Below are 56,299 nucleotides of genomic sequence, written 5' to 3'. Positions count from 1 at the left end.
TGACTCTAGACAGTCAGCAGTGCTCAGCAAGTACAGCTCATCCACAGCGGAGAAATCAGGGGGCTCCACTGCCTCCTGCAGCAGCTTAAAGAAGTGTTGTGTGGCCAGCAGGACTGTCTTCTTCTGGATAGTATTAAGGATCCCACTGGCATGGGTCTCCTGGTGGATTTGGGCCAGGACACGGCTGTAGTGAGTCAGTGTGGGGAGCAGGACCACCCCAAGGTGCTGCAGGAGGTCTCCATAGACAGCCACATGGGGGTCAGGCGTGAGAAGATAGGGGTAAAAGTCGGCCTCATCTGGGAGTGACGTCACCACCTGATGTGGCATGGCCATATCCCCTGACTTGACAAGCACCATAGGCAGCTCAGCAAGGCGCCCTGCGTCCACCTCCTTCAGATGGGTCTGTAAGAATTTGTACACCTTTTGGAGCACGCTGGCCCGTGTTTTCACCTGCTGTTCTGTCTGGCAGGCTGCCCTGCACACCTGCTCCAGGTTGGCCACCACCAGGGCAGTGGGTATCTCCACAAGGACTCCCATGGCCTTCAAGAGGTCCTGTTTGATTTCAAAGGACTTTGGCAGGATGGTGGCTGATGTCCATAGGAGCTCAGCCACATCTTCTTGGCAGTGGTAAACACTGCCCTGCAGGGCCACAGGCTTTGTGCAGGCTGCAAAAGGCGGGTGGAGGTTCACCAGGTTTGGGGGGATGTCCGGTGGAGGAAGGAAGTGGATTGAGGCAATCTGCCTCAGCAAACCCTCTGACAAGGGATTGACTAACAGGGTGCAAAATTCTTTGAGCAACTCCTGCTGTCGTGACAGCAGGTCTTCACCATTGCACCTACCCTGAGTGGCTTCCTGTTCTATCTCCTGGGCCAGTGCCACAAAATCGTCCACAGAGAGGCTGGTGCGGACACCTACCTGAAGCAGGAAATCCTTAGCAGCTGTGGAGTTGTAACCTAGCCCCACAAAGAAAGACTCAGGCACAAAGCGGTGTTGGAGCCGCAGTGTGCAGAAGGACTGCGTGTTGTCATAGAAGTAGGAGGCCAGGCATGGCACACCATGAGCATTGGGTATAAAGGCCACAGTCTGAAAAGCTGCCACAACATCTTCCTTGAACTTATCATCACAGATGCGTCGCAGTGCAAAGAACAAGTGCACAGCTTCCCTAAGCTCTTGCACTGTGAGCTGGGACAGCCGGGGCAGCACTACAGTCCTGAAGAGCTGCTGGTCATCTGTGAGCCCCCAGTGCAAATCCTTGGCCAGGTCCTTGTGGATCTTGTCTGCTGTGAGGAGCAACATGCCCTTCTCCAGGTTGTACAGGGCTTGGGCAGCCCGGGGCAGTTCTGTGAAGGAGCTTTTGAGCACCAGCACCTTGTGGTAGGGTGCCACAGGTACGTAGTCCCCACCATACTTCCGGAAGAGAGGCAGGAGCTGAAGCTGCTCCAGTGCCAACGAATCCAGTTTTACCCGCACAAAGTACAGCAGTCTAGTCACATCCCACTCGTTTAAGTCCCTCCAGTGGAGATGAGCTCTGCTGTCTGCCAGCTGGGCCAGCACAGCACGGGGCTCTGTGGCCTGCAGTGCCCTTGCCTTCAGGCAGTGGTAGGCAAACTCAAAAGGCAGCAGGGACCGTAGGAGCACAGGGATGCCCAGTTTGTGCAGCACCTTGGCCACATCCGTCTCACACTCAAAAAGAACACTGTGGAGGGAGGATAGTGGCAGTAGGTGCTTCGAGCCTGTCTTGTGCCCCTGTACAGGCAGCACAACCACATCCTTCAGAAGATCCATGAAGGACTTCATGTCAGCCTCTAAGTTCTCTTTGGCCTTTATGGGTGTGTAGACTACAGTGCTGAAGAACTTCCACAGCTCCTTGAGCCACTTCTCTCCCTCTGTGGTCCAGTTCATCTGACCCAGTGCTTCCTGGATGAATGGTGTGGCCTCCAGGAGGCCAAGCTTCTTCACAAAGCAAGGCAGGGCCAAGTCAGAAATTAATTTGTCAGCAAAGCAGTGGCAGTGGTGAGGGAAGAGGTGAGCAAAGGAGTTGTGAAAGACTGGGTGGTGGGTGCTGAGGGCATTCAGGCGGCCACCGTGTGTGACCAGCAAAGGCAAGCCTTCCAGTTCTTCTTGGTTCACATCAGTTTGCTCCTTGCAGTGTTTCAGCAGGATGGAGCAGCTCTCTGGGGTCCTCAGGGGTGTGTCAGACACCATGCAGGGCACGGGGAGTGCCAGGGCCTTCAGGAAGCGCCGGAGAGACGCTGGCTGCAAGGCAACAACATCCACATGGGCTTCAGAGAACTCCTCATAGATCTGCCTCAGGTGAGTGAATGCTGGCACCAGGTTCATGTTCAGGTGCTGCAGCACCTTCTGGAGATTTTTCTCAGGTATCTCCTGAAGGAAGTATGGCTCTGTTAGCACATCCCCACCACCTGGAGATGCCCAGGTCATTGTCACTATGTTGTTAAGTGGTTTCAGGTGGTATACAGGCACCAGGGGCAGTCGTGCATGGCTGAGGTGCCTATAGACATCCCTCACCATGTCCTGAAATATAGGTAGCACCTTTGTCACAGTAGGGAAGAACTGGAGGTAGCGGGAGGCCAGGTACTGCTCGCAGATGTGCAGGGACTTGAACTGGAGCCCTTCAGGTCCCAGGGCTTCCCACTGTCTGGTGAGAAAGGCACAGTATAGAGGAGCCACCAAGTGCTGGAGCAAGAACCTATTCCAGGCTGCTTCTGTGCTGCCAGGGTCCTGGCGGAGATTGTGTCTGGCTGTATCCACAGAGAAGTTGGCATTGATGTGCACAGGCAGCCCTGTGGTCAGGTGCAGTGGAAGGGTGCAGAAAGCTTTGCCCCTTAAATTCTTCGAGTCCAATGGCATCAAACAGGCAGCCACAGCTCCATAGGGCAGACGTTCAAGCACTGGAGACTTCTCAGCCCCCTCCTGCACCCCAGCTTGGGAGATCACCCTCCAAATGGTGCTGGCCTTGGCCTTGCTGGTTTTGACTGACATGATATAGGAGACAGAGGTGGGGCTGTTGCTATCCATGGCTTGGCTCAATTTTGCTTGGAAACCCCGTCTCAGCTCTGCATCACCATCTGTCAGCTCTGTGGCTACCCGCATCCTCTCCAACACCTGTTCCCCATCTGGGGGGATCTCAGAAAAGACCACGGTGTGGAGGTGCCGGAGGAAGAGCACCAAGTCCTCACCTTCCTCAGCCAGTATTGTCTCTATGTCCCTGAGATCTTGATCCCGCACAACCATGCCAGACACCTTGGAGATGGCAGCCCCAGCTGCAGTGCGGAGGGGCAGCCTGAAAAGGACACCCTGGTTCAGATTGAAGAAGGAGGGTAGGAAGGTGCCATAAATGTCTGGAAAGGTCCTCTTGAATTCAGGGTTGACAGCGAACATCCCACCCGGACTCTCAATTGTGGCTACGGGCATGTAGTAGAGATGGGGATCAAAGACACACAGGGCACTGTCTCCAGTAAGGAAGGCTGGGCAGTCAGTAAAGTGGAAGACAGTGTTGAAGCCAAGGCCATATTTGCCTGTGACATCCTGCCGGCCTTGCTTGCCACCCACCCCCAGATGCTGAATACCTTCAATGTCCTGCTGTCGGAAGGGGCTGTCACTGTAGATGCAGAGGGCAGGGCCTTGCAGGTCTTTCCATTTCTCACTGAAAGTGGCATCCACTGGGTGCTGCCGGCGGTCCCACACAAAGTGCACAAGGCTCGCACCAGCATCGTCTGCATTCTGGAGCAACTCCGTCACCATATCACGAGCGGATGCTGGGAACTCACTCAAGATGTTCTTCAGTCGTGTAGGTAAATCTTCATGAGCACCAAATGGCTGTGCCCAGAGGATCAGGTCTTCAGTGAGAAGTCGGCTCCTCTCCAGTACCCGGTGGCGTGTAGTAGGCACCCCACAGCGCAGGGCTGTGGGTCGGGACAGTTGTTCGTGGCACAGCAGGACATCTCTGTCCACTGGCATCCATGGCGTATCATTGAAGTGGAGCTTGTCCCGTGGACGCAAAATGCCCTCCTGGTCAGGCAGAAAGAGTTGCTGGGTCTGGTAGGCATCCGGCTCTTTGCTATCTGCCATCAAGCCAAGAGACACCAGTCGCAAGGCCAGAGCCAGCTCTGTGGCTGGCAGTGGCTCTCCAGCATGCATGTCTGCCAGGATGCAGAGCACTTGGGCATAATCATCCCAGGTGAATGTGTGGCGCAGCCCCACGCACTCCCAGAGTTGGCTGTAGGGCCGGTACTGCTCTGGGAGCTGATGAAGATACGGGACAGCCTCAAATGACAGCGTCTCAGCCACAGCCATGACTGGCACAAAGTGAGAGCCCACCAGGATGAAGGGCTCCTTTTGGGTCACTGCAGAAGCCACCTCATCCCAGCTGGAGTTACCTCTCTGCAGCAGCGTGTTTAGGTACTTGTAGCAGCAGTGGGCTTTGTCCTGCAGGTTCTCCAAAGGGAGAGCGTTGGAGCTACAGCTCAGTGCCTGCAGCTGCTTAAGAACTGTAGCTGCTGGTGGCTGCCGGTCCAGACCCAAGAAGGATGCAACCTCCTTGGAGGGGCTGAAGTTTTCCCCCAGCACTTCAGGAGCCAAGATAGGGTGGATGAGCCCCACTAGTGGGGCATGGAGGTGATGATAGAGCTGGGCAGCTGGCAACAGCACATGTTCACCAGTGGGCAGTGTACCAGGGAGGAAGGGCACAGTCCGGAAAGCTGCCTGCATGGTGTTGTTCACTCTCTTCTCCACTACATCCTGAAGCAGCTCAAGGATGAAGGCAGCCCTCTGGCAGCCTTGGCCACGGTCCTCAGTCCAAATAAACTGCACTGTATTTGCCCGCTCCAGCAGCTCTGACAGGGTCATGGTGTCCTTAACCATGCCCAGCCTCTCCAATTGGCTTAGTCTTTCTGGGGAAAGGAAGGCCTCCCCAGTAGGGAAGCGCCCATCCTTAGGGTCATATAAAGAGGCAGTGCGGCCTCTGGGGTGCACCAAGTGGTTGATAAGCTGCAGGTGGCCATGTGGAGTCACGGGAATGCAGGGCACTGTCTGCAGCACTTTGTCCACATCATCATGGAACATATCCAGCGCATGGAGTAGCAATGGGTCCCGGTCAACAGCAGAGAGGTCTTCCAAGTTGGGAAGCACAAGCTCACAGTAAAAGCGGGGCCAGTCATAGGTGCCCGCATCCACTGCCTTCCCAAGGCCCCTCTGCACATGTTCTGGCAAGGCCACAGCTAACAGGGGATGGGGCAGGACAGTGGCAAAGACACGCTTTGCCACGGCACCCAGCTTGGGGTGTCTGACCACAGCCTGGTGCAGGAAGCGGGCATCCTGAAGTGAGCACCATGAGCAGCCATCAGAAAAGAGCCTGGGGCCATTCTTGGCTGCTACAGCCTGGTAAAAACCAGTCACAGCCTCTGTAAAGGGGTAATGGGCAGTGCTAGTGTCCGGCCAGAAGACATGATATTCATAGCTCTTCAGCTCACCTGCCTCATGCATGATGCGGAGGTGGTCCAGTGCCCGGAGCCAGGCAACTGGCACAGCATTGTGGAGCAGCGCCCGGTTCCACTCACCCCTCTCCGCCGTGTCCCAAAGCCCCTTGCGGTTTGAGAGGATGCTGAAGGCCCCATGCACATGGATTGGCAGCCCTGAGGCTATTGGCATGGGAAGGTGGCAGAAGACTTGTCCCTCCTCGGCACCCAGACGTGGCACCCACTTGCCGTCTGCAGTAAGGGCAAGGGGAATGGCCACACCAGCCGTAGGAGACAGAGAATGGAGCCTGGCCTGTGTGTTCTGGTGAGACAGTTCCAGCAATTCCCCATCACACCGACACACCAAAACTAGGTACTGCCATGTGGTCTTGGATGTCTCCTCACAGGCTGTGAGCTGCTCAATGGCTGCCCAGCTTGGGGGGTCCCCAGGGGCCCCCAAGTCTCGAATCTTCTTTTGCCGTAGCATGGCCAAAGGCATGGTATCCCCTGCAGAGGTGGCCACGTCTGGCAGCATCTCCAGGGACATCTCCCTCACCCTCTGCAGGAAGAGCAGCAGGAGCCGGTTAGAGCCAAGGAAGCTGGTGCCAAGGGACTGGATGCGCTCTGTACCAAAGGACTCTGAGCAAATCTGTGATGTCACAGCTTCCTCTTCAGTGCGAAAAGGCAGGCGGAAAAGACTGCCTGGAAAGGGTCCTGGCTCAGGCAGGCGGCACCCAAAGATACCATGGTAGGGCCAGAACTGCTCAGCAAAGGCATGGAGAATGCGTGGTCGTCTGGAGAAGTCCAGGCGGATGCCAGGGCAGCCAGCCCTGGAGATGTGCTTGCTCAGATGTGTGCCGTTGGGATCGAAGATGAGCAGTGTCTCCCCACTCAGCACTGCTGGCACATCTGTGACACGGTAGACGGAGTTGAAGCCCAGCCCAAAACGCCCAATCTGGCCTGCTTGGCCCTCCTTTGTAGCAGCCCCGACTCGTGTGATGTTTTGGAGGTCATCCTCTGTGAACAGGGCATTGTTATAGGCCCAGAGGGCTGGGCCATGGCAGGCAAGCATGCCGGGGTCTAGTAGCCCAGAGGTGGCCTTTCTGCAGCATCGGAGGTCCAGGAGGAAGCGGCACACAGTAGCTCCAGCATCCTCTGCATTCTGGACCATCTCTGTGAAGAGGTCGCCCTCCTCACCATATTCCCGGAGGATGTTGCGGAGCCGTAAGGTGATGGGCTCTGAGGGGCCACAGGCTGTGAACAGCTCTGGCCCCAGCACCTGCGTACTGAGCAGCTCCGTGCCGAAGAATATGGCTGTGCTGGATGGCACCGACTCATGCACCACCTCCTGAACTTCTTCCTCTGCCTCCAGCTCCATGTCCAGGTACACAGTAGAGGCAGCTGGGCGGAGGGCAAAGCCTGAGCTCTCCAGGATCCTCACAGGAACTGGCACCATGCCCTTCCCCTGGTGCCCCCGACTCTTAAGCCACTCCAGGACAGCTAAAGCCACCTGCAACTCTGCTGCAGTGCCAGCTCTGGAGCTGCGTGTGTCTATGTCCTGTCCCAGGCAGCGCAGGGCTGCAACTGCCCTCTCCTCACTCACTCTCGCCTCCACCCCCCAAGCCCGGAAGAGGCAGCTGTAGGGCAGGAACTCAGGGGGCACCCGGGGCACCAGCATCCCCAGCTCCAGCTCCTCAGGATAGTCCAACACGGCATCACATGGCAGGACAAATCCAGACCCAGTCCACACCACAGCATCATCTGGGGCAGCCCCAAAGGTCTTCAGGTTTTCCTGCATGTGCTGGTAGACAGGCCGGAGTGCAGGACCTACCTCACCCATGTCCCTGCACCCTGCCAGCTGTCTCAGCTGCTTCCACACTCTCTCTGGGGGTGGGTTCTGTCTCAGCCCCAGCTTCTCCTCTGCCTCTGGCACAAAGGCATCAGTCAGGTGCATAGCAAGCCCCACCAGGGGCTGGTACTGGGTGGACCGCAGCTCCCTGGGGGGCAGGAAGTGCTGCCTAGGTTTTCCAGTGCACTTGGAATGAGGGACCCATGGCAGGGCCTGGAGCTGCGTAAGCTTTTCAGAGCTGAAGCCAGCCAGTGCCTTGGGGCGGTTGCAGACCTTGATCAGTGCTTGAGCCCTGTCCAGAGCCACTGCGTCACCCTGACTCACACGTGCTGCAGCCTCTAGGATGTCTGAAGGCACCAGGCACCCCTCACCATGCCGCAAGCCCAGGACTCTCAAGGCACGGAGGACAGGTGAACTGCAGAAGGCGGCAGGAGGAAAGTGCTCAGGGCCCAGCAGTGCCTGCAAGGTGCTATCGCAGGGGTCGTAGAGGTCTCGTGGGCACACGGGGCCATTGGGGGTCTCCAGGAAGGCCAGTTTGCTGCAGGCTTGCCGGAGCAGGGGACTCTGTGCAAAGAGGATCTCTCCGTGCCGCAGTACCCAGAGCAGCAGAGCCTGTGTCTCAGCCGTCCGCCCTGCATAGGCACCCTTGTCCACAGCTCTGATGGCCTCCAGCATCACTTTGGCTACACTGATGAGGGACTTCTCAAGCCTCCCCAGGAGCTGTCGGTCAACTCCATCCCGGCACTGCAACATGGCCTCTGGCAGCACCACATCTCTGGGCAGCTCCAGCTCTGGCTCCAGTGCCGGGGTGGCACCAGCCGGTACCAGCCCCGTGGGCTGCGGGGTGGCTAAGCAGGGCAGTGGGGTAAAGAGGGGCAGAGCAGCCAGTATATCCCTGTCCTGCTTTTTCAGGGATGGGAGGTCTGCCAGGTAGAGCCTGAGTGTGACCACATCTGCATCAGGCAGCGAGGCCAGGCGGGAGGCCACAGCTGCAGCCCCCCGCCTGCCCAGGGCCCGCAAGGCATTGAGGGGAGATGGAGGCAGGACATAGTGGGACAGGGAGCAGTGCCACGTGCCCGGTGGCACCACTGGGCAGCCCAGAACCTCCAGCACAGAGGCCACAGCAGGTGGCAGGCACTGGTCCTCCCATGCCTGGAAGATAAGACCGGACTGGGGTATCAGCGGAGCCAGAGAGATGCTGGGGGCACCCAGTGGGGACAGGGAGATGAGAGGGAGCCCCTCTAGAGGGCCCAGGTCTTCCACGTGGTGGGCCAGGAATTTCCACAGGGCTGGGAACCAGGAGGCTGGAGGCTGGGGGGGCCCTTGGGCCGGACACCAGGTCACTGGGGTTGAAGACTGGGATGTCCAGGCAGGGGGCAGAGCCAAGCGTAGGGTCTGGGCAGTCACAGCTGGGTCCAGCAGAACCAGGTTGTGGAAGAGACCTGTGTGCAGGAGGCAGAGGCTTGACAAGGAGTATGTGGGACCTGGGACCTGGCAGGGGGACCCAGGACGTGGGAGAAAGAACTTGAGATCTGCAGGAGATGGGGGGGGCCCCCATACTGGGGATGGAAGAACCTGAGCTCTGGAAGGACAGTGGATACCCTGGATAGGAAGAACAGTGTAAGCCCAGAATGGTGGGGATAGAGGAGATCTGAGAAGGAAAGAGGTGTTAGGGAGACCAGTATTGGGGGACACAGAGCTCCTCAGATAGGAAATACAGGTAGACCCAGGACCCAAGGGAGCACAGAGGTGACAGAGCAATGTGGTAAGAACAAGTAGGACAGGGGAGAGGGCTTAGACACTGCACCCCAAACCTGAGACAGTGAGACCTGGGATCTACAGTGCTGTTGAATGGATGGGGGAAGCCCAGAGCAGGGCCTCAGACGGGGATCAGGGGCCCCAGGTGTGTACAGGGAGATACTGGGGCTGCAGAGGAGCCCCCAGGGTGTACAAGGGTGCCTAGGGATTTAGAGGGAGATGAGAGGACCCGAAGGTGGTCCAGGGACCCCCATCTCTTACCTGACTTGGCAACAGCTCGCAGCAGGCTGTCCAAGCCTGGCTCCAGGTCCGAAGGCAGGAAGGACCCATCCAGTCCAGGCAGCAGCTCCCTGTGGGGACAAACGGAGGTGCTGGGGGACTAGAGGGATAATGGGGGGCAGGCACAGGCAGATTCCTGGACACATGGCTCAGCTCCCACTCAGTGATACTGGGGGAGAGGAGGGGGACAGTGATGCACCCAAATGTCCAGGTTCAACCGTGGCCCCCCCTTTCAGATCAAGAGCGGGAGCTGCGCCCTGGGTAATGGGCTCCCCTGCTCACTCCCGCAGGGAACGGGGCTGCCGGAGGCCGCAGACTCACCTGGGGCAGTCGGATGTGTCCACGTAGACAGGAGCTGACTCGGTTCCGAAGGCCACAAAGGTCCCATCGGCACGAGGCAGGAGGGGGAGACCCCGCAGTTCAGCGTAGCACCCATCTCCAGCCACGTAGCGCAGCAGGGAGAGCCGGTGGGCGGCTGGGAGCCCTGCGGCCCCACGGCGCTGCAGCACCTCCCGCACGTGGCCTGCTGTGGCCTCCCGGATGCCTTCCGCCATCCCCAGAGCCAGCGCCCTCCGGACGTGGGCTGGGACCTCAGCCACCGGCTCCCCGGCTGCCACCAGCAAGGCCCGGACCGCCCGCTGTGCGGCCGCGTCCCCCGAGGCCTCCGGCAGCAGCACAGCCTCAGCGGCCCGCAGCCGCCCTGCGGCCCCCTCCGTGGCTGGCGCCAGGGTGCAGGCGGCTGCCAGCTCCCGGCAGACATGGGTCACCACGCTGCGGATGCGGCCGCAGCTCGGTGTGTCCTTGGGGTCTGGCCAGATGCTGTAGGCGTCTGTGTCAGGCAGAGCCGTGACCACGGTGGCCATGTGGCTGTAGACCCGCGGCAGGAGGCCAAGGAGCAGCAGGGCGTTCCAGCGGGCATCTGCCTCGCCCTCCTTGCCCTCCTCGGGCCAGCGGAGGTGGCGGCGGTCGTCAGAGAGGGCGAAAGGAGCGCTGGCATGGACAGGCAGCCCTGTGGCCATCTCGTCTGTGGCTGGCAGGGGTAGGAAGCAGCATAGCCGCCCTCGGCAGGGCTCACAGAGCGGGTACGCCAGGCTCAGCTCGGGGAAGCACCCCAGCCCTGCGCCCAGTGTCACGGCTGGCTCCTCCGTGGCCCTGCCCGTGGCCACCAGCCACTTGCTCCTGTCCTCCACCCCATCCCTGCGCAGGGACAGCAGGCGCCATGACAGACTCAGCCCCTCATCCACTGATGGCCCTGGGACAGGGAGAGGCTGAGGGGATGCCACAAGGGTCCTCAGGAGTGTCTGCACTCCGTCAGGGGCCACATGGTGCAGGGCCACGCAGCGGACATGGCGGAGGAAGAGGAGGGAAAGTGGGGCCTCTGCGAGGAAGGTCTGGAGGAGGCTACGGAGGCGCTCAGGATTGGAGACCGCTGCAGAGATTCCCGAGGGCTGCCGGCGGAGAGGCAAGCGGAAGAGGGTGCCCTGGGCAGAGCCGCGGGGCTGTCCCACAGCTTCCAGCCCAGCCCAGAAGGGTTCGAAAAGGCCAGGAAGGTCCTGGGCTGCAGAGACATCCCAGCGGGCACCACCACCTGGCAGCACCTGGCATTCGGGGTCCAGCACTCCCAAGGATGGGGGGCTCAGCACACCTGGCAGGTCTGGGGACATGGGAACCGTGAGGCCACAGGGATGGTGAGGACACCACTACCTCCTCAGATCATCCCAAGCCATCAGTGCTGCACATGCCCACCCAGTACCCTCAAGTTCAACTGCACAGTGCCTCCCATGGTCCCAAGCCAATTCATCAGTCCTCCCTCAGTTTGCCCCTTCAGCCCTGTCCTCCATTGCCACCCAGACTCCCCCCAGCCTCCTGGCACTTCAGGTTTCCTCACTTCAGACACAGCCCTCCATTTTTCAACCCCTCGGTGCCCCCCAGTACTCCCCAGCAGCTGAATTTTAGCTCCTCCAGTACAACCCATGTCCCCAGTTCAATTCCAGCTGAGGCCCCCGGTGCTACTCACCAGTGAGGTGGTAGACAGAGGTGAAGCCGAGGCCGAAGCGCCCCACAGTGCTGGGGTCCTCCCGCTTGTGTGACACCCCTGGGTGCAGGATCCCTGTCCAGTCCCGGGGGGACATCAGGGCATCATTGTAGGCCAGGAGGGCTGGGCCTGGGGGTTCATGACCATGGGTTAGGGGAGACTTGGGACATGTAGGGGGGATTGTGACCCATAATCAGTGGCCACCCAATCTCAGTCCCCCCTCCAGTCCCACAAAATCCCTCCTCAGTGTCCCCGATACCACTGAGTCCTCCCAGTACCCTCAGTGCCCCCAACACATCCCAGAACACCTCATTAGTCCCAGTTTCCCCAGCCCGCTCTGACCTTTCTTCAGTTCTTCACCAGTACCCCCCAATCCCTGCCAGTGCCACCCCTGAGCTTTGTCCAGTCTCTCCCCGTGCCCCGTAGCGCCTCTCACCCTGGGTGCCCTCCAGCCCCCCTGCGGTGACATCGAACTCCCGCTCGTCGGACACGAACACGACCTTGCTAGCGCCAGCGTCATCCGCGTTCTGCACCAGCTCCTGGATTCAGGGATCAGTGACCAGACACCTGGACCCCCCCAGCCCCCAGAGGAAAGCACCAACCCGCTCTCCCAGCTGGCCAGCGAGGCTCAGGGGCTGGTGCTGGGCAAGGACCACTGCCCACTGCAGCTGCCCAGCTGGGCAAGAGAGACATGGCTGGGTTCCCCAGGGATCTCACCTTGAGGATTTGCCCCCCATCGGGGTACTTCTGCAAGATGCTGTGCAGGTAGTCAAGGAAGATGGGTGCCCGCTGGCAGAAGGCCACCCTGCAAGGCAGAGAGAAGGGGCGGGGGTGCGGGGGGAGCTCGCCACCATGGGTAGCCAGGACCCAGTATCCAGGATCCTCAGGTCCCTCATGATGTCCCCCTCTTGGATAGTCAATCTCATCCCAGGACCTACTGAAACAACCACCTCCAAAGACACCCCCCCTATCCTCCACCTCCCCAAGCCCCCCATCTCTTCCTGGGATCCTCCAGAAATCCTCCAGGTCTCCCCACTAACCCCTGAGCCCCCAGTCCCACTAATGATCCCTGGAACCCTCCAGCCATCCCCCATGTCCCTCATAAAACCCCAGTATCACCCCCGGTGCCTGCCCTCCCCGCCCCAGCCCCACGCACGCATTTGGCTCCCTGAGGGCCATGTGGGACGCTGCTGGGGGCTCGCTCAGGTCTTGCCGATGCGATGTGCTGGGCTCTGCCACCCCTGGACATCTGGGTCTCACAGCTCGGTGGCCCTGGTCCCACCCCCGTGAGCCTGCAGTTTCGTTTCCCCGCTGTACACGCCTCTCCGCTCTTTTAACCCTGAAAATTGCAGCGCCAGGGAGGGGGGGATGGGAGACGTGTCCAGGAGGATACAGCGACGGATCGAAGGGGTGGGGAAGGGTCTGGGGCCATGGCTATGGGGCAGGGACACGGGAATATGGCTATGGGGCAAGGATCATCAGGTCATAGCAACGGGAATGTGGCTTTGTGGTGGGGGCCATTGGGCGATAAGAGTATGGCTAGGTCATGGGGGGTAGGGGGGGCATGTGGAGGTGGCTATGGGTCGGGGACCATGGCAATGGGGCAGGAGGGGCATGGGGATATTGCTGCAGGGATGGGGCCATTGGGGTATGACAATGGGGCAAAGGTACATGGGAATGTGTCTACGGGGCAGAGTACCATGGGACCACAGCTATGGATCTGGGGCCATGGAGCCGTGGGCATGGGGCAAGGGCCTTGGGGCTGTGGCTATGGGGCAGGGGCTACAGGGCTATGTCTATTGGTCATGGCCCACAAGACCATGGCAGTGGGATGGGGTCCACTGGGGTATGGCAGTGGGGCAAGGGCCATGGAGATATGGCTATGGGGTAGGTGGCCATGGGGCCGTGGCAATGGGGGAGGGAGCCATGGGTGCAGAGCTATGGGATGATGGAGTTACATAGGACACTGGGGAGATTGACGACACGGATTCCGATGTTAAGATCGAAGACCCTTTATTATTCAGGAAGCTGCGTTTTTATCCCCCTACAAAGTTGTCAATCCCCCCCAACATAAGTGCTTATTGGTTAACATACATTACTCACACACCTATTCTAACATTTGATTGGCTAGCTTAACTACGCATGTCTTTTTTTTCCCCTGTCACAATAACTTTTTTGCTCTGGGCATTCTTCCAAAGTCCTCTATTGTTCACTGATAACTTTCTTATTTTTCTGTTATTCACAAACCTTCAAGGTCTGTTGTGACCTTATTTTTCTGTTATTCAAAGCCCTTATTTTTCTGCTATTCAAAAGCTTTCAAGAGCATCATGGCCTTCATTGATGTAAAATGTCTCCACAGGACATAGCTATGGGGTGGGATTGCTGTGAGCAGGGGCACATCACTATGCCATGTGGGGACACAGAGACATAGCTGTGGGGTGGCATTGCTGTGCATCAGGGAGACACTGGGATGTGGCTATATGGTGGGGGCATGGAGGACATGGCGGTGGAGACCACTTGGAACGTGTGAAGATAAGAACACCTGTAGGACACACTGCCTTGGGGTGAGTGTAGGACAAATTTCAGGGGATGCAGTGGGACACCTCTTCAGGGAAGACCCCTTGCCACCTTCCTTCTGTCACCTTGCTCCTGACTGCAGTGGTGTGCAGGTCAGCGCTTCATGGCTTTGATCCCTCTCCATGCAGATTCACACTCTCTCAAGATCTTCATTCCCGTGAGCCTCAGAGCTGTGGTGGGACTGGGGACAGCCAGGAGCATCTGCTACACGTGCCAGTGCTGGGATGTGATGCTCCTCCTCTGCAGGGATGGAGATGGAGTTCCCCAGCAGTGCCAGGACCTACCAGCCAGCCAGGTGGACAGAGGGCCCCATGCCTGCTGCTGCACCAGAAGAATGGTGCCAGCTGTCCCACTGGAGTCCCTAGAACTGGCAATTGCTATGTTATGTGATAAAAAACTCATCTGCAAGAGCAGAGAGCACAGACAACCCATGGCAAGTGATGGTATAACTGCTCAGCAATGGTAATTTGTGACCAAGGAATGATCTGGCATGGCAGGTGAGGATGTCCAACTCCAGAAAGGGTTAACCTGGCTGAGAGAGTGAAATTTCCCTTGCTAATGAGGTAGGAAGTGTAGCAGCCTTGTCTTGTAGCCATCATGCAATGCAATCCCTGAGGGGCCACCTCTGGTCAGCAGAGCTGGCGCTGGGGGATGAACCCACGCTCACGGGGCTGGTGCTTTGGTGCTGGTGCAAGTGTGTATGAGGAATTGGCTCGTGTCGCATCTTTTCAGACACCTTGTAGAACTGCTTATGGTGGTAGGACTCCGTCCAATACATAGTTCATTAAAGCTTTTTATATTTAAACTCAAATCCACCTCAAGGGGTACAACAAGGGCTACATCCTGATGAGCCAGAGAGGGGAGCAGGATGAAGCTGGCTGGCTGTGTGAGTGCTCTGTGTGCCTGCATCAATCTGTGTGGCTGGCTGTATATATGTGTGCGTGCATGTGTTGTATAGGTGTCCCTGCGCGTCTGCCTGCTGGAAGTACACCGCTGGTTCCACCATGGGTTGGACCTGAGGGCATGAAGCTGTGGCAGCCTCGTCGCTCTCAGGCTGCTGGATGCAGCAACCCCTAACAGTGGTGACGGAGGGCAAAGCTCTTTCCATGGTCCCATGCCCTGGACCTGCACCCAGAGGTAGGTCTCCAGCTGGGGGATGCGAGGAAAGGCTCTGCAGAGGAAGGCCCAGGAGTTCAACATGCCCATGGATGGGCCCCGCGGCAACGCCATCAACTCTGTCCCAGACTGTGTCAGCCGGGGCGTAGCTGGCAGGGGGGTGAGCCAGGGCCTTGTTCGCCACTGGGCACTGCTGAGGCCACAGCAGTTTGGTGTCCCTCGGTCCAGTGTGGACAGTGGAGGCTGTTGGGACAAATGGGCTGAGGGAGGCTGCCCAAAGGAGATGCCAAGAATTGGTCAAGCCTGGGGGAGGCAAATGACGGGGTTAGCTGGGAGTCAGGGCCAGAAGAGGTGCCCCAGAAAAGAAGGCAGCCATAGGACACCCTGCTGCCAAACTTCTCCTACCCCATGATATAGCCAAGGGAGACCAGAAAGGCTGAAGGGGGAAGAAAGTAAAGGGTAGAGAGGATGTAGGGGAGACCGTGTAAGGCAGCCAAGAGCCCTGGAGAAGCCCTGTGGCTGCTTCACCTTTTTCCCCTAGATTACAACCATGTAAACACCATCTGCCCAGTCCTGAGCCCTGCAGATTTGTTCCTGCTGGGGCCAATCGTGGCAGAGGTTGTGCACAGTCAGGGGAGGGCAGGACGTGCCTGCCTGCAGCTTCCAGGAGGGCAGAGAGCCACAGATACTGCAGCCTTCACCATCGGGGGATCCCTGGACAAGCTGCCACCTGTCCCAGACAGCTCCAGTCCCACAACCCATCCTTTCCTTGCTCTTCTCACTCTCACATCACCCAAAGGTGCAAGCAACTTCCTCTGTTTAATTAACCCTTTGGTATTGCCAAAGGGAGCTCTGTCTGCACCACTGGCCAACCCAGACGAGGTGGCAGCTGAGCAGGCTGAAGGCCAGGCTCCATGTGTGGTGGAACTGAGCAGTTATTTCGAGTAGTGACCTTGCCACTGATCCAGAATAGGACTGGGGAGGCCTGGATGGATGAGGAAAGGGGCCAACTCTGTGGGGTGGATCCAGACCGACAGGTAGGAATTATTGCTGTCCCTCCTCCAAAGAAAGACATTATAGGCCAAGTGGGACGAAACAGCCCCTGAGGAGGTCAAAAGGGAAGCCAAGTTACTTCCCTCCTATTCACTCTGTGGAGCCGCCAAACCTGCCCCACAGCTGTGGGGAAGAGCACAGCCTGGACATAGGCTGTGGCTGGAGCCAGTGTCCTTTGCCCCTCCACCACCTGGTCTGCACTGTGGTGGGGGGCACGGTGCAGGGTTTCTGGGCATGACGAGGGTACATGACGTGGTGCAGAGGTCTTCCCGGACCTCAGTGAGAAAGGCCTGACAACAAATGGAGTAATAAAATACCTGTTGTAATGACATAGAATAAAGAAGAGACTATAGAACGCAAGTAAATCTTACACCTCTTCAGATGCTGGGCACATCTCCACAGATGGGGTTTGCACAGCATGCCATGCGAAAATCTATCCGGGGGTCCATCAGTGCTGCAGGAAAGTGGGGTGCCCTGCTTCCGAAGGGGTGTGAGATTTACTTGCTATCTAGAGTCCTCTTTTTATTCTGTCTTATTAAAGCACCTATTTTATGACGCCACTTGTTGGAGCTTTCTCACTGAGATTTGGAAAGTCCTGCCCCATCTCTTCTCCCCACCCCGGTTGCAAAACATCACCCTATTTCACAAGGGCTGAGCAGAAGCCATTTCCTCATCAACTGACCAGAGTCAAGAAAGAGAAATGAAAAGCCCTGACAGCTTCTTTTCTAAGGTCCGCCGGATCCTATGACCAGGTCGTCACTGCTGCCCAGCCCTGGGACTGGGACATTCTGGCTCCAGCTCAACCACCCAAGACCTGAAATTGTGTCTGAAGAAACCCAAGCTGTGGGACAAAAGGTGGCTTGTGGTAACGAGAGCACAACAGGACCCACAGGAAGCCACCCAGCTGCTCAGTGCCTTCAGCCGAAGCCTTCCTCTGAAGTTCTGCTTGAGCGAAGGACAGCGGGATCCGACAGGGACATGATGCTGCCCGTGACCCACATGCTAGCCTTCAGTAAGTGTCAGATGTTGTTTGGGCTCCCAGAGAGAGACATGAGCTGTCTGGGGACTCCACAGAGATGTTACATGGCTGTTTCTCTTCCAGGTGCTTGGCTGGTGGCACAGAGCAAGGCTACACCAAGTGAGTATCGTGAGGGGGTAGGTGGGGAGTTCAGACACATCCCTGGTCCCCCACCCATCTCCCAGGGCTCTTCCCTATCCCCATAGAACAAAACTTGCCCCTGTGTGGAGATGGGGCCTGGAGCCAGCTCCAGGCTCACCGCAGGGCAGCTGGGCGCTGGGGACTGTCTGTCTGTCTGTCTGGCAGCACCTCTCTCCCTGTGCAGGTGCCCCCACAGTCTCCATCTTCCTGAAGCCGCCTGGGGTGATCCCACCGGGAGGCTCCACCACCATCTGCTGCAGTTGCCAGTGCGACAATGGGAAATTCGTGCTGTACAGGAAAGGCAACCCGCACCTGGAGCTGCGTGGCAGCAGGGCCGAGTTCCCCATCTCTAATGCCACCACCGAGGACGCAGGTGCCTACAGCTGCCATTACATGGATGGAGACACCGTGCTGGCTCGCAGTGAAATCCTGGATGTCATGGTGCAAGGTGAGGGATGTGCTGTTACCCCTTTGCGTGGGGTCAGACGCCACACGGGCAGACCGGGATGCACGGAGCAACACAGCTTCCCTGTCCATGTGATGGGCAGGGTTTTTCCCCTTTTCCCTGGCTTGGAGAGGTGGGGACGATCTTCACCTCTGCCTGAGCCACGTGGTGGGGTCATCTAGATCCTGGTGGCTCCCAGCACCATGTCAAATCCCTGCATAGCTTCTCATGCCCTCTCCTCTCCACACAGAGTTCAGTCTCCCCACACCCGTCCTCTCTGTCCTGCCTGGGCAGGAGGTGGCTGCAGGAGCTTACGTCATTTTCCGTTGCACCATCGCACACTCCAGTGCCAGCTGTTTCCTGTACCTGGAGGGCCAGGTCAAAACTCCTGAACTCCTCTATAAGGATCGAGATGATTTCAATCTCTCCCATGTGCATAAAGGCAATGGGGGCCGCTACAGCTGCCAGTGTTTCACCAAGGGTTCTTTGCTCAAATGGTCTGCTGTCAGCAACGCCCTGGATTTGGTGGTGAGAGGTGAGACATCCCCCCCCAGCCGCATCCTACTCTCCTCTTCCTCCCTGGCCTCTGTCACATCCTGGGGAAACTAGAAAAGAGGATGTGGCGGGGGAGAAGAAAGCAGCTGTAACAGGGGTCCAAGCAGAGGATTTCAGCTTCCTTCCGATGTGTCTGAGCTTTGCCAACTCCTCAGAGACCCTACAGCTTGGACCCTACAGACACAGGGTTGCCAGCTGGGGGTAACGGTTGGGGGACACCCACGCCTGCACCTGCCAGCCCCCATCGCAGCCCAGTGCAGTCTGGCTGGCAGTGGCAGGTGAGGGCCAGCTCCACGCTCTGTCCTCCCTCCCGTCCTTGGTGCCGCTGAGCAGGGTGACAGGGCAGAGGCTGGGGGTAGGGACTGCCCGAGCGGGCAGGGACGCGGTTGGTAGAGCCGACAGGAGCCCTTCGGGCTCCCTCCGAACTTCCCCTTATCCCTCTTCAGCCCAGGAGCTCCCCAGTGGGTCCCCTTGTCCACGCGTGCCCCTCCCGCCCCCGCGGGACTCCTTTGGTCCGGGAGCTGCGCGGGGTCTCCTCCCGGTGACCGTCCCTTTCTGTCCCCTGCAGATTACACCTGGAACAACGCGGTGCGCCTGGCGCTGGGGGCCGCGCTCCTGCTCCTGCTGGGGCTGTTCGTGGCTGACGCCGTGCGCGGCCCCGCTGGGCCGGGGCGCGGCTCCGCGCGGCCGCTGCGGGACCGAGGGCCCAGCGCGCTCCGCGGCGAGCGGGACCGGTAAGGGAACGCCGGGACTGCCCCGGTTCTGCGCATGCGGGGGCGCGAGCGGGGCCCTGCGGAATGGGCGGGGCTCGGGCCTGGGGGCGGGGCTCGGGGCTCAGCCGCCCGCCCCTGCCCCGCCCCGCCCCGCCCCGCCCCGCCCGTCTGTCCGTCCGCTCCCGTTCCCGCCAGAGCCCAGGGGCGGCAGCAGGGCTGAAGAACGAGGCTCCAGCTGCAGACTTCCATTGCTCACATTCGTTTATTATTTTAAAACACGGACGAAATACATCACACCATCATCTATATATATAAATTTACTTTTATACAGATATAAATTTATATATATAGGACCTTTAAACCTCTGTATACTCAGGACACAAAGTTCCAGAACAGCTTCACTGGCTACAACAAAAGTATTTTTGTTATGAAAACACATAGAAGAGGTGTGAATATCAAAAATGCAGAAAAAGGAAATTAAAAACGAGTGCAAAATGAATGAAAGTGCAAAAAAGCTTTTGTTATCATAATCACACTCCTTCCAAAATACGTCCCCCCTCCCCTCCCCCCCCCCTTTCCTCCCTCCAAGGACGAGCGAGCCTCAGGCCCCAGAGGCCAGGGGTGGATTGGAGGGAGCCTGGATGCAGCTCCCAGATTTTTCCCTCTCCTCTGCACCGAGGGGTCCGCTCCCGGGGGTTAAGGAGTGAGGAACAAAGGAGAAGTGGCCAGGTCACATCCCTCTCACACCTCCCTCCTCTCCTCCACCTCCTCTCATTGCACTCACGTCCCCAGATTTACCTCTGCAGGTGGCAGCTGCCCTACGCCCTCAACCCTCCTGGGCAAGTTGGAGGGTTGCATTGGCTAAAAGTGCTTGTGCCCGACCTGGACATCACTGGAAAGCAGAAGCAGGCAGCTGTGCTCCGCCGAGGTGGGCATGGCCACTCTCCTCACCAAGCTTCAGGCTGGATCCTCTCACAGAAATGGAGACCTTGGCCCTTGCACCACCCCGATGCTGCCCATTTCCCCACGGAGGGATAAGCACTTTCCTGAGAGGCTCCAACTGCTCCCACGCAGCTGGAGTCACCTGCAGGCCAGCCCCCCCAGAGGACACCCTGTGCCCGCGGCTGGAGCATGTGCTGGGACATTCCCACGGCTCCAGCTAAGTCTTGCCAACACCGTCTGCAGTGGCAGGAGCGACAGAAGCACAGGCTTGGGGGCCTCCGCTCAGAAAAACATTTGACTTGAAAAATTCTTCACTGACTTAGAAATTTTGGCTGCAGTCACATCTCTCAGGAAGACCCCAGAGGGGAACCTCTGGGCCACTCAGCCCCATTGCCCTCTCCAGCTTCTCAGCGACATGGCAGCGGCCACCCCTGGGAGGAGTTTGGTCAGGCAACAGGGGAAGGATGAAAACCTTTGGTGCTTCTGCCTTGGTCACTGCTGCCCTTGATGCTCCCTGAGTGGGGACTCCCAATCAATGCTCTGTGGAGGACCTGCCAAGGCCAGGGGTGCAGCAAACCTTCCTCCTCCTCCTCACTTCCCTGCTGGGACCAGAGACAACTTCTGCTCATGGAGGACACATTGCCCGAGACCCTGGGACCACAGAGCCTGCCACCTCCACAGCCACAGAGACCATCACATTAAAACAGCAACACACCAACAGCAGGGGAAATGGTGTCATGGTACTTCTACAAACACCCAACCTTACACACACACACACACACACACACACACACACACTGCTTTGGGTTTGGTTTGGTTTTAAAAGGAAACAAGGTTATAAGTTTTAACAGTAAATAGCCCTTGACCACCTAAAAACCCTGTAACTCTCTCATCCAGATGAAGCCAGAAATTCTGTACCCAACTAGCTGAGTCAGCCCCAGAGGCTGCTCAAGACAGCAGGGAAGTGTGTGCAACAGAGACCTTCCCATCTCACATCACCCTTCCCGTGGGGCTGCTCCCTGCACAGAGCTCAGACCCAGCGGAGACCTGGGCTCCAGCTGTGCAGCCAGACCCACAGCCAAGGGGGAGCACCTTAGCAGTCCCATCCAGTTTGCGTCTGCTCTCTGAGAGGGAGGTCAAAAGAACCCAGGTGGGGCAGCACCCCCACGGGCACAGCTTCCTTCCGATGCCCGCGGCTGGCGCGGCTGCATCACGCCCCTCCAGAATACTGCTGGTGCCCAGGCAGAGCACGGCTTGACCGCATCCCACAGCAGAGCAAGAGCTGGTGCTGTTGGTTATACCCAGTCTTGTGGGCCGGCCGTGGCTCGGCTCATGGCTCCTCTTCCCCTTCAGCAGGGATCTTCTGAGCTCACCATCACCTCTGCTCTCCAGGGCAGCCCCGTGAGACAAGGCCCTCCATCCTTCACGCTAATTTCAGATCTAACATCTGGGTAGGAACGCCTCTCCCAGCACCCAGGGATGGTGCTTAGTCCCTTCTCCAACAGCACGAGGGAACGGAGCAGATGAGAACAGGATGCTTTCGTAAGATGTTTCCTTCTAAGCCCAATAACCATGTCCTGTGCAAGGGAGCTGTTCTGTTCCAGATCATACCTGGAGAGGTCTCAGCACCATTCGCACAGACTCTCACAGCTGAAGGTCCCAGGGCTCCTCCTCTTCTCCCCCAGCGCAGTGGCCCAGAGAGCCTCCCAATCAACTGAAGAGACCAACTTCAGGACCATTAACTGCAGACCAAGGGTGACTTGAGAAGTGACTGTGGGACCCAGGGACATGGCTGTTCCTTCCCACTCCCCTTCTCTCCACAGCTGGCCACACTGTAATGCTTGAAGAGATGGAAGAAAATAAGAAAGGAAAGGACAGGGAGAGCTGCCTAAATCAAACCCAAGCATTGACAGAACAAATACACAGAGTAGTTGAAAATCCTGCATGAAGAGCAAGCAGCAGACGTTTCAAGAGCAGGTCAAATGTGACCCCAAATATTCAATTAGAAAGAGTCAAAATGCTACATTTCCATGGGAAGCCGAGAACAGATTGACCCAGGTGTGACAGTGGCTCCCAAGGCAGCGCTGCTCCAAGACACATTGCTGGTGCACTTGCTAAGATCCCTTCATCCCCATCTTTGGGCACCGGGGAAGTAAGAAAATTGTCTTGCTACTGATACATCATTCTTGGGAATCAGAAAGACAGCAGACATGGGATTTGGATCACATCACTGCAGACTATGGAGAGCCCTTGGGGCAGGAGGCTGCCCTCCAGCACGGCACTGCCACACCACTGCTCCAACAGCACCCACAGCAGGCGTGCACAGGAGGATGACAGACCACAGCGAGAGCAACACGGGTGATGCCAGGACACGTGGGGACTATCAGAAGCTGCCTGGGATGCTGCCAGGACCCCCCAGGCAATGCTGGCTTTCCTGGCTCTGGAGTTTTACCCTACTCAGCCTCCCTTCCATTACAGGGGACAGCATCACACGGGCATTCCCAAAGTGCCTGCACCCTTGTTGAAGAGGTGCTATGTTGCTAAAAGGACATAAAAAAACCCAGTTAACTGCTGAATTTCTTTTAGCTCTGCAGGCAAGGAATCCAGGGACAGAAGAAGATCCTGCTCCTCAGACAGCAAAACCTGGGGGCCTTGTGAGGGCAAAAAAAGGGGGGGAAGGCAGGTGGCAGGATCGAGTCAGACAACTCAGGAATGCCTTCAAAACTGAGCCGTGGATCTGCCTACAGAGGAATGGATGCTTCTTGTCCTTGGCAGCTGCCTCTGCTCTAGCAAGGGCCTTGCTCCTAATACATGGACCAAAAGAGGGCCCGACTGTCCTTTGCAGAGGACTTTAACTGCTGCAAGGGGAGTATGTTAATCAAGCATCCTTTCTCCCAGAGACATGCTGTCTGAGACAGTCTGAAGCACAAGAAGAAATGGAGCTTGTTCTGCACCCACCCAGCCCTGGCCCCGTAGGGATGCTGCATTACAGTAAAGAGGAATAAAGCAGAGATGCTGGTCATGAACAGAGCAGCAGCCAGGACACACTGCTCCCTGGAAGGGGCAAGAGGCGGGCCACTGGTTTCCAGTGCAGTGAAGGGGCAGAGCAAAGTCATAATCTGGCATTAAAAGGGAAAGTCAAAAGATTTCAGAGATAAAGGCAAAGTGAGCTCCTTGAGAGCGTCCCTTGGAAATGATGTTAGTCCAAGCACCCCCAGAGGAACACACTGAGGGGGGAAAAAGTATAATCTCTCTCAGCTGCTGAGCAAAGCAAAGACCAGCCTTTAAACGGGTGCAAGTACGTACGCGGGCAGTGATTCCCTTCCCTTATCTGGGTGACTTGAGTAATGGTGTCAGCCCCCAGCTGCCACCCCCTCTGCACTGCTCCCTCATCCCTCAACACACCCCCTCGAACCGGTGTAGTCACAGCAGGACACGGGGGGCAGCTGTTGCGCTAAGACAGGCCAGTCCCACACTCACCCCCCGTCCCTGCAGCCGCCCCTGAGGCCTGGGGTCAGCCTGTACCCAGTGCTGGAGGAGAAGGGCAGTGTGGAGTGGGGGAGAGAGGATGGAAGATGGACTGGTAGGAGAGCAGAGATGTGACATCTGAGAGGAAATGAGCAGGACATGACAAGCTGCAGTCGGTCGGGGGGAATCTCTGTCCTGACCAGACAGTGTGGCAGCACCAGTGCTGAGGGAGGGTCCCGGTTGGGCCAAGAAAAGTCACTTTAAGGTGTCATCAGCGTTCTTGAACATGAGGATGGCATTGTAGATCTTGAGTGCTGGGCCCAGCTTGACACTCATAATCTTGACGATGTCAGCCTGTGTCAGTAAGAGGAACGCTTCACCATCGATCATCTGCAGAGGAGAGCAGGGACAAAGGCACTCACCAAAAACCCAGACTGTGACTTCCTAGGGACAGCCAGTATGGGCACGACCTGGGGATGTGCACAGTGGCACTCAGCCTCAGCCAGGTACCAGAGAGGATCCCAGCGAGTAGGGCAGGGGCCCCTGACAGCACTTCCACACTGCCCCAGATAATCCAGAGCTGGGAGCTCATGTGCCCAGGAATGGGGCAGAGAGGGGGAACGGCCCTTCCAGGGGCAGCCCCAGGAGCTCACACTGCAGCCAGCCCGGGCTTCTGCGCCAGACAACAGGCACAGAGCACAGCCAGCAGGCAACCTACTCTGGGCAAACACCCGTCCATTCCCTGGCTCCCGGTCCTGGCATGCATGGAGGCTGCCCCCAGCTCAGCTTTATGTGCCTGAGCACCCTTAAAGCACAAGGGCCATTTACTAACAGGCTGGGACACTTGCTGTACCCAGCATGCCCAGGATCAGCCTGGCCTGGGAGTATTGCACATGCTGGAAAGCAGCCCCTCTGCATGGCTGTCTACAAAGGGGTCAAGAAACAATGAACCTGGCTGACAGACAGAAACACCACCGAGGTGCTGCGCTGCTGAGAGACTGCAGGTGGAGAGGGATGAATGGGTGAGGAGTAAGCAGCTTCCCTCAGGTGATGGTGCTGTTAAGGTTGCAGCACTATCCTCCTCCCACTCCCCCATCCTAGCCTCCCCTCACCCATGCCTGGAAAACAGGGCAGCACGGCTCCTTGGGGGTCAGCATCTCCCCTGCTGCCAACATCCGGACAGGCAGACAGCTTCACACTTGAATGCAGTGGGGCGGCTGCTGCTCCCAGGGCTGCAGGGTGGGATCACTGCCAGGTGCTCGACGTGCTTTCAGCATTCAGCAGCAATCCACTGCAGGAAGGCCACTGGCCAATTCCCCCCTGCCCTGTCAGCAACAGCTCTCCTTGGTCACCTGCACTCATCCAAGTGTCCTTCTCACCTCATCCTTGAAGAGCTTGGCTTGGTCCTCACAACCCGTCAGAGTCTGAACAAAGCTAAAGACCTTGGAATAAACAGAGAAAAATGTCAAGACAGAAGCAACGTTTCTGGCTGGAGACCCCCCATGAGCCCATATCCTCACTTCTACAGAGGCATTTTGCAGCCTGTAAGATAACGTGACTGTTAGGACCCAGGCTGCAGGTGCAGCACCCTCCCAGGCCTAGAGATCACCCTTGGACCAGGGCACAGGTGCTGGCCTCCTCCAGCCCCTGAGCAGAAATGCTGCAGCAGCTTCATCTCCAACAAACCAAGATGATTCCCACTGAGAGGTGGGGGCAGGAGAGGGGCACACAGGAGGGTAATGGGGACATCAGGCAGGTCTGGCTGCTGGGGCTGGTGTCAAAGTTCCAGCTACCCAGGCCTTCAGAGAGGCCATCACAGACGCCCAAGAAAGTGCATGAAGGTGAAAATAAAGAACCTGAGGTAAAGGTTTATTTTTCAGAGAAACAGGGAAGTGATTTCTTAGCTGCAGAGCCTATGGTTTAATTTTTTAACTTGGCAAAGATGAAACTGATTTTTTTTTTGAAAACTAACATGCTAAATGAAGAGACTGCTGTCTGCCTTCACCTGTCTGCCCTGGGCTAGTGTCAGACTCAAGTCAAGCAAGAACCTAGAGTTCTGCATGTGCTTCCCAGAAGCTGCCATCAGGGCTCATGTCTGGCAGCTGTTCACACAGTACCCCACAAGCGTGTCCAGCAGATCGCCTTCTCACTAGCCCAGGGAAGAGGTTGCTGAAGCACCTCCGTGCCTGGTGCATGTATCATGGTGTTGCACATCCAGGTAGAGAGCTCCCAACCGTGCCAGTGGGTTAGGAGCCAGCATGCAGTCTTTAAAACTATCTTACCTCATCAATGGTCCACTTGGCCACCGTAGTTGCTGTGATGCCAGCCACCCCCGGCAGGAGCTTGCAGTGCTGCTCCCAGCAGAGCGACAGGGAGCGGTCGGGGTGGGCAGATAGGGCAGACATGAAGAGAGACTGGTGCATATTGTCTGAAGAAATAGCTGGCAATGCAAACGTAAGATGTGATGCAAGGTAGAAGGACGAGAACATCCCATCCCATCCTATCCTAGAAGCCTTGGGAAGGGCCCCATTCTGGGGAGGGCCCAAGCCTGGCAGCAGATGGTCTCATGGGTCCAGGTATCAAGAGCTAGTGGTTCTTGAATTAACAGGACATCAGTGTATCCAGGATGTTCAGTTTGGTGGGACTGGGGATGGCAGGGAAAGAAGTTTAGAGACAAGCTTGGCTTTGCTTTGCTCTCACCACCTTCAGTCATCCATTTTCCACACTGAACTAGACTTCAATTAAATTTCACACCAGAATGCCATCCCGTATCACTCAGTTAATTCCACATTTTTAACAAAGCTTTTTTTTTTTTCCCTCGCTCTCTGCTACAAGGAGTCAAGGATGGCTCCCAAGGAGAGATCCTCTTCATTCACCCCCAGCGCTGGGGTAGGCAGCAGGACAGTCCATGGTAAAATGGATACTGACTGGAATAAATGTCAGTCGCTGTATTATGACAGTCATCAGAATGAAATGCCAAGCAAACTGTTCAGCATCAGTTTCTGTGCTGCAACAATAATTTGGCACTTCACAACCACACTGATATTTTGGGGTATAGCAGCCACAGGATGAAGGCACAGCATTCCTGTCTGAAGAGTACAAAGCACTGGGGAAAATGCACTGCCACGGAGAGAGGATCCTAATTCCCTGCCCTAAAGCACTCCAAGATTCACAGACATAATCCAAGACACATGACAAGGGACCTAGCAGAGCTCTGGTAAGAGGCAGGGATGCTCCTTGTCAGATGGTCAACTTCGGCAGTTGACCACAAGCTCCTCACTGGTGCTGACCTGTGTGAGGTCCGAGTGAGTGAGCCAAGGGAGACCTGCCTCCAACAGCCACCACCCCAGCTCCTTGAGCCTTGCCCCTGCAATGACACCATGGCAGAGGACGGCACTTACTCTGGAAGTCTTCCTGCTGGATCTTCCGGTACTTTGGAGGTCGCCCTCTAAAGAGACAGGAAGACTGATTTCCAACTGGGTTGGGACTGGCCCGAGGGTCCTCCTCCACACTGCACAGAGCAATGCCTTGGCAGTGGGAGCAAGGATTACCTCTTGGACCTTGACCCAAAGGGGTGACAGCTAAAGACACAAAACATGGGAAGAAAAAAACCAAGAGTGGTGCCCAACACAGCTGGCAGGACAAATGCCAGCTGCCAGCAACTGTGCTCCCCTGAGATCAAGGAGCCTCTCTGGCTTGACCATCCCTCCCGGGGACAGCAGTCGCAGGGGCCCTGCATGGCTGCATGGGGCTCATCAGACTTGCCCCTACCTCCCGTGGTGCCGAGACTTCTTTCGCTGAGGGAAGCCAATCAGGTTTCTCTTGCGAGTTGAGGCCTCGGTGTCAGACAAGTCTGCCTTAAGCCTGCCCTGGTTCTTCTCTGCCAGCGGGCACCCTGAGAGGCAGTAATGGGCTGTGAATCTCCCAGTCACGTGTCCTGACCCGTCACAACCCGGTGTGGGGCACTTCCTAGAGAACAGAGGTGAGACAAGCATTGGACCTGGCTCAGAGCAGCATGAGGTGGGGCGAGCCGGCGGGGCCACCCCTCTGCCCCTGAGCATGGGGAGCTGCAGCACTGGCTGCCAGAAGCAGAGTAAAGACACGTTGAACAAATTGCAGGGGTGAGGGCGCTGGGTACACAGGCCAGGCACACTCAGTCCAGGTACAAACACCTTCTCCGCTGCTGTAACAGTGACCCTGTGCAAGTCACCATAGTGCTGATCAAGCAGATATCGGAGACAGAGTCTCCATCCTCCCTTCCTTGCCCCCACAGGCATCCAGACTAGCCTCAGAGCGAGGAGGAAGCAAGTGTCTCAAGTGTGGCCAGTAGAGAAACGCTTGTGAGCCAGATCTCCCTTCTCCATCCTCACAGATGGGCCACCATACTTGCTCCAGCCTTACACCGTGCCTGGTTTCCCCTGGAAAAAGTCATGCAAGCGACTGACTGAGCTGGGGGAGATGCACTGTTCCTTCTCGGGACTTCCCAGCTCACAACCTCACAGTGAAAGGCATCCATGAGGGGTGGGAGAAACATCATCCTCAAAGCTGGTATCAGTGAATTGGTACCTTAGAGGCACTGTCCCCTATGTAGCCCATATGTCCCCACAGGTAGGTGGGCACATGAGGCACGTCCAGGGGCTCTGAGTGCCGCAGGACAGGAGCAGAGTAGGAGCTCACAGGAGTTACACTAGCTGCAGGCTCCAGGTTGCCTTGGGGCCTGGCCTGGGGAGAGCAGGGCCACGTGCGGTGGGTGCAGGGAAGGGCTGGTCGCTTGTGGTGGTGGCAGGGGCGGAGGAGTGGAGGAAGGGCCAGCAGGGAAGCTGTGCCCCTCTGAGCCATGCTGGGGAACTCACCTGTGGTGAAAGCTGTACTTGGAGCTCTTGGTGTGAGGGATGTTCTTGCAGCCCAGGGTTGGGCAGCTCCCGTGGGCAGAGGAGGCTGGTTCCTTTGGCCCTAGACAAGGAGAAACAGAAGAGAGACTGTCTCAGTCTTGGCAAAGATGAAACAGAGAGACTGGGGTCTGAGAGGTATGAGGGACTGACCCAGGCACAGGACTTACTGAGAGGAGGCTGCAGTGGGTGTCCAGTTTTTGAGCACCAGCCTATGGGGTGGATGTCTGGATGATCCGCATCAATCCAAAAATCATAGATGTGGCTCCAGCCATCAAAATGGATCTGAGGAGACAAGAAGAGAGGTCACCCTTCAAACCTCAGGGCACCTCCCTGAGGAGCTCTAGAGCCCTCCAAGCTGACAGGAAGCAGCAGGGTAGAGCTGAACACAAGGGTCTCCCCCACTCCTGAAGCCAGGCACTGGAACCTGTCAACTTCTGCATGGTGTGCTTCCACAGACCTCCACATACTTTGCCACTGCAGCTGGCAGTGAGTTGGGAAGGGCAGGAGCAAGTCAGCAGTGTCTAGACACAGGCTCAGCACTGAGACTCCAGCACTCACCTTTATCCTGTGATCTTCCACATCCTCCACACTGGCCACTCGGATGAAGGAAGGAGTCCTTCTGTCTACTGCCTCCAGCTTCATGTTGACCAGGAAGCCATGGGGTTGACGCTGAGGCCAGGAAGAACCAGGTGAGCAGGGCCTTGATTTGGGATCCCACACCCCTCAGCAGTTTTCCCAGCAGCATGCACTCCTCAAGCCCAGCTCCCAGACCTGGCCTGTCCAGGTAAGAGCCATCCCAGCTCACAGTGGCAACAAGAGAGTGGGCACAGGCCTCCTGGATCTGAGCTGTGTTTTAACAAGATGGGAAAGTTGTGCCCAAGAGAAGAATGTCTCCAAGAGACACATTTTGGGGATCTATATTGCAGCCACACTTGGCTAGACACAGCCGCTGTTGCTGTAGTTGGAGACAACAACTATCAAGCAAGCCTAAACAATTTCCCATCGTTCCCATCCCTGTCTAGCCAAGGGCATGGTCATACATCCCATTTTTCCCAGCTTTGAACTGGGAAACGCCCAGGATAGCCCTGACTTCTGAACCTTGAATGCAGATCTGAACCCCAGGCCTGTGGCTGGAGCATACTGAACATCACTTGACTTTTCATAAAAGCAAAGACCTGACAATAGAGAAAACATGAATTCCTGCCCAGGCACGGTGGAGCAGATGATGCGGCACTCACCACTTTAAAGGCCCAGGCTGGGACAGCAGACGCTCCAGTTTCCTTTAGGTACTTTTCCCAGGTGAAGTTGTCGGGGTCAGGATAATCTAGAAGGGGGAAGATGCAGAAGGTGAGACACACCTGCAGGAAGATGGCAAGTACCCCAGAATGTCCTACTGCCTTGAAGGATCAACCAAGTCTGTGCCAGGCACACAGGAACCTGAAAGACATCAAGAAGTGCTACTATTTTCTCATGGACCATGAAATCCAGGGTACAAGGAAGCAGAAACATCTGAGCCTGCACAGAAAGCCTGGGTCCTCATGTCTCCACTCAGCCTGACACAACCACCATGAACCTGAACATGTGTACAGGAGCCTTGGCAGGAGCACGCCGCCTCTCTGGCTGTAGCCTTGCTGAAGGAAACTGCCTAGGCCTGAAGACAAGCAAGGGCCATGGGGTTTGCACCCCCAGGCTCCCCATGCCACCTTGGGAAGCCTGTTCCCAAGGGAATGCACCACTGAAGACTGTGCTCCCAGGCCACTGACTCACCTTGAGGAGGTGTGAGGGGTTTGCCGTGCTCCTGACACCATCCAACTGGGTGGATGTATGGACTGCTGGGGTCACACCTAGAAAACACATCCAAGTTCTTACACAGGGCTGAGATACCCAGCCCATCATCGACAGACAGCACAGGCTGCAGGGGCCCAGGACAGGCCACTTGGCAGCACCCTCCAGGCCTGCACCACCAGCAAAAGCCCCTGCAAAAGCTGAGGTCTTCTACAGCACCCTTGTCCCTGAGAGACCCAGGGAATCACAGGCCCTGGCAAGGCAAGGGCTAGAGCAGGGGGACATCAGCTGAGAGGGGTAGGACACAAACACACCCCAAGTACAAGCCCTGTTGCAGAGCCACCCAGGGAACAGCAACTCTTGTCTGTGAGCAGGGAGAGAGGACATGCCTTTCAGAGCTCGGAGCGGTGAGACCTGAGCAATCTGGGGGGCTCATGTGCTGGTCACAGCTCCCAGTATGTCACAGCACAATGAGGAGCTGCTGCTTTGCAGGTCTGCCTTGGGACAGAGCAGGTAGCTGTCCAGCACCAGTGAGTGAAGAGCAGCAAGGTAGAGAAACTGCTGCAGCCCCACAGCTCCTCAGGGTGAGAAGAGAAGGCCAGAGGACTCCAGCCACAAAGGAAACAGAGTTCCTCTCAGGACCCTGACTGTGCCAACTGGTCATTTTAATTAGCCTTAACCAGCCTCAACTGGGACACCTCCCCACCCTGGCCACAATCCCCTGCCTACAGACACAGGAGCTCCTTTTAAGATCAGGCCTTCAGTCTCTGCATTGCAGGTGGCCCCATCTCTGAAGTTGGGTTTCAGGGTGAGCCCCCAGCATGCAATCACATCTGTCTTTGCTGCATGGTACCTACAGGGCCACGGAAATGTCCCACACGGTGACAAATAAAGGTTTGTCCCCCAGCACAGGGGGGTGATCCTCTGCCTCACTGGCCCACCGGTGGCCTGCCTGCAGCAGCGTGCTGGGATTGTCTCACGCTTTCCCGAGCACCCCATCGCTCTTGCTGAAGCAGCAGCAGGGTGTCTCCCCAGCACTGGTGCCTCAGGAGCCTCTGTGCGCTTACCAGTAGTCATAAGTATCATCCCAGTTGTCAAAGTGCACCAAAAAGCGATTGTCCACCACGTCAGTCACTGTGGCAACACAGATCAGGGAAGGGTTCATGCGGTCCACAGCTTCAAGCTTCATGCCCACCTCAAAGCCTGGGGAAGCCTCGTGCTGGGAGGAGAGAGGGGTAAGTTTCTTTCAGAGCGACGGTCCCAGTGGTCTACTCACCCTTTCCCCTGCCTGCTACAAGGAGGCACCTGCCCAAATCCTCCCAAAACCAGATCCTTCGGGGCCTCCAGGCAGGCCCAGGACCATTCAGGATCCCAAAAGGGCAGTGCCCTGCTATGCATGCAGGAAAAGAGGTAGAGGGTAAGTAACTCAGCTTGACCACACAAAGAAAGAGGAAAAGAAATCTTCAGACCCTCAGAATCTTCTATAAGCAGTAACCTCCAAGAGAAAACAGCCTCCAACTTCCACTGATTCAGATTTTGTCACAAAATACTTGTTAGCAGTCATGTTCCTCCAGTGTTAGCAGCGACCAATGCCCTAGGCTCGGCAGGAGGAGCCGGGATGGGGCCTTTCATCCTACCTTGCCTTTATTTCTTGGATCCAAAATCTGTGAGAAACGCTGCATCACACACACTAGTGGGATTGTTGCAGAAATGAGCAGGCATGTTTAGATACAATAAATAACTTGGACAGGCTGATTTATCAGTAGTCTGAGTTTCCTCTGCAGCTGACAAAGAAATTGTCAGCGTTTTGAATTCTGCTATATTCCCACTTTCCTTACCCAAGCTGCCATATACAAAATAAAGGCAGAGATAGAAACAATGAAGACACAAAACAGAGGCAAAAAGATTATACTTATGAAACATCAACTGAGGGGTTTTGGCAAAATAATTGCTGAGAGTAGCAGTTACTTCTCCTCACCTGTACTTTTGCAAGAGATTTACCTGTCCATAAGACCTACCTGGATGAAAACAGTGAATCAGGCCAGTGACAATTTTGGGCACACCAAACTAGTGTCCAAGCTACAGATCCTCAGCAGCAAAGCATGCTACATCTCATTTAGCAACGTCTGCAGTACACTCTCCTGGCCCTCTGCATTGTGGGCTTTAGAAGTGTGAGGTGGACAGAGGAAAGCCCAGCATCAGTGGAGGCATTCTGCTCAGCTGGAGGGGAAGAAGTCACACCGGAATTTGTGGGTTCTGTCAGGAAGGAGAGGCTGCTACTCACGGTGTTTCGGACCATGAAGAGGTGCTTAGGAGCTGCCTGAGCCTTTGTTATCTTCAGGTAGTTTGTCCAGCTGAATTCTTCTTCCTTATAACCTACAACCCCTCAGGAAGAGAAATGAGAGCAGTGAGTTCAACAGAGAGCAGCCATGAGGTTGTGAGGCTGAGCCTAGACATCTCCAGCCAGCCCTCACCCTGCCAGTATGTCCAGCTGTGGGCAAGCGGGGTCTAGAGCAGCCCTGGGAAAGCCAAAGCCCATGGCTTAGGCCCAATGGCTCATTTTGAAGGGGTGCTAGGAAAGCAGTGGTGGTGGAAATCCAGAGCTCAGCTCCTCCCTGGAGAGCGCCAGTCCCACCTGCCCTGGGACACAGCAGCTGGCTCCAGCCTGGCACTGGGACATCCAGGGTGACGGGGCTTTGCCCCAAAATGGGAGCAAGCAGAGATCTTTAGTGTGATGAGTGCCTGAAAGGTTGTCTTGTGGAAACCCCCCAGTACAAGAGCATCCCCTCCTGGGCCCCATGCAGCCACACTGTTTCCATCTCCAGCTCTGTGTTTGAGGGCCCACTACTTGTCCCCCTCTATCAACAGGACCCACCATGACTTGCTAACTCCTTACCTTTGGGCGGCTGGAGTTTGTGCCCCGTCTCCTCAAACCAGCCAGCTGGGTGGATGTCGGGGGAGTCGGCATTCAGCCAGAAATCATGGCACTCAGAGTAGCCATCAAAGTGAAGGCGCATCCGGTAGCCACACACCTACCGGCAGGGAGGGCAGGAAAAGGAAAGGACCATGGAAATCTCCTGCTGCCCCTGGCCAAGCATCACCCACACCTCCCCCTCCCACACACAATCTCAGCAGATCGCTTAGGGAAGCCAAGGGTCAATCACAGGCAGCATGCCTAAACCAAGAGGCACATGCCAGTCCCAAAAGGTGTCCACCATGGAACAAGGTAAGTGCAAGGCCACCACAAGCCAGCCCTAAGAGGGGAAGTTCAGGCTGGTGCATGAGGTGCCGTGGTGGAGCACCTTGATGGGTCCAGCAAATGCAAGGATTCCCTTTTCTGCCCCTGGGGGAAGAGGCTGGCGCAGGTTTTGGTGAAATCTCTCCAGCAGCAAGAACAGCAGTCATTGTTGTACGACTGATCTCAATGGCTGCCTGGGGAGCACTGCGAGGCAGGGCTGGTTCGGCTGCCACGTGGCTGAGAGTCCCACAGACAGAGGGCCTCCATGGACACAAGGAAGAGCAATGGCCTGCCTCCACACCCTCCATCTCAAGGGCTCAGACCAGGCTGAGGGGCATCAGCTTGAAGATAAGAAGCTGTTGCCATCAGCACAGTCTCTCCCCCAATGGCCCTGCTGTGTCAGGGTGATGGAGAAACCATCCTGGCTGGGGCATGACAGCTGCTCCACCAGCACCGTCTCCCGCCCCTACAAACTGGAATGAATCTCTCTGTTTCCTTGACCGAGGTGCTGGAGCTCCAGCTCATCTCCTGCAGTGACATGTGGGTGAGGGCCCAAAGCCCATCACCTCCACAGGCCAGCTGGAAACACCTCTGCTCCCACAGAGCCTCCCACTGTGTGGGTGTGAGGAGGATCCAAGGAACACGGGAACCGGAGGCACCTTACCTCAGCCACTGTCAGGATAAAGTACATAGACGGGTGCTGCGGATCGATCCCCTCCAGCTTCATCCCCACTTTAAAACCATTCTTGTGCTGGGAAGCTACTTGGTACTGGAAACAAAAATTAAACTACAATGTAAAAAACAACACAGGTAGTTGGGTCTAGAACCATCCCAATGAGCAACCATCAGGCAATGGGAGCTGCTGGGACCAGGAGACTGTGGGCCACGGGTTACGCTGTCATCCAAATTTTAATTATTTTCCCATAGAAAAACACATTCTTCCACCTCCTTGTGGGTTTGCATCTCTTGCTACTGGCAGGGCAGGGTGTCCCTGGGCTAACAGTCGCAGCCAGGGAGAGTGGGGCACGGGCCTGGCTCCTTTTGCACCTTGGCAATGAGATGCCTGGGAGCAGGGGTGCAGCGCAGCAGTGTGGCCTCAGGAGAGCCCACACCTGGCTTCGAGAAAGGGCTGGAAAGGCTCCACCACCCTGCCAGACCCACTGGGGTGTCCTAGACCAACGCGGGTGCTTGGGATGGGGGACAGCACCCTGCTGGGGAGTGGGACTCTGGGCAAATCAAAACTGGAGGCTTACTGGTCACCTCTAAGTGAAGATGGGAGCTTGCTTATCGCTCAGAGTCCCGCAAAATAGGGAAGTAAGGAAGAGAGGAGAAGGAGGAGGGGTCGGAAAAAAAAAAGGGAAAGAAAAGAGAAGATGAAAGAGGGAAAAAGACAGGAAAATCCCAACTCACATCCTGGAAGAGATCTAAAGGGGCAGCGACAGCTTTCTGCTCCTCCAAGTAGGACGCCCAAGACCAGCCTTCTTTCTTCTCCTCACTGGCACCTGAGCGCAGCACAAACGCACACACAAGAGGCGCTGCTGAGGGTCTGCTCCAGCCTCCGTCCCTGCCTGCCTCGGGGCAGCGCGGAGGGCAGCGAGCCCACGGGTCCTGCTGGGGCCGCATCCCGCTCTCACGCACAGTCCTGCATCACTGCAAAGCTCAGCACCATCCTACCAGAGCCCCTTCTCCAACAAACCTGGCCAGCTGTCTGAGGAGGGACAGAGCCAAGAGGCCCCCTCTCACACAGGTCACTGTGACCCACATGTCCACTGTCACTGCACAATGCTCTAGTAAGGCACCTAAGGAGCCTGAGGGACAAGCTACCCTGTGCAAAGCATCAGGACACCTCTGCAACCAGTCCTCCTCCAGCCAGTACATCTGAAATAGCCACAGCACTGACGGATTTGGGACAGCCAGCAGGATCCATCCAGAGGTCTGGGAATCACTCCCAGCTGCAAGGGGCACCCTGCCAGTCAAACCAGCAGTGGGCTCACATCACATCGCTGCGCCAGAGGCACCAGCTCTGCTACCCTCTGCCCTGAGACAACCACCTGATCCCCCCTGGCACACCAGGGCCACCTTGATACCCTTGAGATGCATTTACCCTTCCGGTATTCACAAAAAGAAGACAGCATTGTCTCTTCATAGGCAGTGAGGTGATCCTTCAAGCCTTCGACCACATTGGGAAGGCCACAAAAGGCCTTGCCCGAGGCACACAGGACACAGCGCAAGTCTCTTGCTCTCCAGCCACTTTCTCTCCCTCCTTCATATTGCTTGAAGGGACTCCAGGAGTGCTGTGCCTATTCCAGCACTGAGCAATTTACAGCTACAGGTCAGCCACGGCAGACAGCCTTGGACAGGGCAGGCCAGAAATGCAGGGGAAAAACAGACCAGCTCCTTCCTCCCTTGGGCTTAGGGGAAGTGGAGATGGAAAAAATAGGAACTAGCAGAAGAAATAAAAGCTGAACTTCAGTGAGCAAGGTTACTAACCTAGATGCTTTACTAATACTTAAGAATGACAAACACATTTGTTATTCTTTAGGACACAGGAAAAAGTGGCATGCGTGTTCAGGGAATCTGTAAGTACAAGCTCTGCACTTTTGGAGAATGACAAATACACCTGGAGATAGAGCATATGCCAACTCTGCTGCAATGAAGCATCCAGGTGTGTATTTTGTTTGCTGATGTACTTCTAAAATAAGAGAAAATAAAATGCTGAAATAACAAGGCTCAGCACTGCTTACTTATATGCTGCATACAAGCCCCGAGCATGCACAGGGCTCAAACTGTAGAGGAAAGGACCTGCCAAACAAGTATGAAATCCATTTTTAATAGTGGTTACCTCAGTGTAACATCAGGGGCTAATTACATCAGGCCCCTGCTACTGTCCCTACATTTGGCTATGGAGACAAGTATAAAGCTGGAACATTTTAATTTTAAAATTACTTTAAGTATGAACTTTCACTACTCAAAGACAAAAAGTTTCCCATAAATGTTTATTTTCAGTATTTTCCCAAGTTTTCCATCCCCCTTGTCCCCATCACACTGCAGGGAAAAAAACAAACAAGCAAACACTGCATCCTTCAGCTTGTCTCCCTTCCCTCTGCGTTGACAGCTCTGCGTTTGAGATCTCCTCTGATACAGTCCAGGAATAGATCCCCATGAGATGAGACAACCTCAAAATCACCCCGCTTCAGCAGCACCAGACCTACAGAGGCAGCTCCCAAACTTATGAGCTCCCGATTACACGAAGGAAGTTCCCCATAAGACTGTCCAAAGGTGGGGCAAAGCCAGACGGGGCACAAAATCATGTTATTGCTCAGGATAGTGCCTCTCAGAGCAAACACAGCATCCACGAGCAAATAATAAATTCAGCTCCCAAGGGGAGGGACCAGAAAGCACTGTACAGTACGGCCCAATGCCTGAAGAAGGCACAGCTGTATCTGTAAGGGTGCACCCTTCCCATGGAAAGAAAGAGAGGAAAGGAGAGAAATGGAAAGAGACAGAGAGAGCAGGATCAAGCAAGCAGAGGAGCTTATGAGCCTTCAGGAACATGTACAGTGCATTGCACTGGGAGTTTGACTCTGCTGGAGCACCAAAATTCTGGCCCAGCCCTGCAGCACCACAGCTGGACCCCACAGCTGTGGCAATCTCACACACCCCACTGCCTGCCCAGCCCTCCATACCGTGCTGAGTCCCGTTCCATGCATCAGCCTCCGGATTGCTGATGGCGGAGTCTCCTGCAGAGTTTTTCCTCTCTTCCTGCTTCTCCTCCTGGACATGAGATCAGAAAAAAACCATTGTGTTGGAGGTCTGCACAGAGGTTTATGCTGCATATCGTACCCTCACACCAGTGCTAAGGGCCATACTGTGCTTCTTCAACATCCATGATTTGTCTGATGTTTGGCCCACGAATGGGTGTCAAATAGGATCTGATGCTGGGAGCTCGAGGGGGTTTTTGGTGCTGAGGGGTAGCAGTCACACCCAGAGTGGATCTGGCACAGTCAGGGCTGGCAAGCAGAGCTTCCTCGACTTGCCAAAGTCTCTCTCCCTCCCCCAGAATACCCATCACACAGACACTCTCTTACTTCAACACTTATTTTGGTGGCCCAGAGTCAAGAGAGCAATTGAGAGTGCTCAATACCTACAGCTCAGTCAGGATGTGTGTAGCACTGCCCAATCTGAGACACTTGGCATGCCAAACAGCCAGCCAAGCCCTGATGCTCCACACATTCAAGTCTTTTTGGCATTAACAGTCAACAGGTTGCCCCTTCAACGTACAGCTGACATAGCACTGAAAAGCACCAATGAAAACTGTGTACACCCACAGCACATATGGGGGTGGCCCATGGCCCACCCTTGACATCGGCACATGCGCACACATGCACTCCCTGACCTCTTCCTACCATTTGCTCAGATTCATATTCTTCCTCCGAAGGGCTCTGGTAGTCCTTCCTCTTTCGTTTCTTCACTGGCTTGAGGATTTCGGTGGTACTGGTGCTGCTGGCAGAGTTTTCCACAATGACAGACCTGCGCAGAGGAAGGGAGAGTAAACCACTGCAGCACGGTACATGGCAATGGCTGGGGTGTCAGTAAGGGAGTGGCTGCTGGAGAATCACTGTCATCCCGTTTCTCACTCACACATGCTTCCATCCCTGCTGACTAACACACACACTCATCTCAGTGCATGGGTTGGCGACAGGTTAGAAGCAGGGTACAGACCAGAAACAACCTCACCACCTCACACTCCTGCGTGTCAGAAACCCGAACCCAAGGATGGATCAAAAGCAATCTAGTTTCATAGCAGGGCTCTAAGCTGCATCAGAGTCACAGAGAGATGCTGGAAAACAACTCCCAGGAGTTATGCATCAGTAAGCAAAGGGGCTGGCAATGCCCTTGTGACCCATGCCTCCCACTGCTGCTCAGTCTGGAAGCACCCACCGCAGCAACTTCCAACTGTAATCCTGCTCCAGCAGATACATATTTATGAGGCCACAAATGGGGCGGGAGGAAAATCTGGCTCCTGTGCTTGCTGCTGTCCCCTGGGACAAGTCCTCATCCCCCCCACACTGCCACCAGGGCACTCTGCCTGCAGCAAAGAGGGAAACAGGTCGGGTCCCCAGCACCTGCCAGAGACAGATCTGCTTACATCCCTTGCTGGAGCGTGTGGACCAGGGGAGGGAGGGCAGACAGACTGATGGCTATGGCTCTGCATGGAGCACTCCCTTTACCTTTCTTTGAACTGCTGGTGACAGTGCTCGCTGCAGAAGCCCCTGCCTTCCCGGGCTCCGTCTGACACATGTCTTCGGCCACAGGTATCACAGTGGCACATGCTTTCTGCTGTCGGCAGCTTGGTCTGCTCCGGCACATCTGAGTCAGAGACAAGAGGAGCAGTGAGGCACAAGGTGCAGCAGAGAACGGAGAGCAGGAAGCAGGAGACATCTGCCTCGCTCAGGGCCTATGCCAGACAGCTCCTGCTGGATGATGGTACCCACCCCAGAAATGCCACCATGGTGCCCTTACCCTGAGCCACAGTAGGATTGTCCCTGCTGGTGGGTGCCACCTCTGAGTCCCCATCTTTCTCTGTGTGACCCTCCTTTATAGCTTCCACCGGAGGCATCTTATCAGCACTCACCACCTTCAGCGTCCCGTACTCATTTATTCGAAACTATGTCATTGAACCAAAAAACAAGGAAAAATAGTTAACAAGGGGGGGATAGAAATGTAACTTGACACCAGTGGGTGTCAGAGGGACACGGTTCAGTCATTAGTGCGACCAAAAAGAGGACAGCAGTTCTGATGACAGGGGTGAGCACAGCACCAAAGCCATCTCCTTGCAGCCTGTGCTGGCCGCTGAGCCTGCCAGGGCAAGCAGGCTGCCTGCACCTGGGTGAGACCAACTCTAGCTGGCAGCATGAGGGGGTGGGTGATGGTGGGAGGACGTGGTGCCCTGAGGCTGAGTAGCAGCTGAGAAATTGGTGCATTTTGTACAAGCTATTTCATGTACCAAGGGGTACATCTAAAGATACCTGCTGTCTGACGAGCACGAGGCCACTGTTTCCAGGGTGAGTGCAGGAGTTTGGTGAGAGCCAACTCCATGGCACAGCTTGGAAAGGAAAGATAGCCTGCACAGCACATAGCATCCCTCTGCCTCCCTGTGCAGGGCAGGCCTGATGCAGCCCCCCTGGCACCATGTGTGTGCTCTCTCTGCTAAGATGAAGGGGCATAGGGATGGGGCACAAGAAGAGCCTTGCAGACCTGGAACAGCCAAAGAATCCTCCAGCCGGATTGCGACTACTGCCAGGGGCTACATTACATCCTGGTGTTTCCTGACTGGCACATGGTGGGGGACTGACACTTGCAAGGGCAAGCAGCTGCAGGGAGTGGTGAGGCAGGGGGCAAACACGGTGTTCCCAGGGTTACACTTACCCGCAGGTTACTCCCAGGTAAAGTGGCCACCCCATCTTTCCACTCCAGCACACGGACTGTGCTGCAGGTCTGCACTCCGCTGATCTGAGGAATGACAGTAGCTGTGATGGGCTCACTCCCTGCTCCCCTCTCTTGCCTCTCAGCCCCTGTGCTTCTCTGTGGTTCCCGAGGAAATCGCTGGATTTCTAAGGTGCTCGTGGGAAGGTTGATGGTAGTGGCATTTGCTTGAGAAGGGAAGAAAGGAAACAAACAACCAGAGGCATACACAGAACACTTAACTGATGCAAACAAGGCTCAAAGGCAGCACAAAATGGCAAAGAGGACACAGTCTCCCAGCCAAGGGCTCAATGCTGTGGGCTAAAGAACCCTCAAGCAGGCAGCGTGACCCAACATCTGCAGCCATCAATGGCTTCTGCTGGGGGGTGGCACCAGCACTATCCACATTCAAGGGTTCCTACTTCAGCTTAATCTCAGACTGTTCCCATGACCAGGATGCCCTGATGTGGCAGGATTGTGCTGGCAAGCTCCTGGACTGCATCCTCCAGTTTTGTTTCATTTCAAAGGAACACACTGTGCAGCCCAGGGCCTCTCCACAGTGGGAACCAAGGCACTGGGAGCAGGAAAAAATTGGGAGACTGGCTTCTAAAGAATGTCCCTGATCTCACCTAACACACACCTGTGCTTTGCTTGCACACCTCCTGAAAGACACTGGTCAGCTAGGTTGAAAATTGTTGTCCCAATTTTCAAGAAGGGTAAGAAGGACGACCCTGGTAACTACAGGCCTGTCAGTCTCACTTCAGTGCCTGGTAAAATTATGGAGAAGGTTATTCTGGGATTTACTGAAAAACACTTGAGAGACAATACAGTCACTGCTCATAGCCAACACAGGTTCACAAGGGGAAAGTCCTGCTTAACGAACTTACTTTCCTTTTATGAAAAGGTCACCCATCGAGATGACCAAGGGAAGCCAGTAGATGTGGTGGGGTTTTTTTTGTTTTTTTTTTTTTTTTTTTTTTAAGCTAAGCTTTTCATACTGTCTCTCGCAGTATCCTTCTGGACAATATGTCCAGCACAGAGCTAGACAAGTCCATAATACGATGGGTGAACAACTGGTTGATGGGTTAGGCTCAAAGGGTTACAGTAAATGTGTTCACATCAGGCTGGCAGCCAGTCACCAGTGGGGTTCTGCAGGGCTCAATTTTAGGGCCAGCGCTCTTCAATGTTTTTAGGAAAGATCTGGATGCAGGAGTCAAATGTACATTAAGTAAGTTTGCCGATGACACTAAACTAGGAGGAGCTGTGGACTCCCTTGAGGGTAGACAGGCCTTACAGAGAGATCTGGATAGATTAGAGAGCTTGGGAATCACTGACTATATGAAATTTAGCAAGAGCAAGTGTCAGATTCTGCACCTGGGACAGGGTAATCCTGGTTATATGTGCAAACTGGGAGACGAGAGGCTGGGGAGCAGCCCCGCGGAAAGAGATCTGGTTTGGGTTCAGGTTGATGGCAAGTTGAGTAAGAGTCAACAGCGAGCCCTGGCAGCCAAAAGGGCCAGCTGTGCCCTGGGGTGCCTCAAGCACAGCATCGCTGGCCCGTCCAGGGAGGTGACTGTCCCCCTCTACGCTGCACCACACCTCGAGCACTGTGTGCAGTTTGGGGCACCTCAGTGTATGCAGGACATCAAACTACTAGAGTGTGTCCGGAGGAGGGCGACCAAGATGGTGAAAGGTCTCGAGGGCAAGACTTACGAGGAGCGGCTGAGGTCACTTGGCTTGTTCAGCTTGGAGAAGAGAAGGCTGAGGGGTGCCCTCATCGCAGTCTACAACTTCCTCAAGGGGGGCAGCGGAGGGGGAGGTGCTGATCTCCTCTCTCTGGTGACCAGCGATAGGACACGAGGAAATGGAATGGAGCTGCGTCAGGGGAAGTTCAGATTGGACATTAGGAAAAGGTTCTTCACTGGGAGGGTGGTGGGTCCCTGGAACAGGCTCCCCAGGGAAGTGGTCACAGCACCAAGCCTGGCAGAGTTCAAGGCGCATCTGGACGATGCTCTTGGTCGTATGGTTTAGTTTTAGGTAGCCCTGCGAGGAGCAGGGAGTTGGACTCAATGATCCTTATGGGTCCCTGCCAACTTGAGATATTCTGTGACTCTATGATAATGTGGCAACCCAGGAGCCCACATCCCCTGCAGAGCAGGCACCCAGCACACTGTGGTGCACTGGCTCTGGGCCCCAGACATCAGGGCTTTGGTTTAAAAATCAAGATGTTTTGATCAGCCACAAATTGTCCAAGTGATGTGGGATAGCCACAGAGAACCTCTAAGATGGTAACAGCTGTATGGCTTTACCTCCCAAGGTTTGGGAGGAGCACAGACATACAAGGAGTGTGAGGTGTCAATGTGGTGGGAGAAGGCTGGGGAGGCACCAGTTAGAGAGCACAGTTCCGCATACCTGGTATGATGAAGGCAGTTGTTGGCAGGTGGGTGCTCTGCACAGTGCTCTCGGTGGTGACCACATGGACGCTGACCTCCCCAGCAGCACTCCCCTTTGCGCTCCTCACAACCTCCATCTCTGCTCTGCTGTCCATCACCTTGCCTGGGCACAGAGCGAGACGCTGGAAGACAGCAAGAAAGAAATCGAGTTGGGTACAAGTACAAATACAACAAAGGAGTGAGAAAGAGACTGTGGAGGATGATCCTTCCCTTTCCACCATCTTCCAGTAGAACCCCCTGTAAGATGTATTAAAGGCCCATTGAAGCCAACAGAGAACAGCACGAAGGTCACAGCTGGTACCAACATGACCCTGCTGCGAGATTCCAGCTCAGAACCTGCGAGTGCCAAGGGTTTTTTCTTACCTGGCACCACCATAAGATGGTATAGGCACAGCAGATCCACCACAAGCTATGGCTGCTCCTGGCTCCCACTGGGGCCCACACCGCTCTGACGCAGACTGTGACTGAGGGTTGGCAAATCCTACCCTGGAGAAGACTGAGGTCCCTGAAGTTCCCTTTCCAGTTCTCCTGTTGGGCAGTCAACCTTGATCTTGTAACTGGCTGTAAGAGAGAATTTCACAAGTGATGAGAGTTAACAAGGGGTTTGGGGAACATGACATCCACTGCATGCAGCTGAGTTCCTCACAGAACTGGTGATGATCAACTCATTTAGTCATGAATTTCAAGGAGTAGGCAAGGTGTCAGGCCCTTCCTGGCTCTGACTGGCCTCCGCTGGGACCCCCACCCATGGGTCCAGGGGTTCCATGTCACCCCAGCCCCAGCCTCTCTATGCCATGCTGCAGCAGTACTGGTCTCCAGCCAGGCCAGCATTCAGGCTTGATCTCAGACCTTGCCTGGTGACCTGAGCTCAGAGCTGGACCTGGCCACAGTGGCCCTGCCAGCTGCCTTCCTCCGTTCCCTGTCCCTGGGGCAGCAGCTGGCCCCAGCAGGCAGGAGTGTGCCTACACCAGGACGTCCCCAGACCAGGGCCTGCCTGCAAGCTGGTGGGAAGAACAGCATTGCCTCCTGGTGCCCAGGGCACCTTGGTGAAGGAGGGCTCTCGGTGCTGCTCTTGCCCTAGTGAAAAATGCAATGGACACACAGAGCTAAGCAGAAAACCAGCAGTATCATCAGGTGCGCTCGGGAAAGGTGGATCTCTCCATGCCTACTGAAAATTATGGTCCGAGTGTCCCAGAGACTGCTGGAGTCTGAGGACACTGGGCTGGGGAAGGATTTTGGACCTGCCCTGTTTTCCACACCCTCTTCAAAGCACTTGATGCAGGGATGGAGGCAAGGCTGCGATGGGGCTAAGTAGGGGACCATGCTGATGTCTTGGTTGCTTTTGATGCAACCTGAATTTGAAAGAGAAGACAGCCATGTGGAAAACAGGATGATCATTTCAGTGAAGCACAGATAAATAAAAATTTGGCTACAAAGGGCAAAGTCTGGAATTTTAAAGCCTGATACATTAAGATAAAGGTGTTACAACCAGAGGGTAATGAGTGAGATGGGTGCTCATGTTAGGGGAAGATCTACTTCCTTCTCCCTCTTACAGTGCTGCCAGGTTTTGTGATCAGAAATACCTGATGTTCAACTGACAGATGGTACAGACCTTTAAGGCCCTCCAGGTGCAGCAACAGAAAAGTATTGTTAAGTGTCAGAAGAACTGAAGGAACTGAGTAACTCAGCTAGACAACAGACTCCAACTGAAAGCCAAAATTAATTTGGCAGTCAACCTGTCTTGGTGCTTCTTAATATCCACTAGGAACCTATCTGCTTTCTTAGGCATTTAAATTTGTTATTTATCCTTGATTCATCACTTGGGTCAAATGTTTCAAGCACAACTCATTTTGTGTGAGCTCCTGGCTTCTTTTTTAATTTAAACAGAACTTGGGACTGGAAGTGCATAGAAAGAAATAGAAAAAACTAGATCTGGTGCCCAAGCTGGGTGATGCTCAAACGTACCTCTCTACAGTAGTCTATGACAATAGCAAATAATTGCACAGAAAATAACCAGCAGTAATTATCACGTGTCAAACACTCTCCAAATCCTTGCAGGGCTGCCTGCCAATGTTGTCGAGACTGGCTCTCCTGTGCCTTATGAGTTCAGGGTGAACGGAAGGAATCTGGATCACAGACCATGGCGCTATTCCTTGAACTGGAATAACTAAGTAACTGAGATTTAGGACTTAATCTCCAGACAATCCCTCCTCCAACAAGCTCCTGGGAGAGGCCTCACTGCAGCAAAGGGCACGTACGGCCACACCACTGCTGGGCAGACCAGCTCAGAGGGTCAGGAGCTCTCCAAGGAGCTTGAGGGAGGCAGAGAAGCCCATCCAGCCCACGTTCCTGCCCTACAACAGTCACTCCTGTTCCTCATATTTGCCCCTCAGCACCAGTGTCCGTGCTTCCCCTGGCACCTTTGGCCAGAGCAACCTCTTTCTTGTTGGCAGAAACCTTTCCCTAACACCTTGCCCCAACCCCTGCCCTTTGAGCATGTGGAGCACAAATTGTGCAAACAACCCCCCCAGAACGTGTCCTGCTCCATCCTGCAGGGCAGCAAAACACGTTGAGGTCCTGGACACCACAAAACTTTATGCTTGCAGACGTCTCAAGCCACGTTTCTCTCCTTTTAAGATCCATGGCGGGGAGACAGGCCCAAAGCTATTCCAAGACCACGCATGAGCAGCAAGAACATTGTTGGTGTGAACTTGTAAGCACATCGTTGTCACAACTGAAACCCAGCGACTCCCAGAGCTCCTCCACCTCTTGTCAAGGGCTTCCACGGTGTTAAGACAACAATTTACCACTAACACTATCACATCAACCATAGCATACATTGTTAAAGTTTTAACTCAGGGTTTCTGAAGCAGTCCCAAGCCCCAGAGCACTGCTCCAGACCGCTGCCCTGCAATGCTTTGGAGCCTTGCTGGTGGGTCCGGTGTGGGCGTGACATGACACCCAGACCACAGAGCTCTATCCCCAACCCAGAGGAGTGAGAATCAGGACTGGAGACATTGTTTGCAGCTCGCAATTTTCAAAACGCTGGCAGAAAAAACTTTGGAAGTCCAATCTGCTGTGAAATATCTCTGGTCAGTAGCAGCATATGAAAAAAGGGGAGCACAGCCACAGGTATGATCTGCCCTAGCATCACTGTCACGGCAGTAAAAAGGCGCTGGCACGCATCTCTTTAGACAGCCCTGCTCCCTGAGAGCAGGAGCTCTGACAGATGTCAGGGAGAGGGTGTTTGTGGTTGCAAATCTCATTGCTTCAGTGCATGGAGCCAGAGCCTGGTCAGACACCACCACCCCAGAAATCATTTCAAGGGGTCTCCTGCAAGCCCTGGTATGACCCATGAAGGATTGCAGGATAATTGAGGCTGGAAGGAACCTCAGGAAGTCTCTAGTCCAATTTCCTGCTCGCAGCAGGGTCAGCTATGGGATCAGACCAAGTTGCTCAGAGCTTTATCCAGCCTAGTCTTGAAAACCTCCCAGGATGGGATACTTCCTGCAAATTAGCACAACAATTAGCAAAACAAACTCACACATTGCCTTTCTGGTGACTGCTCTAGACTATGAACAAAAGGTTTATTTATTTTCTAAACTTTGTATTTAGTTGGGATCTTAAACAACTTTTGGCCTACAGGTGCCCCAGTGACATCTGATAAAATTCTGCCTGCCCCAACAGGACCAGAATTAGACCAACACTTAGCACCTTTCAAAAATCCCACCAGCCAGATTTTAAACTAGCAACTAATTAAAGGTGAAAACTATTTTGGACTTATCAGTGAGGCCCCAAGTTCTCTATTTTTCCTGGTATTGAGTGTAACTCTGTATGTCTCGCAGAGCGTGTAGGTCAGCCCTGCTCCCAAACAAGCCTGCTGTTCAGTCTTTCCTTTAGGCCACAGGGACCCAAAACTCTGCACACCCACTCTTCTCTTCTGCCTTCTGTTGAGGGACAGCCAAGGAAGACAGGCTCCCACTCTGAAGAATACAGAAAAGAGAAAAGCCACCCTCGGCAAACACTGACCACACATACACACTTAACTGTGGTTCCTCCAGAGACCACCACAACATGCTGGCTGGAAGGAGAAATGTTTCAAGACAACTTTCATCCAGAAGTGCCCTCTTTCTTGGCCTGCTCTGCTCCAGTAAAGCAGTTCTTGCAACCACATTCGCCATGTATGAGTACATATGTGTACATGGCCATCTGTCTGCAGTCAGACCCTGCCAGCCTATTTCAACCAGTTTTGACAGCTAGATTAGATGTCTCTAACAGTGGGCTCTTTCAGAGTAAAACCTTCAAGTTTGGGAAACCAAGCATCTGCACAGAAAACAGGGTCTCTGAATGGCCCCTCACCTCGCAGGGGCTGAAATTCCTGAGCAACAGAGAGCAGCTGGGGACAGCTGAGCTGTGCACACATTCACACCTGCAGAGGAAGCTGGCCACAAACCACATGTTTTAAGGCAACCAGGCTCCACTATTCTGCTGCTCACAAAGTTTCTAGCTCATCAAACAGGAAACATTGGGTGTTGGCAGACCCGTGCTCTGGATCAGTGACACAGGGGCTTGGAAAGCAAGCATTTCAACAGCTGCTATACACACGAGCCTCCAACTCTACCACATTCTCACACCCGCCCTCTCACAAAAGCGTGGCAAATCCAGGGAATGATCCGCTGTTTGGAAAGAGGTGAGATATACTGCATGCGACAGGCCATAGAGAAGAGAGAAAAGCAGCTCCCAGCACAGAGACACTGTACAGCCCTGTCAGCACTTCATAAAGCACAGTCTGGTCAAAATACTTGTTTCTTTTCATCACAAAATTGGCTTAAAATAACTATTTCAAACAATATTAACATGATTATTGGCTTTGTGGCTTCTCATATCTCTAAATATTCCCAAAATCTACACTGCTAAATGCTAGGGGCCACCTAGCTGGAAAGCTAAACCTTGACAGAAAAGGCCCTGGGGGTCCTGATGGACACCACATTGACCATGAGCCAGCAGCGTGCTCTTGCAGCAGAGGTGGTGAACGGTGTCCTGGGCTGCATTAGGAGAAGCGTCACAGCAGCTGGAGGGAGATGATCCCTCCCCACTGCTCAGCACTGGTGAGGCCACCCTGGAGTGCTGGGTCCAGTGCTGGGCTCCCAGTACAAGAGAGATGGGGACGTACTGGAGAGAGTCCAGAGAAGAGCCGTGAAGGTGATGAAGGGATGGGAGCATCTGCTGTGAGGGGAAGCTGAGAGCTGGGACTGCTCAGCCTGGAGCAGGGCAGGCTCAGGGGCATCTCACCAGTGTGGAGATACCTGGAGGGAGGGTGCAGAGAGGACGGAGCCAGGGGCTTCTCAGTGGTGCCCGGGGACAGGACCAGAGGCCACAGGCACAAACTGGCATGCAGGAGGGTCCCTCTGAACATCAGGAAACACTTTTCCACTGTGAGGGTGACCAAGCACTGGTACAAGTTGTCCAGGGACATTGTGGAATCTCCATCCGTGGAGATACTCGAAAGGTATCTGGACGTGGTTTTGGGCAGCTGGCTCTGGGTGACCCTGATGGAGCAGGGGGCTAGACAAAGTGATTTCCATAGGTGCCTCCAATCTCAACCAGTCTGTGATTTTATGAATTATTTTTTCAGAAATTTCCTCAGCCATAACAGAGAACTTTCCCATCCTTAACAACTGCTGAGGTATGGATTATTAATTACCTCCAGTGGTAAAATTGGACCTTTAAAAAAAAGAACCAGTTGGGATCACACTAAAACTGCAAGTGGTGTGCCAGAACACTGCAGAGACAGGGTGGGCTGGGAGCTGCTACCCTGGATCTTCCCCTGTCTTCTGGCACTGCTCAGGACAGGTGTTTAAGAGAGTAACAGCACTGCAGAAAGTATATGCTCCATGTACACACAGGAGCACAGTCAGTAACGCCTTTTCACAGGCAGGTGGCCCAGTGGAGAAAGGCAAACACAGCACGCCTCTTCCCTTCCAAATTGGACTGCTGCTTTAAACCCAGGAGGCAATGTCTCCTCTGGAATAAACTAGGGACCATGAAGTCCTCCTAGGATCTGCTGTAGCATGGGGTGAGGTCTGGAACTGCCTGTGGTATTTATCAACATCTCAAAACAGGATGACATGTCCTTCCATGCAGTAAGAAGCTATTCATGTTGCACATTTCAAAATAGATAATAGAGTCTGTGAAGATAGACTGGAGGGAGAAGGGCAAGAGAGCAGCAAGTTGCCTTCAGCTTTAGGTTCAGACCAAGCTAACAAAGCAGACACTTGGGCTTGGTGTCACCTGCTGTCCCCAGGAGTGTCACTGTCACTGGGCCTAGCTCTTGGGCTTGTGGATCTCCTCGGACCCCCAGGTGGGGAGAAGGAGCAGTTACCAGTGATCTCATGTGCCACCCCAAAGGGCTCAAGGTAACACCACCCAAGCAAAACGCCAGAAGGCTGCCTGAAGCCTGGGCAGCTCTGACTGGGCACAGGCCCCCAGCCACCGCTAAGAGCTGCACAGAGGGGACACCCGCGTCCCACCTTCCATTCTGCTGCCATAAGCCACTGACTACTGACAACGCCAGCCCTGCTGCGGCACCCAGCCCTGCAGAGTTAGGGCACAACACAGGACATTTTTCCACAAGTACACTTATAAGCAGGCAGAAGTGTCCAGAGACGATTGATACATGATTCTGAAAGACTTCAAAATGTCCAATCTGTTATCTTCTTTTATAACTAGTGAAGAAATAAATCCACAACGTGGCCTAGACCATGTGGAGCATCCTCTCTGTAGCCTGGGCTGTTTGTTCTGTGTCCTGCTAGGTTGGACTAACACCCTCTCTGCTGCAGGACCCTTTCAAGGAGTGCTCCGGTGTCATCTTCAGGCCCCAGGACAGCACGCGCAGACGAGGTGTTTGAGAAACACCAGGAGGAACACGGTCAAGCATCTGCCATGGGAAGGGGCTTCCAACCTCCTTGTGTCCCAGAGAGGATCCCCTGGGGAAGGCAGGGCAGTCCCACGCCTCGTCTCTGCTGGACACCGCTGGGTCACACCCGGCCAGTACCTCACACCACACACACCCAGCGGCGACCAGTCAGCCCAGAGGGCAGTGGGAACTCCAACCGCACCAGTACAGAACTTGGGCGAAGGAGATAAGCACCAGCGCGTCCTTTTTTATTTTTTTTTCCTATTTTTTTGTAAGCTGCTGGGCCTAGCGGCTCGCCTTGAGGAAAAACACTTTGCTGCCCAGGGCCGTTACAGTCCCCAAAAGGACGCGCGGGGGCCGCCGTCCCCCCTCGGGGCAGGCAGGGCGGGCGGCCCCCGGCCCGCTCCCGGCCGCAGCGCCCCCGCCGCGGCGGCACGGCAGGCACCGTCCCCCTCCCGCCCCGCCCGCCTCGGCCCGGGCCGCCCCGCCCGCCCCGGGGTGGCTGTCGGTAAATGGTGGAGCGTCGTTCCCCCCCCCCCCCGCCGCCCCGGGCCTGCCCCGGCTGTAGGGGGGCGGCGCGGCGCGGGCCCGGCCCCGCCGTCCCAGGCCCCGGCCCGGCTCGCCCGGCCAGCGCCTCGCCCGGGGCGCCGGGCGCGGGCGGGGAGGCGGCCCCGGGCTGGGCAGTGCTCGGCCGCGCTCCTTACCTCCACGGCGGGGGCCGGGCCCGGCCGGGGCGCTGCTCCGAGCCGCCGCGGGGCTGCCCGGCCCGGCGGGCGCTGCGCAGAGCCGCGTTACGGCAGGGCCGCGCGGCCCGGCCCGGGGCTGCGAGCGGGGCCGCACCGGGCGGGGGGGGGGGGGGGGGACACACGGCCGCGACTTGGGCGGCGAAGCCCGCGGCGGGAGGGGCGCGGGGCCGGGCCGGGTGTGAGTGTGAGTGTGCGTGAGTGTGTGCGCGGGGGGGGGGGGGAGGGGGCGGTAATTGGGCAGGTTGAAAATGCATGCACTTAATGAGCACCGTCGCCATGGCAACCCGTGTATTCCTCCACGCCGCATTGGCAGTGTTTAATCCCGCCGCATGATTTCGGGGAGCTGCTTTAGCTGGGGGGGGGGGGGGCGGGGGGAAGGAGGTGGCCATGGCAACGCCCAGGCCGCGGAGACACCCCCCAGGCCGGGCCGGGCGCCCCAAGGCCGCCCCCGCTTCACTCCTCCGCCCCGTCCCGGGGCACAGCCCGCCGGGCACGGGGCCGCGGGTCCCCGCGGCGCTGAGGGGCCTGGAGCTGGCACTGGCCACCTTAAAGCAAGTGTAGAGCTGCGGGGTCCCAGCGCCCTCCATCTTCACCTTGCCCGGGGCTGGGGGGTGGCTGAAACACAATCTTCCACTGGGACAGGGGGGCTGGAGAAAATGGACAGGAAATCTCCAAGATCACTGGGAAGCAAAAGGCTTGCTCCAGCTACTTCTCCAGAGGAGATGTGAGCTTGCTCTTGCACAGTGCTGAGTAGTGCTTCCTAAGCGCTCTGGTCAAAAACCAGGGCAGCTTACCTGCCCACCCCTTAGTATTTTACGGCTACACAAGACATGTGCCTTTTAGACACTTACCCAATGTAAGTCCCACTTACCTGCAAAACGTGGGAGTGGAAGGAACCAAGACTGGAAGCACAAGGGCCCAAAACGTACAAAAAGCTGCTGAGAAGAGCACTCGATGCATGTTGGACCAGCTGGGGAGTCGACTGCCTGCCCACCATGGAGGCCGTGTCTTGCCTAACCGAACCCAGGGCAAGGAGCGTGCTTGCTCGCTTCAGGGACTGTAGGAACAAGCCCTTTGTTTCTAGCATGAGTATCTGCCAGATTTTTATCACCTTGAGTTTTGCAGTCTGAAATTTTTAAGACATTAAAAAAGATGAAGTCAAAGACTGATGAAGGAATTAGATCCTGAGAATCAGGAAGTAACGGGTATTTCCTTTACTGCTATGGCTTCCCCCTTTTCAAATAAACCTTCAGCGGCACAATATAGAAAAAGGTCTTCCCATTTAAATCCTTTATGATGCAGGGGGAAGTTTGAATAGATCCAAATTAGAAGCAGAGTGAAACCCAGCTGTGTGAAAAGCAACCCAGCATTCACCTTCTCCCATCGGTTCCATGTTCCTGGCTATGGTTGCCATAAAAAAAAAAAAAAAAAAAAAAAAATAATTCAGAATGATTAATTCCTGGAAAGCAGCTACTTTAAGGCAAAAAAGAGGAGGCATTCCTGGCTCACCAGGAAGCCCTCTGACTGATGTAACAACAGATCATTTCTCTCTCCTGTGCCTCAACTTCCATTTTCACGACCTCTGTTGTAGTGCATCTTGGGGGACAAGAGGCTGGGGAGCAGCCCCGCGGAAAGAGATCTGGTTTGGGTTCAGGTTGATGGCAAGTTGAGTAAGAGTCAACAGCGAGCCCTGGCAGCCAAAAGGGCCAGCTGTGCCCTGGGGTGCCTCAAGCACAGCATCGCTGGCCCGTCGAGGGAGGTGACTGTCCCCCTCTACGCTGCACCACACCTCGAGCACTGTGTGCAGTTTGGGGCACCTCAGTGTATGCAGGACATCAAACTACTAGAGTGTGTCCGGAGGAGGGCGACCAAGATGGTGAAAGGTCTCGAGGGCAAGACTTACGAGGAGCGGCTGAGGTCACTTGGCTTGTTCAGCTTGGAGAAGAGAAGGCTGAGGGGTGCCCTCATCGCAGTCTACAACTTCCTCAAGGGGGGCAGCGGAGGGGGAGGTGCTGATCTCCTCTCTCTGGTGACCAGCGATAGGACACGAGGAAATGGAATGGAGCTGCGTCAGGGGAAGTTCAGATTGGACATTAGGAAAAGGTTCTTCACTGGGAGGGTGGTGGGTCCCTGGAACAGGCTCCCCAGGGAAGTGGTCACAGCACCAAGCCTGGCAGAGTTCAAGGCGCATCTGGACGATGCTCTTGGTCGTATGGTTTAGTTTTAGGTAGCCCTGCGAGGAGCAGGGAGTTGGACTCGATTATCCTTATGGGTCACTGCCAACTTGAGGTATTCTGTGATTCTATGAACTTTTGTTTATTTAAACTTTGCTCTTAGTAATGCTCTTATTATTTAATTCATTCTGACATGGCTTCTCAGACTCCATTATGCCATTAATACCATTATACCCTAACTAGTGCAGACTGCAACAAGGCTGTGCTTAACAAGAGATGCTCTGATCCACCTTAGGCAGGATTCATCCCCATGTGTTCTGCTATTCACAGGATGGCAGCTTTTGCACATCGTTGTGCCTGCCACTCCTGTCCTCACCCAGTCATGTCCCATGCTCTTTTGTCCCAAAAGCCTGATAGAGATCTTACAAAACATGAAGCAACAGGAGTAAGTTTGAAGTACAAACTGGCATCTATAGCTCATATTTCCACTGGGAAAGTCACTGCAATTCTGTGCTTCAGTCTCACGCTCCCTAGAGGACTTTTGTGTATGGAGAACTAAAAAACAATTCTGCTTCTGATTGTCAAACATATGCAGGTGACACCTAAATTATGGCAAATGATGGATTACGCTTTAAGCTCACAGAGCAATATTTTTTAATTATCAGCAAATAGACCCAAACAACATAAGTGGAGAGGGTGTTTCAAAATATCTTCTCTTGTCTCCCCGGTTACTGTCAGCTCTTACTCCACACTGAGTGGCATGCTTGTACCCGAGAGCTGAGCAGAACAGGAGATGCTGCCCCAGGGCAGCTCTTGCACCTCGCCATTGCCCCCCCAGGTTAATTGCGCAGCACCATTGTTGCACCACTGTGACTATGAGAGACTATTGGCTGTAGCTTTTTCCTCTTGTGTTGGTGCTGAGGAAGGATGCTGACAGCTGACACTGAGCAGAACAAGGAACAGAAACACTTGTGCGGGGGGAAAGCATTTTACACTTTACCCATTTCGAGGAGGAACATTGCTCTTCAACAAGCAGATCACCAGGGTGCAACTGCACATTGTGATTACACCAAGCAGTTCAGATGTGATCTATTTAACATCTACTGACTTAACGGCACTAACTTTTCTTATTCATGTTTACAGGATAATCCTGTGTCAGGTGCTGCAAATACCAGTAATAAATTTGCCCAAGTAATTCCCCCCTATAGCTCCATCCACATGACAGCACAGGCTGCATCTTCCAGACATCTCCAACTCTGGCAGCACCCACAGAGCTTCCCTCTACTATTTTCAGTATTTTGAACTGAATTCACTGTAGTCATTTCTTGTCCAAAGGCAAAACATTGGAACAAAACTTAAGCTTTTACTTTTAAAATTAGTAAAATGCTAATTTTTAAAAACGAGTATTTGGGATATCCTAAATTAAAGCAGACACCCTGCAGAAGTTACGTTCTGTGAACAAGAGGAAGAGAATGTAGCCCTTGAGTCAGAGAATCACCCAGAATCTTGTCCAAAATTTTAGTATTAGTACAAACTGTTGTGCAGTACCTCCCAAAGCATGCATTAGCTGTAGACATCTTCCCATTGCCACTACTTTTTCAGTGGTATGGATCATACTAACTGCCAGGATCCATTCCCTCTTATGTAGCAGCATTCCTATGTTCATCCAACCAACTTGGACATGTTATTGATGGATATCACTAAAAGGGTTGAAGTTTATGAGCCACTTCAGAACAGTTTATTCCAATCTTTTATTGGATCAGGAAACAACTGAATCTTCTTCTCTAACATCTACATACACATTTAGCAAAAATAATAATGCATGAAGAAGTTTTTAGAGTTAAGAGTCCACATTCTATTATTTGATTCTTTCTACCTAACCACAAAACAAAACATGGGGGAAAAGGGCTGATCACAATGTTAACAGATCCCAAGAACAGATAGTTAAAATTCTTGAACTGTTAATAGCTGCCATTACACAAAGTAGTATTTGTATTAGTTTTGTTTCTCACCTTTTAAAGTAATATGTTCCTATTCACATTAAATAGATGTTACAAAGTGCACAAGAAACACAGCAAAGATCTGGTAATTGTGTTGCAGAAACTTTACCTTCTGATCAACAACATTTGAACTACACATCTTTCGAATGATCACAGCATTTTTCATCACCTCTCAAGGACATACTAAACATCAGCTAAGCTAAATTTGGGGGTTTTCCAGGCTTCTGTGCCAAATTCCTACTTTCCCAGCTTTTGCTCTTCGACTTACATAATTGCTCTGTGGATGTTACAATGCCAACCTGAACTGGGTTTAAGTAGGAATTGCAAACAGTTCAAGTTATTCCATGTGTGAATAATAAATCCAGCAATCATGTTTTAAATGCCCCTCCCCATTGCTCATGCAGAGACAGTTACAACCTTGTTTGGGACAGAGTAATCTCCCAATTGTAAATGGATGTTAAAACTAAAGAATTTAGAGGTAGAAATCTTATAGCAGGAAAAAGGAGTGCCACCTATTCTAGCCACTCAGTTTCACTCTAAGCACAACAAAACTGCTAGGTGAGATATTTTGGTGTACATCAAACACAAAAGTTGTGCTCTTCCTTACAGCAACATACTGTACCTGTTTTCTCTTAGTAACATAATGTAAATGGCCATTTCAGAGGGCATGTTTTGTGACAGCACGTTTTTAAATCCTCTTGCCCATCTCCTGCTCTTTTTTTAAGCAAAGATTTCTGAACACTTGGCATGAAACAGGCCTGCATGTCTGCCTGTTAAAGCATGCTGCATTCTTTCTCATGGTGGCACAGGGACTCACGGAAGCAGAACCACTTGCATGGACTCAATTAGTAATGTTACCAGCTGCTGAAAATCCCGTGTGGTGGACGTAAAGGCTGAGGTAAGCCTTTCTGGGTCTCGATTACCTTCCTTGCCTGACAGGCGCTCACCATAGCCCCCAGACCCTCGAGCACTACCTCACTTTATGCTTCAGAACTGGAGTCAGTCACCTACCTAGATCAGGAATAATCTCATTTTGCTTCCTCACCAGACCAGGCACATTAGGGATTTATTCTCTTCTCCATCAGAGAACTGAGCTAGAAGTCAAAGCATGGAAAAAAAAAAAACCTTTTTGAGCTGGGAAACAGAATTCTTTATGACCTCCTGACACAGGCAGTCAAGGAGATTAAGTTCAAACCACATAAACGATGGGTCAGTGAGAATCTCTGAACAAAAATGAATTTTAATACCAGATTTCCCCCTTTGTGCGTGATAGCCAGTGTCACTGCTGTCCAAGGGAAACGGTGCAGGGAAGATTTTGATTTGCTTCCACGCCAATAGGCAGCTTCATGAAAAGCACACTGACTTACCACCTACATGAAGTAGAAAAACTTTCCTACTATCTGCCAGGGTTTGCGTGAGACACACTAAAGGGGAGAGGTGTTTTCACCATCTAACTTTAAAGCAGATATTTTACATCACATGAATTGTTGATATGAGGACGGAACTTGCATTTATGTCAAACAGGGAGAGACTTTTTTTAAATACAGGAAAAGACTAGGAACAGTTTCCAAATACAGCCCCAGATTCCAAGTTTCACTTCTTTTTCAACGGTAGTGTGCTGATTTCACCTTCAGAATTTGCTATAGGACACTAACACTTTAGGTCAATCCTGCACTCCACATGTGATGAGAAGGCATGTTTCTCTTTTTAATAGAAAATTTATACCAAATGCAGAAAAAAAAGTCAGTATGCCTAATACTAAAAGCACACCCCTGAAAAGATGGTTCCATGATTAGGTTAAAGAGTGGGATATGAGCAACGCCAGATGGTTTTGCCATCAACTACTGCTACTACTGCAGGCCAATGCAAAGCACGCACTACAGCTGCAAAATGCAGCAAGCATGTGAGTTTTCTATGACCTTTTTCTCTTCTCTGATGTTTAAGACATTTACCCAAGCCACGCTTTTGTCCCACCTGCAAGAGATCTCAGAAATAATCACACTTGAGATCACAAATGCACGCCACAGTGATAGTCTTCCACTCCTACAAAAAAAGGTGCTGACAGAGCTAGAGGGATTACAGCATTTGGTTTTGTTGGTGGGTTCTTTAGTTATCACAAGCCTTGCACTTCACTGCACTGGCTGAGTATCTGGCACTACTGAAATCCTACTAGCTTTCCAGAGGAAATGAATCCAGGAGGATGC

General features: G+C 54.5%; 3 protein-coding genes across 5 annotated transcripts in view; 1 reads left to right on the top strand and 2 right to left on the bottom strand.

Annotated features, from left to right (window-relative positions):
- Positions 1 to 12,659, bottom strand: part of LOC116961557 (sacsin-like) — a 14,229-nt gene extending 1,570 nt beyond the window's left edge. Inside the window, exons 1-7 of one of the 2 annotated variants that reach the window (XM_032992996.2) lie at positions 12,555 to 12,659; positions 12,116 to 12,203; positions 11,835 to 11,937; positions 11,381 to 11,527; positions 9,685 to 11,017; positions 9,346 to 9,434; positions 1 to 8,768 (exon numbers count right to left, since the gene is read on the bottom strand). The exon at positions 1 to 8,768 is cut by the window's left edge and continues 1,570 nt beyond it. In XM_032992996.2, the coding sequence (XP_032848887.2) occupies positions 1 to 8,768; positions 9,346 to 9,434; positions 9,685 to 11,017; positions 11,381 to 11,527; positions 11,835 to 11,937; positions 12,116 to 12,203; positions 12,555 to 12,577 (10,551 nt within the window). In that variant the 5' untranslated portion in view covers positions 12,578 to 12,659. Of the gene's footprint in view, positions 8,769 to 9,345; positions 9,435 to 9,684; positions 11,018 to 11,380; positions 11,528 to 11,834; positions 11,938 to 12,115; positions 12,211 to 12,554 lie in introns of those variants that run through there. The other variant, XM_032992997.2, reaches the window with a different exon arrangement.
- Positions 12,660 to 16,799: 4,140 nt separating this feature from the next.
- Positions 16,800 to 19,515, top strand: LOC104359592 (immunoglobulin superfamily member 1). Its single transcript, XM_032992971.2, has 5 exons — positions 16,800 to 17,156; positions 17,247 to 17,282; positions 17,488 to 17,751; positions 17,999 to 18,283; positions 18,872 to 19,515. Exons 1-5 carry the CDS (start codon positions 16,889 to 16,891, stop codon positions 19,039 to 19,041), a joined length of 1,023 nt encoding a protein of 340 aa, XP_032848862.2. The 5' UTR covers positions 16,800 to 16,888; the 3' UTR covers positions 19,042 to 19,515.
- An 80-nt stretch (positions 19,516 to 19,595) lies between these two features.
- L3MBTL1 (L3MBTL histone methyl-lysine binding protein 1) lies at positions 19,596 to 49,987 on the bottom strand. Of its 2 annotated transcripts, XM_042801121.1 has the most exons (23): positions 49,880 to 49,987; positions 42,623 to 42,820; positions 42,219 to 42,381; positions 39,771 to 39,994; positions 38,865 to 39,009; positions 38,573 to 38,711; positions 37,748 to 37,871; positions 37,028 to 37,115; positions 34,752 to 34,843; positions 34,006 to 34,110; positions 33,000 to 33,135; positions 32,388 to 32,488; positions 31,171 to 31,322; positions 30,086 to 30,162; positions 29,557 to 29,642; positions 28,877 to 28,987; positions 28,486 to 28,600; positions 28,280 to 28,379; positions 27,198 to 27,395; positions 26,828 to 26,874; positions 25,709 to 25,866; positions 24,806 to 24,868; positions 19,596 to 23,816 (listed from the first exon to the last, which is right to left on the bottom strand). In XM_042801121.1, exons 3-23 carry the CDS (start codon positions 42,352 to 42,354, stop codon positions 23,682 to 23,684), a joined length of 2,532 nt encoding a protein of 843 aa, XP_042657055.1. In that variant the 5' UTR covers positions 42,355 to 42,381; positions 42,623 to 42,820; positions 49,880 to 49,987; the 3' UTR covers positions 19,596 to 23,681. The 2 variants fall into 2 exon arrangements, with proteins under 2 accessions (XP_042657055.1, XP_032848863.2); XM_032992972.2 differs by lacking the exons at positions 42,623 to 42,820; positions 49,880 to 49,987 and having other exon boundaries at positions 32,388 to 32,479; positions 42,219 to 42,394.
- Between the last annotated feature and the right edge of the window lie 6,312 nt (positions 49,988 to 56,299).

The sequence above is a fragment of the Tyto alba genome, unplaced genomic scaffold, assembly GCF_018691265.1.
Source record: "Tyto alba isolate M040663 unplaced genomic scaffold, T.alba_DEE_v4.0 Super-Scaffold_33, whole genome shotgun sequence".
Taxonomy (NCBI): Eukaryota; Metazoa; Chordata; class Aves; order Strigiformes; family Tytonidae; genus Tyto; species Tyto alba.
The sequence above is the reverse complement of the archived record's forward strand: the minus strand, read 5'-3'. Positions and strand labels throughout refer to the sequence as shown.

What these genes read in the sequence shown, in the direction of transcription:
- LOC104359592 (XM_032992971.2), top strand. Translation starts at nt 16,889, where the DNA reads ATGACCAGGTCGTCACTGCTGCCCAGCCCTGGGACTGGGACATTCTGG. An exon ending in ACAGAGCAAGGCTACACCAA is followed by an intron (nt 17,283 to 17,487) that starts GTGAGTATCGTG and finishes CTCCCTGTGCAG; the next exon opens with GTGCCCCCACAGTCTCCATC. An exon ending in CCTGGATGTCATGGTGCAAG is followed by an intron (nt 17,752 to 17,998) that starts GTGAGGGATGTG and finishes CTCTCCACACAG; the next exon opens with AGTTCAGTCTCCCCACACCC.
- L3MBTL1 (XM_042801121.1), bottom strand. Translation starts at nt 42,354, where the DNA reads ATGGACAGCAGAGCAGAGATGGAGGTTGTGAGGAGCGCAAAGGGGAGT. An exon ending in CTTTAGATCTCTTCCAGGAT is followed by an intron (nt 34,111 to 34,751) that starts GTGAGTTGGGAT and finishes TTTTGTTTCCAG; the next exon opens with TACCAAGTAGCTTCCCAGCA. An exon ending in TTATCCTGACAGTGGCTGAG is followed by an intron (nt 33,136 to 34,005) that starts GTAAGGTGCCTC and finishes CCCTGCCGGTAG; the next exon opens with GTGTGTGGCTACCGGATGCG.